Source organism: Tachyglossus aculeatus, chromosome X1, assembly GCF_015852505.1.
Source record: "Tachyglossus aculeatus isolate mTacAcu1 chromosome X1, mTacAcu1.pri, whole genome shotgun sequence".
In the NCBI taxonomy this organism is placed as follows: Eukaryota; Metazoa; Chordata; class Mammalia; order Monotremata; family Tachyglossidae; genus Tachyglossus; species Tachyglossus aculeatus.
The window spans coordinates 133360675-133432763 of NC_052101.1; the positions used below are offsets into that span (position 1 = coordinate 133360675).

The 72089-nt window shown below is 48.6% G+C and overlaps 1 protein-coding gene and 2 non-coding genes across 3 annotated transcripts; 2 read left to right on the plus strand and 1 right to left on the minus strand.

The window, feature by feature from the left end:
- Positions 1 to 9033: 9033 nt before the first annotated feature.
- Positions 9034 to 9171, minus strand: LOC119920033. Its single transcript, XR_005447804.1, has one exon. It is a non-coding gene; the product is annotated as a small nucleolar RNA SNORA7 (small nucleolar RNA).
- Positions 9172 to 18370: 9199 nt separating this feature from the next.
- On the plus strand, positions 18371 to 53942 carry BEAN1 (brain expressed associated with NEDD4 1; the record flags this gene model as incomplete). Its single annotated transcript, XM_038771831.1, has 4 exons — positions 18371 to 18509; positions 18716 to 18916; positions 27181 to 27322; positions 53576 to 53942. Coding segments are annotated over 4 exons (825 nt in total), but the record flags the coding sequence as incomplete, so codon positions are not given.
- A 4153-nt stretch (positions 53943 to 58095) lies between these two features.
- LOC119919988 lies at positions 58096 to 58231 on the plus strand. Its single transcript, XR_005447760.1, has one exon. It is a non-coding gene; the product is annotated as a small nucleolar RNA SNORA7 (small nucleolar RNA).
- The last annotated feature ends 13858 nt before the right edge of the window (positions 58232 to 72089 follow it).

Here is a 72089-nt window from a genome sequence, read left to right on the forward strand (position 1 = left end):
ATAAGAGGGATGAAATACTCAAGAAGGTATTTAACCCCTTTCATTTAGTGATGCACCAAACTAGATGTTGGTTTGCAAAATAATAATAATAATAATGGCATTTGTTAAGTTCTTAGTATGTGCAAAGCACTGTTCTAAGCATTGTGGGGGATACAAGGTCATCAGGTTGTCCCACGTGGGGCTCACAGTCTTCATCCCCATTTTACAGATGAGGGAACTGAGGCCCAGAGAAGTGAAGTGACTTGCCCAAAGTCACACAGCTGACAAGTGATGGAGCCAGGATTAGAACCCATGACCTCTGACTCCCAAGCCCGGGTTCTTGCCACTGAGCCATGCTGCTTCTCCAAAAGAGGATAGGATTCATTTTGTCCAACTCCACAGGCAGCATAAATACCACAACCCCAAATTCTGTATGTTTAGCTGTTCTTCAAGATGGTAGGTGACATTACTGGCAGTGAGATTTTATCAGTGTGTGCCAGCATCACCACCCCCCACCACCCTCAGAGTCCACAGCTTTAAAATAATGGTATTTGTTAAGCACTTACCACGTGCCAATCACTGCACTAAGTGCTGAGGGGTAGATATAAGATACTCAGATCGTACACAGTCCCTGTCCCAGACTTTACTTCCTCCTTTCTGTAAATTTTTTTAAGAGTCTGCCATCCCCACTAAATTGTAAGCTCCTGGAGGGCGGGGATTGTGTCCACTAACTCTGTTGGGCTCTCCCAAGTATTCTGCCCATGCTCAGTGGATTGACTGACCCTCCCTTCTGCATCCTGTGCGCCAAAAATAGTCTCTTGCTTTGCTGTTGCCTGTTATCCACAGTTCTGCCACGTGGCCTTAGTGGGAAGAGCACAGCCATGGGAGTCAGAGGTGTTGCTTCATTGTCCTATAAAAGAATTTCTTCTCTCCTTATTTAGTCTGTCCATTTCCACTCACCATCCTCCCTACTTCTGTGAGGGATGTGAGCCCCAAGAGTGAAAGGGACCCAAGTCCAATCAAATTATCTTGTATCTACCCTATAATTCATTCATTCATTCATTCAATCATATTTATTGAGCACTTACTGTGTGCAGAGCACTGTATTAGGCGCTTGGAAAGTACAACTCAGCAACATACAGAGACAGTCCCTACCCAACAAGGGCTCACAGTCTAGAATAATAATGATGGTATTTGTTAAGCGCTTACTATGTGCCAAGCACTGTTCTACACACTGGGGTAGATACAAGGTAATCAGGTTGTCCCATGTGGGGCTCACAGTCTTAATTCCCATTTTACAGATGAGGTAACTGAGGCACAGAGAAGTTAAGTGGCTTACCCAAGGTCACACAGCAGACAAGTGGCAGAGCTGGGATTAGAATAATAATGATAATAATAATAATAATAATAATAATAATAATGGCATTTATTAAGCGCTTACTATGTGCAAAGCACTGTTCTAAGCACTGGGGAGGTTACAAGGTGATCAGGTTGTCCCACAGGGGGCTCACAGTCTTAATCCCCATTTTACAGATGAGGTAACTGAGGCACAGAGAAGTGAAGTGACTTGCCCAAAGTCACACAGCTGACAATTGGCAGAACTGGGATTAGAACCCATGTCCTCTGACTCCCAAGCCCGTGCTCTTTCCACTAAGCCACGCTGCTTCTATAACAGAATTGGTAGACACATTCCCAGCCTACCAGATGCTCACAGTCCGTTCTCCTCACATGTCCCACCCAGAGGAGCCATGTGTCTGGGGGCATTGCCTTGGGGCTGGAGAGCTGATTATGTCCCAAACCCTCGTGGTCGGTCACCTTGTCCTGGGGGATGAGGACAGTGGCTCGTGGGGTATGCCGGTGGTAGGTCCAGCCTGCACTGCCAGAAAGAAGATTGGGCACCACTCCGGCTTCATAGGCCTTCAACTGGCTATGAAATTTGTCACTTCAGAGACAGGGAGGATGGTCATTTTGTCCACTGTGAGGGGAGAGTTACGTTGTGGAGGAGAGTACCTGGAAGGAAAGACAGCCCAATGAGATTTTCTACAGGCAGATAGCTGAGCAGCTGCCAGAGGGAAGGAAGAAGTGCTTAAATTGTGCAAATAGAGATGAACAAAAGTGTAATGGGAGGTTGTGTTTGCAAAAGTGCTGCAGAGCTGGAAAAGTGCTGAGATGGTAGCTAAGAGGATGTAACCTGGGGAGAAGAACAATGACTCAGGGGAAAGCCTCCTGGAGGCCACTGGATTTCAAAAGAGCTTTAAAGATGGGGGGAGCTCCTTTTCCTCTGAGAAAGGAGAAGCAGCGTGGCCTAGTGGACAGGGGTCGAGCCTGGGTGTCGGAGGACCTGGGTTCTAATTCCAGCTCTGCCATTCGTCTGCTGTGTGACCTTGGATAAGTCACTTCAGTTCTCTGGACCTCAGTTACCTCATCTGTAAAATGGGGATTCAATACCTGTTCTCCCTCCTACTTAAACTGTGAACCCCATGTAGGACCTGATTATCTTGCATCTACCCCGACACTTATAACAGTGCTTATCCTCTCCTTATCCCTCCCAAATCCTCTCCTCCCCCTAACTTTCCCAACATCGTAGACAGTACCTCTATCCTTGCTGTCTCACATGCCCACAACCTGGGCATTATCCTTGACTCCACTCTATCTTTCAACCCACATATTCTGTCAGTTATCAAGTTATCAAACTCTTTCTTTAGAGTATCAGGGGAATCAGCCCCTTCCTCTCCATCCAAACTGCTGCTATGATGGTCTACACACTTGCCATATCTTGACTTGATTACTGCATCAGCCTCCTCACAGACCTTCCTGCCTCCAGTCTCTCCCCACTCCAGGCCATACTTCCCTCTGCTCCCCAGATCATTTTCCTAAAACATCGTTTGGCTTTTGTCTCCCCACTCTTCAAAGTCTCCCAGGGACTGCCCAACCACCTCCACATCAAACAAAAACTACCAATCATCACCTTTAAGGTACTCAATCAGCTCTCTCCCTCCTACCTATCCTCGCTCCTCTCTCACTACAGCCCAGCATGCACACTTCACTCCTCTCAAACCAATTTACAGCCTATGCCTCACTCTCAACTGTCTCGCCATTGACCTTTTTGGTTCGTGCCCTCCCTGCTGCCTGCAACTCCCTCCCCCTTCACATCTGTCAGACTACTACTCTCCCCATCTTCAAAACCCTACTAAAAACACATCTCCTTAAGGAAGTCTCCCCCTAACTGATCTCTCATCTCCCCCTTCTATTTCCCCTGATATTTCATCACCTATGAAGTAGCATGGCTTAGTTGAAAGAGTCAAACCCTGGGAGTGAGAGGTTCTAGGTTCTAATCTCAGCTCCGCCACTGGCCTGCTGTGAGGAGCAGCATGGCTTAGTGGAAAAAGCCCGGGCTTGGGAGTCAGAGGTCGTGGGTTCTAATCCTGCCTCTGCCACTTGTCAGCTGTTTGGCTTTGGGCAGGTCACTTCACTTCTCTGGGCCTCCATTACCTCATCTGTAAAATGGGGATTAGGACTGTGAGCCCCACGTGGCACAACCTGATTACCTTGTATCCCCCCCCCCCCAGCACTTAGAACAGTGCTTGGCACATAGTAAATGCTTAACAGATACCATTATTATTATTTTGGGCTGATCACTTCACTTCTCTGTGCCTCAGTTTCCTCCTCTGCAAAATGAGGATTAAGACGGTGAGCCCTATGTGGTACACAGACTGTGTCCCACCCACCTCTGCATCACACAAAACTCCTCATCATTAGCTTATTAAAGCCAATTACTTTAGGACTCAATCCCCTTGCCTCCTCCTACCTCACCTCCCTATTCTTCTGATACAACCCAGCCCATACACTTTGCTACTCTAATGGTAACCTTCTCAGTGTACCTCAATCTCATCTATCTCACCGTGGACCTCTAGCCCTCCTACTGCCCCTGGCCTGGAACACCCTCCCTCCTCATATCCGAAGGACAATTACTCTCCCCGCCTTCAAAGCCTTATTGAAGGCACATCTCCTCCAAGAAGCCTTCCCTGACTAAGTGCTTATTTCCTCTTCTCCCACTCCCTTCTACACTGTCCTGACTTGCTCCCTTTATTCATCTTCCACCCAGCCCCACAGCACTAACATACATATCTATAATTTATGTATTCATTTATGTCAATGTCTGACTCCCCTTCCAGACTGTAAGCTCATTGTGGGCAGGGAATGGGTCTGTTTATTGTTACAGTGTACTCTCCCAAGCTCTTAGTATAGTGCTTTCCACACATTAAGAGATCAATAAATATGATTGAATGAATAAATGAATGAACACAGGTCCTTCTATGAGGCCCATGATCTGCCCACCAGGCCACATTGCTTCTCTAGCTTGCATACTCTGTATACCCAGCTTTTATATACCCAGATCTTAATACAGTGCCTGACACATAGGTTTAACAAATACCATGCACCTGAGTCCTTCCCTTCTACCACTCCACACACCACTTATATCTATATCTTTAAACTCTGTTCCTTCTCCCACCTGCGTTTTATTTTAGTGTCTGTCTCCCCAACTTGATAGCCAGATCCTCAAGGGCAGGGATCACATCTACTTACTCTATTGTACTCTCCCAAATGCCTATTAGAGTGTTCTAGAGAGTCAGTGCTCAATAAATACAATTATTGATTCACTCCTACTGCTGCACTGTGTCCACCCTCACCAACTCTGAAATCCCTCTCTCTGATCATAATCTTCTCACCTGCCTCCTCACTCACACTCCTTTCCCCTGTAAATCCATATTACTCACTCACAGAGATCTCCGCTCTCTTGACCCCATCCATCTTTCTGAGAGCCTCACACCCCACCTCGCCTCCCTCTCCTCTCTACCCAATCTTGATGATCAGATTACTGCTCTCAACTCTACCCTTTCTACTCAGCTAGACTCACTCGCTCCCCTTTCCCTTCACCGCTTTCCTACCACTAGCCCACAGCCCTGGATCACTGCCACTGTCCGCCTCCTTTGCTCTTATGCTCGAGCTGCCGAACGCTGCTGGTGAAAGTCTAAACACCATGCAAACCTCGTTCACTTCAAGTTTATCCTTTCCTGCCTTAACTCAGCCCTCTCCTCTGCCAGACAAAACTATTTCTCCTCCCTTATTGACACCCATGCCCATCATCCCCGTCAGCTCTTCCATACATTCAACTCCCTTCTCAGGCCCCCGGTTCCTCCCCCTCCTCCTTCCCTCACCCCCAACGATCTGGCCTCCTACTTCATTAATAAAATTAAATCCATCAGGTCCGACCTCCCCAAAGTCACTCCCCCCCCCCCTTCTCCAACCCCCCGGCTCTCAACACTCTCTGCTACTCTCCCATCCTTCCCAGCAGTATCCTCAGAGGAGCTCTCCTCCTTCCTCTCAAGTGCTACTCCGGCCACCTGTGCTTCTGACCCCATTCCCTCTCATCTCATGAAATCTCTCACTCCGTCCCTTCTCCTCTCCTTAACTTCCATCTTCAACCACTCACTCTCCACTGGTTCCTTCCCCTCTGTCTTCAAACATGCCCATGTCTCTCCCATCCTAAAAAACCCTCTCTTGATCTCACCTCACCTTCTAGTTATCGCCCCATCTCCCTCCTACCATTGCTTTCCAAACTCCTTGAACGAGTCGTCTACACACGCTGCCTCAAATTCCTCAACACCAACTCTCTCCTCGACCCCCTCCAATCTGGCTTCCATCCCCTACATTCCACGGAATCTGCCCTCTCAAAGGTCACCAATGACCTCCTGCTTGCCAAATCCAACAGCTGCTACTCTATCCTAATCCTCCTCGAACTCTCAGCTGCCTTCAACACTGTGGCCCACACCCTTCTCCTCAACACACTATCCAACCTTGGCTTCACAGACTCCGTCCTCTCCTGGTTCTCCTCTTATCTCTCCGGTCGTTCATTCTCAGTCTTTTTGCAGGCTCCTCCTCCCCCTCACATCCCCCTATTGTGGAGGTTCCTCAAGATTCAGTTCTTGGTCCCTTTCTGTTCTTGATCTACACTTACTCCCTTGGTGACATCATTCATCAATCGTATTTATTGAGTGCTTACTATGTGCAGAGCACATTCGCTCCCATGGCTTCAACTATCATCTCTACGCTGATGACACCCAAATCTACATCTCTGCCCCTGCTCTCTCCCCCTCCCTCCAGGCTCTCATCTCCTCCTGCCTTCAGGACATCTCCATCTGGTTGTCTGCCCGCCACCTAAAACTCAACATGTCCAAGACTGAACTCCTTGTCTTCCCTCCCAAACCCTGCCCTCTCCCTGACTTTCCCATCACTGTTGACGGCACTACCATCCTTCCCGTCTCACAAGCCCGCAACCTTGGTGTCATCCTCGACTCCGCTCTCTCATTCACCCCTCACATCCAAGCCATCACCAAAACCTGCTGGTCTCAGCTCCACAACATTTCCAAGATCCACCCTCCCTTTCCTCTCCATCCAAACCGCTACCCTGCTCATTCAAGCTCTCATCCTATCCCGTCTGGACTACTGCATCAGCCTCCTCTCTGATCTCCAATCCTCGTGTCTCTCCCCCACTTCAATCCATACTTCATGCCGCTGCCCAGATTGTCTTTGTCCAGAAACACTCTGGGCATGTTACTCCCCTCCTCAAAAATCTCCAGTGGCTACCAATCAATCTGTGCATCAGGCAGAAACTCCTCACCCTCAGCTTCAAGGCTCTCCATCACCTTGCCCCCTCCTACCTCACCTCCCTTCTCTCCTTCTACAGCCCAGCCCACACCCTCCGCTCCTCTGCTGCTAACCTCCTCACCGTGCCTTGTTCTCACCTGTCCCACCGTCGACCCCCAGCCCACGTCAACCCCCTGGCCTGGAATGCCCTCCCTCTGCCCATCCGCCAAGCTAGCTCTCTTCCTCCCTTCAAGGCCCTACTGAGAGCTCACCTCCTCCAGGAGGCCTTCCCAGACTGAGCCCCCTCCTTCCTCTCCCCCTTGTCCCCCTTTCCATCCCCCCATCTTACCTCCTTCCCTTCCTCACAGCACCTGTAGATATGTATATATGTTTGTACATATTTATTACTCTATTTATTTATTTATTTTACTTGCACATATGTATTCTATTTATTTTATTTTGTTAATATGTTTGGTTTTGTTCTCTGTCTCCCCCTTCTAGACTGTGAGCCCACTGTTGGGTAGGAACTATCTCTATATGTTGCCAACTTGTACTTCCCAAGCACTTAGTACAGTGCTCTGCGCACAGTAAGTGCTCAATAAATACGATTGATTGATTGATTGACTAAGGTGTGGTGAAGGGGGAGGGAGTTCTAGGCAAGAGGAAGGGAGCAAACCAAGAGTCAAAGGCAGGAGAGTCAGAAATGAGGCACAACATGAAGGTGATCTGGAGAGGAATGGAGAGTGTAAGCTGGGGTACAGTAGGAGAAGAGAGTGGATTTGATGCAGAGAGTTTTGGGTAATCATTAAATGTCTTTGAGGAGTGAAGAGATATGGGCAGAATGATATTTTAGAAAAGTGATCCAGGCAGCAGAGCGAAGTATAGACGAAGAGTGAAATAGAGAGAGACTGGGGCAGGAAGACCAGTGAGGAGGCTGATAAGGTAGTCTAGCAGGGATATGACAAGCCCCTCGGCCAGGGTTGTGGACATTTGGATAGAAAGGAAGAGGCAGATCTGTAAAAAGTTGTTGAGGAACAACTGACAGGATTCAGTGACAGATGAAATGTGAGAGTTGAAAGAAAGGGAGAAGTTGAGGCTAATGCCAATGTTATGGGCTTTGGAGACAGGTAGGATGGTGGCATTGCCAACTATGACAGAGAATTAGGCTGTGGAGGAGAGTCAATAGGATTGTCGACTGGTAGGGAGCAGATCAGATGGCAAGGGAAGAGGATGGCCATTCATTCAATCGTATTTATTGGGCACTTACTGTGTGCAGAGCACTGTACTAAGCGCTTGGGAAGTACAAGTTGGCAACAGAGATGGTCCCTACCCAACACCAGGCTCACAGTCTAGAAGGGGGAGACAGACAACAAAACAAAACATATTAACAAAATAAAATAAATAGAATAGTAAATATGTACAAGTAAAATAAATAGAGTAATAAATCTGTACAAACATAAATACAGGTGCTGTGGTGAGGGGAAGGAGGTAGGGCGGGGAAGATGGGGAGGGGGAGAGGAATGGGGGGGCTCAGTCTGGGAAGGCCTCCTGGAGGAGGTGAGCTCTCAGTAGGGCTTTGAAGGGAGGAAGAGAGCTAGCTTGGCAGATGTGCGGAGAGGGGGCATTCCAGGCCAGGGGGAGGACGTGGGCTGGGGGTCGATGGCAGGATGGGAGAGAACGAGGCACAGTGAGGAGGTTAGCAGCAGAGGAGTGGAGGGTGCGGGCTGGGCTGTAGAAGGAAAGAAGGGAGGTGAGGTAGGAGGGGGCAAGGTGATGGAGAGCCTTGAAGCCGAGAGTGAGGAGTTTTTGCCTGATGCTTAGGTTGACTGGTAGCCGCTGGAGATTTTTGAGGAGGGGAGTAACACGCCCAGAGCATTTCTGCACAAAGATGAGCCGGTCAGCAGCGTGACATATAGATTGAAGGGGGGAGAGATAGGAGGATGGGAGATCAGAGAGGAGGCTGATGCAGTAATCCAGTCGGGATAGGATGAGAGATTGAACCAGTAGGGTAGCGGTTTGGATGGAGAGGAAAGGGAGGTTCTTGGCGATGTTGCGGAGGTGAGAGAGGCAGTTTTTGGTGATGGATTGGATGTGAGGGGTGAACGAGAGAGCAGAGTCGAGGATGACACCAAGGTTGTGGGCTTGTGAGACGGGAAGAATGGTAGTGCCATCAACATTCATTCAATCATATTTATTGAGCACTTACTGTGTGCGGAGCACTGTACCAAGCTTTTGGGAAGTACAAGTTGGCAACATATAGAGATGGTCCCTACCCTACAGTGGGCTCACAGTCTAGAAGGGGAACAGTCAACAACAGTCAAAGGTCAACAGTAATGGGAAAGTCAGGGAGAGGGCAGGGTTTGGGAGGGAAGATATGCCATTGCTGCCCAGCACAGGTGAGTTTTGACTTGTAGCATATTGCCTTCCACTTGCTAGCCACTGCCCAAGCTAAGAATGGAATGGATATGCCTCTTCTTGACTCTCCCTCCAGTAGCTGAGACTGGTAGAGTACTGGAAACTCTCCAGGTGCTATCTTGAGAGGGGCATTAAATCCTTGGAAAACTACAATATAACAGAGATAATAATAATTGTGGTATTTGTTAAGCACTTACCATGTGCCAGGAACTGTACTAAGCACTGGGGTGGATAAAAGCAAATCATGCTGAACACAGTCCCTGTCCCACGTGGGGCTCACAGTCTGAATCCCCATTTTACACATGAGGTAATAGAGGCACAGAGAAGTGAAGTGACTTGCCCAAGATCACACAGCAGACAAGTGGCAGAGCTAGGATTAGAACCCATGACCTTCAGACTCCTAGGCCTGTGCTCTAGCCACTACACCATGCTGCTTTTCAGAGTTGGCAGATACATTCCCTGAAGGTTCCTTGCAAGCCCTCACCCTTTCTGGACCACCTGCCACCAGTGCTTCTGTTAGTAACTCAGAGACTGTTGGAAGAGTTTCCTAGAGGATCGGAGGTGTATTCTGACATTTCCTGCCACAACCCATAGCACCAACTCCACCAGCCCTTATCCACAAGGAGGAATGCATCCTCCCTGGATCCAGAGACAGGGAGTGGAGGAGCACTGGAGCAGATGGAACAAGCTATTGCTCCTGCTTCAGCTCACTACTCCCTAGAGTCTGTCCTTCTAGTTGAGCTCTTGGTAAACAGAGAAGCAGTGTGGCCTAGAGGAAAGAGCACAGGCCTGTGAGTCAGAGGACCTGCGTTCTAATCTCGGCTCTACCAATTGCTTGCTGTACAACCTTGGGCAAATCACTTAATTTCTCTGTGCCTCTGTTTCCTCAACTGTAAAATGGAGATTAAATACCTGTTCTCCCTCTTACTTAGACTATGAGCCCCATGCAGGATAGGGACTATGTCTGACCTGATTAACTTGTACTTACGCCACCACTTAGGACAGTTTTTGACATACAGTAAACTCTTAACAAATACCATTTAAAAAAAAAGCAACAGCAGCTGCAGCAACAGATTCCCTTTGGACCCAGCTCAGTGTGCTGCACCCTGAATATAGTCAGATGAGAGAGCAGAGTATGTAGTATAATAATTAATAATCATCATAATTATGGTATTTGTTATGGTATTTGCTATTATGTGTCAAGCACTGTTCTACACGCTGGGGTAGATACAAGTTAGTTTGGACACAATTCCTGTTATTCATGGGGCTCAGAGTCTAAATAGGAGGGAGAATCCATCAATCAGCGGTATTTATTGAGAGCCTACTGTGTGCAGAACACTGTAGCAAGTGCTTGGGAGAGAACAATACAACAGAGTTGGTAGACAAATGGAGTATGGAGGCTTCTCTCCATGGGAAGTAGTGTAGCCCTGTGGGAAAGAGCACTGGCCTGGGAAGCAGAGGACCTGGATTTTAATCCCAGCTCTGCCACTTACCTGCTGTGTGACCTTAGACAAATCACTTTGCTTCTCTGTACCTCAGTTTCCTCATCTGTAAAATGGGGGTTCAATATCTCTTCTCCCTCCCCTTTGGACTGTGAGCCCAACATGGGGCAGGGACTGTGTCCGGCATGATGATCTTGTATCTACTCCAGTGCTCAGTACAGTGCTTGGTAATGTGGGGGTTGGGGGGAGGGTCTGGATCAAGCCCCCTTAGTGCTCTGACCCTAGCTGTTTTTACAGATTTTGAGAGCCAGCCCCTTAGGGGCCCATCTCAAGTAGACCCACCTAATTGTTTCCATCTTTTGACCGTGTCAAGACTCTAGCTCTCAAAAATACCTTGCTCTTCCCGCCACTTCCCTTTCAACAGGCAAATTCAAGACTTTGTAGTTCAATTTTCTGCAGCTTGTCCTAGAGAAGGTTCCATCCAGAACAGTGACACTCCATTATCTGAAAAGGCAAATGGAAAAGTGTAAATGTAATTCCATGACTCATAAGATGCTAGGTGCCATTTTGGACTTGCAAATCTCCTCTATGTTTAGACCCCGGGTACTCTCCCTTGTCAGACAGCGATGCTCTAAGTTAGGACTTTTCAAAACCATGTACCGTAGTGCTTTGGGGTTCTATGTGAGATCCAAGGTTGGTGCTGGTGCCAGCCCAAACAGAGAAGGGCAACAACTCAGTTCTGGGAACTGGGCTACATCCTGCCGGGGTCCACTGCCAGCAGATCTTCAGTGGCTAGGAAGCAGGGACCAGCAGCTGAAGAGACAGCTAATGACCATGTCGTGAATCCTGGCCTGTGGATGTTGGAGTCATAATTGTTCGAGTGCAGAGCTGATGGAAGCATTCCATGGAGCCTGCATTACTTCAGAACCCTCACTGCCTTCCAAAGGCTGCCTGCAGGTCCTTCACACTAAAACCAGAAGTGGAGCAGAAAATGTCCCAAATGCACAGTCCCACCCAGGTCTCCGCAGGCACATGATCTGAATAAATGAGGCCCTTTCTTGAATTAGCCAAAGTCTATTTTAGGGTCCCAGACGATCTGCATGATGCCCCTGTGGGGATCCAACAGTGGGCCCAGTCCTCGAAAATAATAATAATGGTGGTATATATTGAGCACTTGCTAGGTGTCAAGCCCCAGACTAAGTACTGAGGTAGATACAGTGCCATCAGATCAGACATGGTCCTCCACAGACCACATGAGGCTCAGACCACATGAGGCTCAATAATAATAATAATGGTACTTGTTAAGTGCTTACTATGTGCGAGGCACTGTACTAAATGCCGGGGTGGATACAAGCAAATCAGGTTGGTTGCAGTCCCTGTCCCATGTGGGGCTAGGTCTAAGTAGGAGGAAAAACAGGTATTGAATCCCCACTTGACAAAGGAGGAAACTGAGGCACTGAGAAGTGAAGTAACTAGCCCAAAGACACACAGCAGACCAGTGGTGGAGCCAGGATCTGAACTCATGTCCTCTGACTTCCAGGTCTTGGGGGTCTTTCCTCAGGACTGCCATACTACTTCCTTTACTAATCATCCATGTCTGCGACGGATTTCCAGTGTCCATCCTCCTGGATGATCTGTGCCTCTCCTTTCAAAGCCCACCTCTTCTGTGAAGGCTTCCCTTCACACAGTAAGCACTCCATAAACACGATTGATTAATTGCAACACAAAGCTCCTCTGGCCTGCAGGTAAGAGGATTCATGCTTTTAAAGAGAACAAGACAGGGGGCTTCCAGTTTTGCCCCCGACCCCTGAGAGTCCAGCGTCGTAAGTACAGGCTGACTGTTTGGGTAAGGCCACTGGGGTTAACTCACACTTCCTGAATGCTAAACAAAAGCATGAACTGAAGAGGCCCAGTCATTCTCCTTGCCAAACAGCTCAAAGGAAGTGGATAAAACATTAGGGGGAAACCACACAAAGACAGCAAAAATAAAATCCACTTGGCCACTTAAATTCATCCCTGTGTGTTCCAAGTGAAAACAAGCTGCCAGCGTGCTATGCAGAGAGCAGGCCCTTAAACAAGAACCTTTGTCCCTTTTTACCAATACACAGTGAGAATCATGGAGCAACATCAGGCTTGAATTTTGTTTAGGAAGCACACCTCCACCTTCAAGGTGCATGGAGGGAAGAGGAGGAGCAGGAGGAAGGGGAAAATGGGGGAGGGGAGGCATAAATGTAGGGGGGGGGGGAGAATGAGGGAAGGGGGAGGAGGAGAACGAGGGGGGAGGAGAAGGAAGGGAGGAGCGGGGGAGAAGAGGAGGAGAAGAGGGAAGAGGAGCATGGGAGAATCAGAGGGAGAAGCAGCAGGGGGAGGGAAGGGGGAGGAGGAGAACGAGGGAGGAGGAGAACGAGGGGGGAGGAGAAGGAAGGGAGGAGCGGGGGAGAAGAGGAGGAGAAGAGGGAAGAGGAGCATGGGAGAATCAGAGGGAGAAGCAGCAGGGGGAGGGAAGGAGGAGAAGGAGCACGAGGGTGGTAGGAGGAGAAGCAGGAAGAGGAGGTGAAGAAAGAGGGGCAGGGGGAGGAGGAGGAAGAGAAGCTTGTATGGAAAGCATTCTTCATCACACTGTCACTCTGTAGTTCCATTTGCCCTGGTGGGTGAAACGGACCATGGAACGGACAATAGAAAGGTTTTTTCTCCTAATGGGTAAAGTCCCGGATTCTTGCCGCTATGGCCACCCAGGTCCCCGTGTAAGCCATGTCATCGGGAAAGATTCATTTGCCACTCCAACATTTTTGCCTCTGACATTCCCAATTGGCTGACTGCTAAGGAGATGATCTCACTCATCCAGGCTTTATAATAAGGATGTGCACTGAAAGAAGTGGAAAGTCTTTATCATTGTGGGCAGGGAATGTGTCTGCCAACTCTGTTGTATTGTACTGTCCCAAGTGCTTAGGACAATGTTCTGCACACAGTAAGTGCTCAACAAATACTTTTGATTGATCAATTGATAGATAGCAGCCAGGAAAGTGCACAATTCAGAGGCTGGGCCACCCTTTCCAGCTTGTCAAAGATACCTGAAGGTCAGCTCTCCAATTAATTCCAGTTGCCTTTAATGAAACTCCAGGCAACTGGTGGGAGGGAGAGCAGAGGGTCTCGAGGGCGTCCCCTGTCCAAACAATCAAAAGGACCCACCTACTCCCTGACCAAGCCTTTTTTTAAAATGGTATTTGTTAAGTGCTTACTATGTGCCAGGCACCGTATTAAGCACGGGGGTAGAGACAAGCTTCTCAGTTTGAACACAGTTCATGTTCCCCACTTGGGTTCCCCAGTTTACAGATGAGGTAACTGAGGCCCAGAGAATCAATCAATCAATCGTATTTATTGAGCACTTACTGTGTGCAGAGTACTGTACTAAGCGCTTGGGAAGTACAAGTTGGCAACGTATAGAGACAGTCCCTACCCAACAGTGGGCTCACAGTCTAGAAGAGTGGGCTCAAGTGAAGTGACTTGCCCAAGGTCACACAGCTGACAAGTGGCAGACCTGGGATTAGAACCCAGGTCCTCTGACTCTCACACCCATACTGTTAGAACCCAGGTCCTCTGACTCTCACGCCCATGCTTTTTCCACTAGGCCACACTGCTTCTCCTCTCCAAGATGCAATTCATTTAGTTCATCTTTTTATTTATTATTATCATTTATTCATCAGACTTATTTATTAATTTAAGAAGTGCTGACTACATGCCAAATAGCATGCTAATGGCTGAGGGTAAATACCGGATCATCCATCAAAGTCCCAACACGAGTTTCACCATCTACCCTCATTTGACAGATGAGGAAACTGAGACCCAGAGAGGGGAAAGGATTTCCCCAAGATCAGAAAGCAGGTGGGATTAGAACATGGGTCCCCTGGCTCCCAGTCCTTTCCTTTTTTTTAATTGAATTTGTTTAGCACTTTCTACGTGCCAGGCACTGTAGTAAGCACTGGGATAGATACAAGATAATTATGTTGGATCAGCTATTTATCATTTCAGTCTCAGTTTGAGCAAGCAGTCACTGTGGCGCATTGGTCTTTGGTGAGCTGAGGGAGAGAATGTAATATCAATCAATCAATCAATCAATCAATGGTATTTATTGAGTGCTTACTCTGTGCAGAGCACTGTACTAAGAACATGGGAGAGTGCAATATAACCGAGTTGGTAGACACATTCCCTGCCCACACCGAGCTTCCAGTCTAGAGATTTCCCTTTTTCCATGCTCCCCAATCAGCCACTTTTGCCACCTGGGGTCATCCAGCAAGGATTGTGAACACCTGACTGCCTTCCATCAGAAGTCTCTCCAGTCCATCAATCAGTCAATCGATGGTATTCACTGAATGCTCACAGTGTGCAGACCACTGTACTAAGAGCTTAGTAGAATACAGTGCAATAGCATAGGTGGACCTAATCCCTGTCCAGAAAGAGTTTACGGCCCTAGTCCCCAGTTCTCAAACTGGCGGTGGTTCAGCCTCTTATCACATCACACCTTCCCTATACCATCATTTCCCCTCTCTACCCTCCCTGGACCGAAGTATCGTGGCTTAGTAGAAAGAGAAAGGGCTTGGAAGTCAGAGGTCGTGGGTTCTAATCCCGGCTCCGCCACTTGTCAGCTGTGTGACAAGACACTTAATTTCTCTGTACCTCAGTTACCTCATCTGTAAAATGGGGATTAAGACTGTGAGCCCCACGTGGGACAACCTGATAATCTTGTATCTACCCCACTGCTAAGAACAGTTCTTGGCATATAGTAAGTGCTTAACAAATATTATTATTATTATTAATAATAATAATAACTACGTGACCAGAAGGAAGCTTCAGTTTCAGGGAAAAACTTTGAGGTTCATGAAACCTCGAAGCCCCAGACTCACAAAACTTTCATTCCCAGGAAAGCATTCTGACAAAAAAGATAAACCAGAGTTTTAAAAAAAGCCTCGCTGCGTATTCGCACTCGAGTTGGACTCTGAAAATCTTACCATAAACATTCTGGGCACGTGCTCAGTGTTGTTGTTTACGGGGCCCTCGTTTTGTTTGAATACAAAAATTGCGAATACCTCTGTCTCCCAGCACCCACCCTGCACCCACTCAGCACCCATCCATCCAGGATCTACCCTGCACCCACACGGGCCCCCAGGAGCTAGTCACAATACCTCTCAGCCCACCCCTCCCAACCCCACCATCGCTGCTAACATTGTATCTAAGCCACCTAAATGGTGGATTGTGTTCCACATCCTGTAACCTCTCTGACAAATGCACTTTTCTCAGAAAAAATCAATCTCCACTATGGATTTTCATCCATCCTCCTTTTTCCTTCCAAACTGCACTTTCCAGCCTTCCTCTGGTGAAAGCCCTAACCCGCCACTGACCTGGGTTTGGTTTCGAAGCAATAACCCGGCTCCCTTTGAGGAGGGCTCTGCAGACTGAAATCTGTTCATGTGCTCGGCTAAGTGGTTAGGCAGTTGTTTGACCCATATTAAAAGCCGAAGCGCCTGTAGCGGGACTGTAGCAGAGCTTTCCGGTGCTAATTAGTAATCGAGACTTTTAAGTCTGAAGAGGCAAGTTATTGTACACTGACCTCCATTTGAAACAACTCGGAGCTAAAGGCCAAACAGGCAAAAGAGGAAAAGATTCTTTCTGTTGGAAATTCCTTCCCCCGTACTATTGTCTGAAAGATTGATTGATTCTGGACAGTGTCTAGATCATTCTGCTCCAACTCTTGACTTTCCTTGGCCAATGAAAATGAGTGAAGCTGCAGAGCAACCAGCCAGGCCACTTGGCTCACAGCAACAAAGAATCCATGTAAACCATTTCTGAGCCAAGATGAGAGAGAGAGAGAGTAGAGACAGAAAAAGAGACAAAGAAGAAGGGAAAAAGAAATAGAGAAGGAGAGTGACCCAGAGAAACTTGGCAGGAAAGTGGCCTGGTGTCAGAGACAGAGACCTGTGGGCATGTTGCATCAAATGACTGGGCTCTAATGGCCAAAATTTATATTAGCTCACCCATCCCTGCCATGCCTAAGTGGGGTATTGGCCACTTCAGCTAAGGACTCCTCTGTACCATCTCATGGCTAAAAAAAGGTTGTTCTGCAGTATTCAGTGAGTTGGGTGAAAGGAGGGCAGAAACAGAGTGGCAATAGTAGTAGAACTAATAGTAGTAGTAATAGTTGCCCATCCACCTCCACATCAAACAGAAACTCCTTATCATCAGCTTTTAAGCACTCAATTTGCCCTTCCTATCTTACCTCACTGATCTCCTCCTACAACCCAGCCCACACACTTCACTCCTCTAATACCAACCAATTCACTGCACCTTGAACTCCTCTATCTTGCCACTGACCCCTCACCTTTGATCCAGGAAATAATCAATCATATATATCTAGAGCTTACCATGTACAGAGCACTGTACTAAGCGCTTTGGAAAGTACGATACAACAGAGTAGGTTGGTGCGATCCCTGCCCCCAAGGAGCTTACAATAATACTGGGATCAGTGTGGTTTTGGGCCACCTCAATGCCAAATGTACTCTGGATGAGGAGTGAAGAAAAAATAAATGAAAAGGGCCTACCTGGGTGGTAGATGGCAGAATTGACTTATGCTGGGTGCATGGGTGGGTGGGTGACAGGATGTCAAAGGCCCCCTCTGACACTCACCCTCGAGAAGGGCAACCCAGAAAGTGAAATCAGTAAAAAGCAGCCATCTTCCATTCCTCATTTCTCAATGGCATCTTCCTTGGGCAAGTGGCTTCTGCAGAGCGAAATAGTTTGGCCCCTTTGGCCCCACTGGTGGCCAGCTAAAAGAAGATTCTCATTTGAAAAATCAACATTTTCTCCAGTCAAGCAAATTGGCTCAGCCTAGGGATAGTTAACATGGAGGGTGGCACAGTCCTTGAATGGGATCTAAGCTCTTCCTTCTTCTCTTCCTCCTCCTCTTCCTCCTCCTGTTTGTTTCCCAGAGACCACGCAAGGAAAGGAGCAGCCACTGCTGAGTATTTGGTGATGGGAGCACTGCTCTGATCAGAGGCAGGGGATGGAGTCGATGGCTCTCCCAGCTCTTCCAGGGCTGAGATGCTTGATGTCATCATGGCAGGGCTCCCGGGGAGGGGGACAGTCGAGGCAGAGGAATGGAACCCCGGGAACCTGACCAATAGCTCCCACTAGGCTCTACTCTGTGGCTACCATCACCAGTGATCTGGCCAGGAGGAGAAACAGCACCTCGGACACCCCCCAAGCAAGTGCAGCATGATTTTGGAGAGGATAGGGGGTGAGTGAGCCTGTGATCTCTTTGGGTGGGCTCCCAAACCCACAGCCTAGAGGAGGGAAAGAGGCCCCCAGTTCTCCTGGGGGTGCTCCAAGCCAGAGGGGAAAAGCACCTGGGGCCCAGGCTGGAATAACCAGATCCACTAAATGGAGCTGAACTGGGCCCGGGCTCGGACGGTAACAGGTCCAGCCAGCTTCATGGCTGGATTTCCATAATAACCTCTCTCCTTGGCCTATCAGAATGGCCAGGGGCGCAGCACTAATCAGCCCACACGCATTAACTGGGAGAGAATCCCAGCAGTCACAGAAGTCCAGTCCAAATATTCCGCTCTGCTAAATTCCTCCCCTGCTCCCAACCCTCCTGGCCAGAACGTCCTCCCCAATTGTTCCCTGGGTTCAAGGCCGTTCAGATTCTCCCATGCCTTCTCTCTCCCCGGTGAAAAGGGAAATTGACTTTTGTTTTGCAGAGCTGAGTCAGCCTGGACCCCAGTGAACACAGTGCCATTGGCCACCCCCACCTGCTTCTGCTGAAGGAGGGACAAGAGAAGGCCACAGCGGGCAAATCTCACCAGATGGCCATTGCTCCCACAGCTGCTTTTTGACCCCCAGTGTCCCGAGCCATCCACGCAGGCGAGCGAGACAAGCAGGAGAGTGAGAAGACAAGGCAGAACAATCAGAGCCTACAGCCTGCGGATGACGGCCCTAGGTTAGGTCACTTGGCTCTCTCTTCTCGTGGTCCTGGTAAGCGACTGCCACGGCAGTGGGTCCCTCTCCCCGGGGGCCGACCTGGGCCTTGTTTGCTCTGCTCCCACCCCAACCCACAAGTGAGGCACCCACTGGTGCTGTGGACCCACGGGCGCTCACTGAATTCTGGCAAAACCCACCCCACACCCACACCACTACCACTCACTGACCTTTCCTTTGTCTCCTCTGCCGCTTTCCTTCAGTCCACCCAAACCAGAGCAGCCCCATGAGCGAGTTCCCCAGCTACAGCGAGACCATCAATGACCCTGGTCTGCTGGTGTCCCCACTCCTGGTGGCCGGCGTCGTGATCGGCCTGGTGCTGTTCCTCTCCTGCATGACCATCATCGTGGGCGGCCTGCGGAAGGAGAGGCGGCTGAGGCGCCAGAACCTCAGCAGCGCCTATGGTGAGCCCCCCGCCCCGCTGTTACCTGAGGACACCCAGAGTAACTGGAGCAGCAGTGAATCCCAACGAGAGATGGGAGAGCAGTTGACAGGAAAGGGGTTGCTGCCTGAACAGCCACTCAGTGAAGCCAATGGCTGGGGTTGGGGGGCGGGTGGTTTAGTTCAGAGGGAAGGAGAGAAGGTTGTTGAGGACACAAAATTCCCATTATTCCTATGCCCCGCTGGGCTTACCCTCCCCCACGGCCCCTCCATCACAGGCCAGAGCCCGATTTAATCTTGAAACAGACATTCATGGCACCAGGGAGGATGCTGGAGCAGCTGACTGGCTCACTCCTCCCCAGACCGGGTGCTGGGACATGCCCCCGACTGATCCCACTCTCACATACATGCCAGAAGTCAAGCAGAGATGGGCCGAAGCCAGCCAGCTGAGGGGGGCCGACTTGGTAAAGGACAGGGTCAGGGCTAGGGCTCCCAGCCTGGTGTCCGGCGGCCGACCTGGTCGGCAGAAAAAGAAATCCCTCTCAACTGAACACTCGGGTGCCTCATCTGAGCTCCAAATGCTCAGCTAGACCTGGGGAAGCAAGCTCAGGTTCCCTGCATGGGGAGGCCCGTTCTGGGAATCTCCCCAGAGCCAGAAAATACCCCGGTTGCCCTCTGTCCCAGCAATTCCCGAGGGAAGGCCAGGTACAGAGTGAAAGACTGGTGAAGGCCCCAGGGCTGAGGGATCGGCGGTTGCTCCAGCAGGTGCCAAAAATGCCCTAGCCCAGCTACTTATTGTCCTGTCTTTTCCGCTCCCCAGGGGTGGTGATCCCACATGGGGGCCTGTTCCAAGGTTCCAGAGCTGACAGCAAACCTCTCCTCTGGCCCGGTCTGGGGCATCAGCAAGGAGCACTCCCCAGCACTAGGTTTTGTGTTTGGAAGGCTGTCCCTCACACCCTAAGGTATTGGCCTATGGGCAGTATCCCTGAGGTCTCCCAGGCCAATCAACCCAGAACCGAAGTACAGGGCAAATGGTGTCCAGCTCAATATTCCAAACACGCCTGATGCTGCCCCCTGCAGCGAGCGCCTAACAAAGAGGGAGTGGGTCCACAGTACGCCAAGCAATCAATTAATCAATGGTATTTATTGAGCGCTTACTGTGCACAGAGCACTGTACTAAGCATTGCCTTTTTTCATTGCACCCTCTCCTGCCCTGCAAGTTGAAGCTGCTTGGGGCTGCATGACAGGAAGCTGACCCGCAGTTTGACATGGTCAGGCCTCAGCAAACCTGGCAGGCAGGTATGTCTCCATGGGGCCAGGCCACTTTCCTTTTGAGGGCCACTCCAGGCTTGAAACACTGGTCACCTCCTCTGATAACAGTCCTGCTGAAGCCAGCCCTCAGCTTGCTGGTGGAACCTGGATTGCCAGAACAAATTCTGGAAAATGCTCATTATAAAGCATTATAGAGAGTTCATTTCAGGTGCCCAGAGACCCTGCTGTCTGCCAGGAGGCCCTTCCAGCACAACGGAAAACCCCAGGAGATCGGGATGCCCTTCCTCCCCACCCCCCATTACCTTCACAGTCCTTTGCCGGGGACGAAGGCAAAACAAGGCCTACTGTGTGGGCTGCTGGTCCTGACCAGGGGGTGGGGGTGAGGAAGGGGAGGGGTAGTGCGGATGGTTCAGTGTGAGCCATCACCACCACCACAAACCCAGATGCACATCCCACTAACTTAGGTGAATAGAGGCGTTAGATGAAAGCTCCTCAAGGGCAGGGACTGTGAATTCTACTTCTATTGTCTGCTCCCAAAGGCCTAGTTCAGTGGTCTGCACACATGAGACCGAGGAGGAAGCGGAGGATGCAGCAGGAGTGTTCAACAACCCCGGCTGTCAAGCAACCTTTTTGGGAAGGCCCCGCTTCCTGCAGCTGCGGGAGAGGTTTGAAAAGTGCCCTCAGCATTGCCTGCCTCACCCACAGCCACACCTCTTACCGAAGCCCCCCTCCGGCCTGGAGATGCCCTTCCCACCCACCCCCACAGCACAGATGGTGAGGGACTCGGAATGATGAAATCCATGGCTCGTGAGCATGGCTGCCTGCCAGGGATGGGACACGGGCTTTCAGGAGTGTCTGACCTGGGCTCTGCCCACCTCTTGAAGAGTTTGGCAGCCCCGAGAAGTTCATCTGGACCCTAAGATCGCCCCCCCCATTATGATGTGGTTGGTTGCATCCCAACTGGGGGCAGGCCTTGCCAGATCCTTCCCCCAACACCAATGGAATAAAGCAGGGTGGGCTTGTTCAACCCACTCTACACAGCCTCACTTGAGAGAATCTGCACAAAGTAGGCACTCAACACAGTGGTCTGCCCCACAGTAGATGCTCAACATGTCACTCAGCACACAGTAAGTGCTAAGTACCGTGCTCCATACAAAGTGGACTCCTGGTTCATTGCTCCGCACCCAGCAGACGTCTGGGCAGCATTCTCCCAAAACAGGCAGCCACTATCTACAGTGCAGCTTTCACTGAACGTGTCGGGAAGGACACTGTTAAGGAATCAGAGAACGTCGGACCGACCACGTGTGCCTGTCCAGATAGAGGGTGCCACTGGGTCAGGGGCAGCGGGGCGGGGGACAAGAGGTCAGTACTTCAGAGCGAGTCCACTGGATGTGAGTTCTGCAAGAACGCCTTCCCCCCGCCCTCCCTTCACACTCTTGGAGAGCTCTAGCGAACATCTCAGAGAACACCCAAACAGGCATTCCGGAGAAGAAGCAGAGTGTTGTGGCGTCAGAGGGAGAAGTTGACTTGTTTCTAGGAAGAGATGATGATTCGGATCACCTACCCTTACAGAGATTATGCGGATTAATGTGAAAGATCAGAACGTCCCAAAGAACTGATTTGCACAAGCCATTAGGAGACTTCAGTGGCCAGTGGGAAAAGGCAGAGCAGGAGGTTTTCCTGCAGATGAAAAAGACAAAAAAGGCCCGGGTTGGAATGGTGATCAATCCATCAATCAATGGTATTTGATTGATGATGACATCATTTGCACTTTGCCTGACTGGAGCAGCAGGATGATGAAGACAGGCTGGTTTCTGCAAGAAATGCATCACGTTGGAGCTTCCCCAGCCATGGAGGACTGCAATGGGGCACTGGGAGGCAGGAATCCCCAGCCCTGAAGCCGGCTGCCACTGCAGCAGACTGACTCGAGTATATCGGGGCAGTAAGCTCGGTGTGGTTCCTTTCCAGGGGACAGCCCTTGGGCCACGGACCAGGTCCTGACATTCTGCCAGTCTCTTTCCAGTGGGGCATTATCAGCCAGGCCAGTTCACCAGGCCCAGCCACCATTCACCGACCGGCGAGACGGCACCAAGTCAGACCGTCCAGGTCAGGGTGGCAGTGAGGGGGGCCTAGCGGGAGGCCCACGGGACGGGCAGTCAGATGACCTGGGTTCTAGTCCTGGCTCTGTCTCTGGCCTGCCGTGTGATCACAGGCAAGTCAATTCACCTCTCCCCCGGCCCTCAGTTTCCTCCTCTGGAAAATGGGGCTCAGATCCCAGCTCTCCCTCCCTCTTAGATTGTGAGCCCCGAGGGGAAAAGGGGCTGGGTCTGATCTGATCAGCTTGTATCCTCCCCAGCGCTTGGCACACAGTCAGCACTTAATAAATACCATCATAATTGTAATTATTATTATTGTTGTTGCTCTTGTTGTTGTTGTTGTTGCTGCTGTTATTATTATTATTATTATCAAACAGCCCGGCCCCAGTGACAACGTCCGCGGGCAGCGCTGACCTGCGCCGGCCCTTCAACAGTAAATGATGGACCAAGAGGCAGCAAGGCTAGGGGCCAGGAGTCCCAAGTGGCAATCAGACCCTGCCCATTCCGGGCAGTTTCAGGGCCAAGCCTGAGGCCCCGGGGTCCAGGTGGGTTACTTGGCACTGGTTGACATAACCAGTGAAGATCACTGATCACTGGAATCGCTGGCAATTTACAGTTGGCATCGGAGTGTTTCTCAAACTGTTCCCCTGGCCTTTCCACAGAATCAGGCTTTCCGGGGAAATCTTTCACTTGGTGCCATTCCAGGCCCTCTGTGATTGGGCTCAATTTGGGAGGCTTTAGATGGCTGAACGATCCACCTGTCTTGGCGATCAATGTCTGATAATTACTGAAGAAAATTCCCCAAGGAAATCATCGGAGTAGGTCCCGCCAGGTGACTCCCTGGGGCCGGGGCCCTCCCAGACCCCCAGGGATCACTTACTTTCCAGAAAGGGTCAAATGGGATAATGCAAGCCTAAAGGGGTTGATGCACTTTGTCATCATCATCATCATCCTCTTTCTCCTCCTCCTCCTCATCATCATCAGTGGTATTTACTGAGTGCTCAGTACTATGCTGAGCACATGCTGCAGGCCCAGCACTGTGCTGAGTGTTTGGGAGAGTTCCACAGAAGCATGACATTCGCTCCTGCCCTCCAGGAGCTCCCGATCAAGTAGGGTAGACCGGCAGACATGCAGTGAGCGGGACGAATATCAAGGATTGGGCAGGAAGTAGTAGAAACTTGGCCTAGTGGAAGGAGCTTGGGCCTGGGAGTCAGAGGGCTGAATTCTATTCCCGGCTCTACCATGTACCTGCTGTGTGACCTTGAGCAAGTCACTTAACTTCTCTGTGCCTCATCTGTAAACTGGGAATTAATACTGTGAGCCCCACGTAGGACAACCTTGATTGTCTTCAAAAACAGTGCTTGGCACATAGTAAGCACTTAGCAAATACCAACATTATTATTATTATTAGCTTGTATTTACCCCAGGGCTCAGTACAGTGCCTGGCCCATAGTAAATGCTTAACAAATACAACTTAAAAAAAGTGCCCCCTGGCAGATCACAGGTCCATGCTTTTTCCTCTATTTCTAACTTTCCTTCCAAACAACTAGAGCCCTCAAGCTTTCCCAGGAACTGCTGATTTAATTGTGCCTCTGCAAGTGGTTTGGAAAGGTCAGGGGGCTGGCTTCTTTTCAGAAGCATTAAGCAGTATTGACATTTGAAAATAGTGCCCCTCTGAGGTGGGGCTGCAGTGGGCCCATTCAATTTGGGGGCATTGCTTTTTGGTGACATTTGCGGTGATGGAGGTGGCAGCAGCAGTCAAGAGTAGACCATCCAAATGGAAATCACTCTCCCCTCGTTGAAGGGGGCATCCTCTGACAATAGCCAAGTATCTCTCTGCCCCCCGGCTTCATTCAGGTGCTCTATTATGCAGAAATGTTGGTGGTTCAACAGGCTCCTGGTTTTCAGCATGTACTGTTGGCTTTCAGACTGCCATTTCTATAAATGAGGCCACGGGGTTGGGATCAAGCAGTCATTTTAGCTCAGATTTTGCACAGTTTATTGTTCATTTGCTTTAAGTAGGCATCTAACTGGACAGTTTATTGAAGTGCCCCACTGACAATGCAATCAGGGGAAATGAAGTGAATGGCCATCGAAATTAATCCTCCTCACCCCACCATCTTGGGAGTGACTCCCACTTTGCTGCCTTTGCTGTCTCCCCATCTCTCTGGTCCCCCAAAATGCTCCAGACTGGGGGCTGGGGAGTTTAGATGGGGTGACCTCGGGGAAAAACAGGCCCCAGAAGTTCTAGGGGCATCGAAGCCCTCCTTCCTCTCTCTTCTCCTCTAACGGTCCTCTCACAGTCAGGCCTGGTTGAGAATTTAGTGCCAGTGGAATAGAGGAGGGAACTGAGGAAATGGGTCGAGGGTGGAGATTCCCCCAAGATTTCACTCCCAGCCAGTGATAAAACCTAGGGTTGGTCCTGGAGTGACGGCTCTGGATGATGGATGGTGGATAATGGATTGAGAATTCTGGATCCTGTGGTCTAAATTCCAACCTCCCCTATTGTGGAAAACTGTACTAAATTGAACATCTCATCTTTCCTCCAAATCCTCTCCTTTACCTCACTTTCCCATCACCGTTGACAAGACCACCACCATCCCATCACCCCAGCCTGTAACCTGGGCATTATCCTTGACATCTCACTTTCAACCCCCATATTCAATCTGTCACTGGACCCTGTTGGTTTTATTTTCACATCTCCAGAATCCACCCCTTCCTCTCCATCCAAACTGCCACGATGCTGGTTCAGGAACTTGTCATATCCCTCACCTCACTTCTCTCCTTCTACAACCCTGCCCGCACACTTCATTCCTCTAGTACTTACCTTCTCACTCGATCTCAACTGTCTTGCCACCGACCCCCAGCCCACGTCCTGCCTCTGGCCTGGAATGCTCTCCCTCCTCAAATCAAACGGACAATTACTCTCCCCAACTTCAAAACCTTATTGAAGGCACATCTCCTCCAAGAGGCTTTCCCAAACTGAGCCCCACTTTTCCTCAGCTCTCACTCCCTTCTGTGTTGCCCTGACTTGCTCCTTTGCTCTTCCCCCCTCCCAGCCCCACAGTACTTATGTACACATCTGTAATTTTATTTATTTGTATTGATGTCTGTCTCCCCCACCTCTAGACTGTAAGCTCATTGTGGGCAGGGAATGCCACTGTTTATTGCTGTGTTGTACTTTCCCAAGTGCTTAGTATCGAGCTCTGCACATAATAAGCGCTCAACAAATACAATTGAATGAATCAATGAATCCCATCTCAACTACTGCATCAGCCTCCTGTCTCTGCCCTCCAGTCCATACTTCACTCTGCTGCCCAGATCAATTTCCTAAAATATCATTCTGTGCACAACTTTCCAATCCGCAAAAACCTCCCATGGTTACCCATTCCTCTCTACAACAAAGAAAAACTCATCCTCATGGTCTTTAAGGCCCTCAATCAGATCGCTCCTCCTACTTAGCCTCACTCCTCTCCCACTACACCGCAGCTCGCACGCTTTACTTCTCTCAAACCTACCTACTCACTGTGCCTCATTTTCATCTCGCTCTCCACCAACTCCTTGCTCACCCTCTCCCTTCTGCCTAGAATTCCTTTCCCCTTTGCATCTAGCAGACCACTACTCTTCCCATCTTCAAAGCCCTTTTGAAATCGCACCTCCTCCAGAAGGCCTTTCCCAATTAACCTCCCATCTCCACATCCTATCCCCACCCCCACTACTTTGGCACTTTGGCATCACCTAAGCACTTTGGTACTCATGCCCCCATGCCCAACACCCCCCACACTCTGTTGCTTTTCCCTACCTATAGTTTATTTTTGGGTCTGTCTCTCCCACTAAACTGTAAGCTCCTTGAGGGCAGGAATCGTGTCTACTTAACGCTATTGTCCTCCCTCAAGTGCTCAGTACAGTGCTCTGGCACTGAGACTGTGAGCCTCTGGTGGGACAGGGACTATGTCTGATCTAATGATCTTGTTTCTCCCCCAGTGCTGAGCACAATGCTTGAAACATAATAAGGGCTCAATAAATACTATCATTATCATAAGCTTCATTGTACTAAGCACTAGACTAAGACTACAGTAGAGGTAGAAGACATGCTACTGCCCTCCAGGGGCTTATGGTCTAAAAGGTGGGGGAGGAAAGGAAGATGTAAGCCTTTCACAAACACTACAGCTGCTGACAGCAGGAATACAGAAGTATAAGTAGATGAGTAAATATGTGTAAATCAATCTAAGTCAAAAATGTGCATAAATGCTATCTGTGGCTGTTGGATGGACATGACCTGGGATGGGGCGGTACTTAATCAGGGAAGGCCTCTCTGGAAAGTGGGAAGCAGTGAAAAAAGCCCAGGCCCGGGAGTCAGAGGACCTGGATTGTAATCCCAGCTCTGCCAATTGTCTGCTGTGTGACCTCGGGCAAGTCACTTCATTTCTCTGTGCCTCAATTTCCTCATCTATAAAATGGTGATAAAATCCTACTCCCTCCTACTTAGACTGTGAGTCCCATGTGGGACAGGGACTATGTCCAACCTGATTATCTTGTATCTTCCCCAGTGCTTAATCCAATGCATGGCACACAGTAAGTACCTAATAATAATAATAATAATAATAATAATAATAATAATTGAAGATGGGGAGAACTGTATTTCCAGAATGCCAAGAGCCTTTCCCAGCTACCTTCCTCTTTCCCGGAGGCCTCTGGGAAGACTGGAAAGCGAAGTGGGCAAGTCAGGCATTTATCCAGAGTGGATAAGGAACTTATTAATGAGGGTGCCCAAGGCAGTTGGGAGAAACCAGATAAGGAACTTAGACCTGGTTTTATGTAACCATCCATTTTCACTCTCAGCTTGCTGTATCCTCCCTATTGCAGGTGAGTGGCGTTACCTGAGCACAAAGACTCAACACTCACTGTTTCCTTTCCAGCTCCTGATAGCTTCTCCTTTGGCGATTCCATTGGAGAACTGAGGTCCACTTGCTTTGAAGAATTCCCTCCAGACTTCGACTTTGAGTCCTTCCTAGAGTCGCAGCCCCAACCCAATGTGATGTATTCGGATTTACCTCCACGGTAAGGGGCTCAGCTTTTTAAAAAGTTCAGAATGTTTGGTCTGGGCAAAAGTATCACTTTCTCCTTTGAAAATCAAGATTGGGGTAGATTATTGTAGATCTGTGAAGGCTTCTTTTGACTCAGCTTCATATCAACACACCCTTCCCTCAGTCCCTGCTCCCCTCACCCCTCCACCCTCACCCCAAATTGCTGATGTTGGACTCTTCCATCTCACATTAACACCAAGACATGGATTAGGAGGAGCTGCAGACTTCTAGCGAAATGGAGACACTCTGATGATTTGGATCGGTCCATTAGAACTACCAAGTGCATGAAACATACTCTCTTGCTTTTGAATCACCCATTGCCATCAGTGTTTGAGGGAACTCATTCTGAGGAGTTTCTCTAAATGACCGCTCAACTTTGGAGGCTGGGAGGAGGGTGGTAAATATAGGCAATTAATTAACTTTGGAAGTTGTGGAAGTCAGAAATCCGAATAGGTTCAAGAAAGGTTTGGAGATGTTCACTGTTGACAGGTCCTCTAAAGGAAAAGGGTTTGGGTTTTTTTGATAGCATTTATTAAGCGCTATGTGCAAAGCACTGTTCTAAGCGCTGGGGAGGTTACAAGGTGATCAGGTTGTCCCATGGGGGCTCACAGTCACAATCCCCATTTTACAGATGAGGTAACTGAGGAACAGAGAAGTTAAGTGACTTGCCCAAAGTCACATAGCTGACAATTGGCAGAGTGGGGATTTGAACCCATGACCTCTGACTCCAAAGCCCATGCTCTTTCCACTGAGCTGGTCCATTGCTACCCATTGAGGCACCCATCACACTGCTTCTCCTAGCATCCTTTGATGCCACTGCTGCTGGAAACCTAATGCTGGGCTGGATGGATCATTGGTCTGAACCAGCGTGACACTTCTTAGGGTCCTATGATAGCATCTTTATTTCTAGACAAGCTGCATTTGATTATTTAAGTAGACTGGGACTTGGAAATGAGTTAGTACATCTGACTACCCTGAAAAGTTCATGAAGAGTCTGAGACTGCTTTCTGATCGTAATAATGATAACGATGATGATGATTATAATAATGATATATTAATGACAATAATAATAATTGTGGTATTTGTTAAACATTTACTATGTGCCAAGCACTGCGAGAGATACGAGATAATTAGGAAGCAGCATGGCTTAGTAGATAGAGCACAGGTCTGGGAGTCAGAAGGACCTGGGTTATTGTTATTATTATATTTATTGCTATAGTATTTGTTAAGTGTTTACTATATGCCAAGCACTGTTCTAAGCGCTGGGGTAGATACAAGGTAATCAGGCTGTCCCACGTGGGGCTCACAGTCTTAATCCCCATTTTACAGATGAGGTAACTGAGGCACAGAGAAGTGAAGTGACTTGCCCAAAGTCACACAGCTGACAATTGGCAGAGCTGGGATTAGAACCCACAACCTATGACTCCCAAGCCCGTGCTTTTTCCACTCTAATCCTGACTCTGCCACATGTCTGCTGTGTGAACTTGGGCAAGTCACTTCACTTCTCTGTACCTCAGTTACCTCATCTGTAAAATGGGGATTAAGAGTGTGAGCCCCATGTGGGACAGGGACTGTGTCCAACCTGATTAACTTGTATCTACCCCGTTGCTTAGAACAGGTTTGGTACATAGTAAGCTCTTAGCAACTACCATAATTATTTATTTATCATGTAATAGGTACTACATGGGCTCACAGTCTAAGTAGGAGGGAGAATAGGTATTGAATCTCCATTTTGCAGATGAGGGAACTGAGGTACAGAAAGGTGATGTGACTTGCTCAAAGTCACACAGCAGGCAAGGAGCAGAGCCAGGATTAATAATAATCATAATAACTATGGTATTTGTCAAGCATGTACTATGTGCCAGGCACTGTACTAAGTGCTGGGGTGGATGCAAGCAAATACGGTTGGACAGAGTCCCTGTCCCAAATGGGGCTCACGGTCTTAATTCCCATTTTACAGATGAGGTAACTGAGGCACAGAGAAGTAAAGTGATTTGTCCAGGGTCACACAGCAGGCAGGTGGTGGGGCTGGGATGAGAACCCAGGTCCTCTGACTCCCAGGCTTGGGCTCATTCCACTAGGCCATGCTTCATATCCTGATGCCAGGCTAGTCAGGGCAGAACTGAGGATGTCCTGTCCAATCCATTCCCCATCACCAATGGGATAAATAAGGGATGCGTGGTTGGCCAGATCCTGTCCAATCTGTTCTACACAGCCAGGCTGGAGGACATGGCAAGAGACTTGGACGGAGTGTTAGAATATGTTTCTGGTTCTCCAGAATACACAACTTGGCCCAGTGGAAAGAGTCCAGGCCTAGGAGTTAGAGACCTGGGTTTTAATCCCAACTCTGCCACTTGCCTGCTATGTGACCCCGGACAAGTCATTTCACTTCTTGGAGCTTCAGTCTCCTCATCTGTAAAGCGGGGAATCGATACCTTTTCTATGGTATTTGTTAAGCACTTACTTTTTGTCAAGCACTGTTCTAAGCGATGGAGTAGGTACAAGTTAATCAGATCAGATAAAGTCCCTGTCCCACTGGGGCTCACAGTCTAAGTAGGAGGGAGAACAGGTATTGAATCCACATTTTACAGTTGAGGAAACTGAGGCACAGAGAAGGTAAGTGCCTCACCCAAGGTCACACAGCAGGCAAGTAGCAGGCCCAGGCTTTTTCCACTAGGCCATGCTATTCTCTCTGCTACTTAGATTTTGAGCCCCATGTAAGCTAGGGACTGCATCCTACTTGATTATCTTGTATCTAACCCAGCACTTAGTGTACTTGTACTTGGGCAAGTCACTTAACTTCTCTGGGCCTCATTTCCCTCCTCTGCAAAATGGGAATAGAGACTGTGAGCCCCATGTGGGACCCAGATAGCATACAACCTGAATAACTTGCATCTACCCCAGCACTTAGTACAGTGCCTGGCACATAGTAATCACTTAACAAATACCATAAAAAAGACTACATCCTAGAGACACATATTCAAGAAGACATGAGAATCATTGTAAATCAGTTTGCCAAAACCTGCTACAACTCTAAAGAATACTGAGGTAATGCATTGACATACACCAGGGTAGTCATAAACTCAACCAAAAATTCCTATTGGCAACACAGAGCTAATTGCTGTCAGAGCATTCTGTTACCTAGACCTGATGCTGACCAAAGAAGCAATTAATCCAAGCACTTATCATATCACACCTTAACTACTGCATGAGCCTCCTCGCTGACCTCCAATCAATCAATGGTATTTATTGAACGTTTACTGAGGACAGAATACTGTAGTAAGCATTTGGGAGAGTTCAATACAATATAGTTGATATACATGTTCCCTGCCCACAAGGAGCTAACAGCCTGAGGGGCGGAAACAGACATTAAAATAAATTATGAATATGAACGTAAGTGCAGTGGGGCTGAGCTAACTGTACTAAGCACTGGGACAGATACAAGGTAATCAGGTCCCACAAAGGGCTCACATTCTAAGTAGAACAGGTATTGCATCCCCATTTGGCAAATGAGGGAACTGAGGCACAGAGAATAATAATAATAACAACAATTTTGGTATTTGTTAAGCACTTACTATGTGTCAGGCACTGTCCTAAGCACTGGAGTAGATACAAGCAAATTGAGTTGGACACAGTCCCTGTCCCGCATAGAGCTCACAGTCTTAATCCCCATTTTACAGATGAGGTCACTGAGGCCCAGAGAAGTGAAGTGACTTGCCCAAGGTCACTCAGTAGACGAGTGGTGGAGCTGGGATTAGAACCCAGGTCCTCTGAATCTCAGGCCCATGCTTTACCCACTAGACCACACTGCTTCTCATCGAACCTAGGCTCATCACAATACAACTGCACTGGGTGGGACATGAGACAAGACTGGACAGCAGCCGGAGACCCAAACAGCTGCTGTATGGCAAACTGATACTGGGAAACCGAAAGCCAGGAGGATTGAGAAAATGTTTCAAAGACAGGGTAAAATAAATCCACTGCTATCAAGAAAAGAGCAGGCGCTTCATAAGGATCGAGATACAAGGATGCCAAAGCAAAAATAGCGCAAACAGCAAACCCGACAACTCAGTTGTAGATCCCACATTGGTCTTTCCAGTCACACATGCGCCCTTAAGGGAATTTCACCATCCGTGAGGTCTGCTCAACGGCTATATAGGGAAGCATCAGTAAAATATGAAGAAACCAGCTGTCCAACATAGGGAGATCATAATGTAATCCAGATTTGGAGACGGTTTGAGCTGACTACTTAAGATGATGCACAGTGCTGCTAATGAATTTATCCTGAACACTCACATTGTTGAGATTAAATCAAGGTCCCTGGAGATCTCTAGACCAGGAAACAACAGCCGTCACATTAAGAGGTAGTTAAGCCTTTCCGGCTTTATTCCGATGCTGAGCAGAAGAATCATTAGCTTCTGGGTAGAAGATTAGAAGAACTCACCTGTCTCTCCCAGCTTCTGTAACCTCCAGGACCTCCCTGTGGGTTTAGGATATCCAGGGAAAGTAAGAATTTGCCTCTGGGACGCAGGAGTTGCTCAGCAGGCTGCCAGTAGTCCACGCATCCTGCCATTTTTCCCAGCCCCCCTCAGTCCCAGTTTGTCACTCTTTGATTAGAGGCCAACTTCAGCCCCTGGTACATTTACTCCATAAAAACACCCACCACCACCCACCCCAAAGTGCAGAAGAGTTTCTCAGCTCCCGGAGTTGAATTTGGAAACCTTTGGTGTCTGAAGGCTTAACAGCAACAGCCGCAGCACCCTCTTCAGCTCTCCTTCAAGGAATGCCACTCTTCTCATGGGACTCTCAGGGCTTGGGAGCTTCTCCCCTGGAACCCCAGTGCTGGGTAGGTGCTAAAGTTCCTCTCAGCAGTGCCATCTGATCCTTCAGGACTGGTCTGCCCTCGGTTTCCCTGCTCCTCCACCAGCCTCCCTTCACCCTGCTGCTGTCATCTTCTTTGCCAATCCAGGGACAACCCAAGGATATCCTACCCAACCCCCTTCTTGGCTCCCAGCCTGCTGATTTCCCTTTTCTGGAGCTTTTGAGAGAGGAAAGAAGAGAGGAAGGGGTGGGCCCCAGCCTTACTCCAGGGGTGCTCCCCGAGGGAGAAGGACATCTACCAAGCACTGGCACTGGGCTGGACAGAGAAGTACCATCTTTTAATAAAGAAACTCTCCAACACCCAAATCACATTAGCTACTGCCCTTGAGATGGATGGACTTGTAACTAGAGGAACAGAGTGGTAAAGCAGAATAATAAGTCGAGAAAGCCTCTTCCTTCCCTTTTCCTGCTTTTACAACAGTATTGGGTGTCTCATTTCTCAGCCTACGTAACCTTAGTTCTCTAGCCAGGCTCAGGCTTGGAGAGGATCAGGAATCCTGGGAAACATCCGAGGAACACCTGATCTGCCATAGAGCGACTACCAGAAAGCAGCACTGCAGGTTCAGGGGCCTGCCTGGCTCCCAATGGGCCCGATCCAATTCATTCATTCATTCAATCGTATTTATTGAGTGCTTACCGTGTGCAGAGCACTGTACTAAGCGCTTGGGAAGTACAAGTTGGCAACATATAGAGACGGTCCCTACCCAACAGTGGGCTCACAGTCTAGAAGGGGGAGACAGACAACAAAACAAAACATATTAACAAAATAAAATAAATAGAATAAATATGTACAAGTAAAATAAATAGAGTAATAAATATGTACAAGCATATATACATATATACAGATGCTGTGGGGAGGGGAAGGAGGGGTAGAGGAAGGAGGAGGCTCAGTCTGGGAAGGCCTACTGTTGGAGAGTTGGAGAGTTTCTTTATTACTAGCCTCCATCCCCGGGACACCACATGACATCTGACAAACTAATAATTAATAAGAAGAATTGTGGTATTTGTTAATCTCATACTATGTGCCAGCCATTGTACTAAGTGCTCGGATAGATGCAAATAATAACAATAATAATTATGATATTTGTTAAGTGCTTAATCAATCAATCAATCGTATTTATTGAGCACTTACTGTGTGCAGAGCACTGTACTAAGCGCTTGGGAAATACAAGTTGGCAACATATAGAGACAGTCCCTACCCAACAGTGGGCTCACAGTCTAGAAGGCTTACTGTGTGCCAAGCACTGTTCTAAGCACTGGGGTAGATACAAGGTAATCAGGTTGCCCCATGTGGGGCTCACAGTCCTAATCCCCATTTTACAGATGAGGTCACTGAGGCCCAGGGAAGTGAAGTGACTTGCCCAAGGTCACACAGCAGACAAGTGGCAGAGCGGGGATTAAAACCCAAGTCCTTCTGACTCCCAGGCCCATGCTCTATCCACTACACTATGCTGCTTCCCTTCACAGAGGCACAGAAGCCCCCCGCCCTGATGTGCAACATCCAGGAGTGGGTATCCTCTATCGGGGCCCTCGAAGAGAAAGAGCCCACCAATCTTTTGCTGAGAGATAATAATGATAATAATAATAATAATAATAATAATAATAATAATAATAATAATAATAATAGTATTTGTTAAGCGCTTACTACTAATAATAATAATAATAATGGAATTTGTTAAGGGCTTACTATGTGTGAAGCACTGTTCTAAGCACTGGGGGGGATAAAAGGTGATCAGGTTGTCCCTTGTGGAGCTCACAGTCTTAATCCCCATTTTACAGATGTGGGAACTGAGGCTCAGAGAAGTTAAGTGATTTGCCCAAGGTCACACAGGAGGCATGTAGCAGAGCCAGGATTAGAACCCATGACCAAAAATCTCCAGTGGCTACCAATCAATCTGTGCATCAGGCAGAAACTCCTCACCCTGGGCTTCAAGGCTCTCCATCACCTCGCCCCTTCCTACCTCACCTCCCTTCTCTCCTTCTACAGCCCAGCCCGCACCCTCCGCTCCTCTGCCACTAATCTCCTCACCGTACCTCGCTCTCGCCTGTCCCGCCATCGACCCCCGGCCCACGTCATCCCCCGGGCCTGGAATGCCCTCCCTCTGCCCATCCGCCAAGCTAGCTCTCTTCCTCCCTTCAAGGCCCTGCTGAGAGCTCACCTCCTCCAGGAGGCCTTCCCAGACTGAGCCCCTTCCTTCCTCTCCCCCTCGTCCCCCTCTCCATCCCCCCCATCTTACCTCCTTCCCTTCCCCACAGCACCTGTATATATGTATATATGTTTGCACATATTTATTACTCTATTTATTTATTTATTTATTTTATTTGTACATACCTATTCTATTTATTTTATTTTGTTAATATGTTTGGTTTAGTTCTCTGTCTCCCCCTTTTAGACTGTGAGCCCACTGTTTGGTAGGGACTGTCTCTATATGTTGCCAATTTGTACTTCCCAAGCGCTTAGTACAGTGCTCTGCACATAGTAAGCGCTCAATAAATACGATTGATGATGATGATGATGACCTCTGACTTCCAAGCCCGGGCTCTTGCCACTGAGCCACACTGCTTCTCTAATAATAATGGTATTTGTTAATCGCTTACTATGTGCCATGCACTGTTCTAAGTGCTGGGGTAGATACAAGGTTATCAGGTTGTCCCACATGGGGTTCACAGTCTTAATCCCCATTTTACAGATGAGGTAACTGAGGCATAGAGAAGTGAAGTGGCTTGTCCAAAGTCACACAGCTCACAAATGGCAGAGCTGGGATTCAAACCCATGACCTCTGACTCCCAAGCCCATGCTCTTTCCACTAAGCCAAGTGCCAAGCATTCATTCATTCATTCAATCATATTTATTGAGTGCTTTACTGTGTGCAGAGCACTGTACTTAGCACTTGGGAAGTACAAGTCGGTAACATATAGAGAGGGTCCCTACCCAACTGCGGGTTCACAGTCTAGAAGGGGGAGACAGACAACAAAACAAAAACATGTAGACAAGCACTGTTCTAAGTGCTGGGGTAGATACAAGGTAATCAGGTTGTCCCACGTGGGGCTCACAGTCTTAATCCCCAATTTACAGATGAGGTAACTGAGGCACAGAGCAGTTAAGTGACTTGCCCAAAGTCACACAGCTGATAAGTGGTGGAGCTGGGATTAGAACCCATGACCTCTGACTCCCAAGCCCATGCTCTTTCCACTAAACCATGCTGCTTCTAGAGATGATTGGGTGGAGACCTTGAAGGTGACCTTGACCCAGAGGGGAAGAGCGGGGAGCTCCAACTCTGAGTGCCTGAGTCATTTGGCCACTCAGGAGTCTGCTCCCCAACCATTTTGAAATGGCCACATCCCCCGACCAGAGTGGGGAGCCTATTTGTATGGACCCATCATGAAGAAATTCATTTCGGGAGGATGCCTGGGGATGTTAGTAATTTAATTGCTTTGAAGTAGGAGTTGCAAATCACATTTAGATTATCGCAATCTGATTTTGTCCATAGATAATTGTTTCTTACATTTGATTTGGAGTGGGGAGGGGAGGGGGGAGTGAAGAGTGGTTTTTCTCCCTGTCCCGTTAAGCCCTCCGGGCTCTGCCGCCAATGCAGTTTGGTCAATATGTTTTGACAACCTTGAATATCCAAAATTCGCATCCATAAGTGCCCCTCTTGAACGATAAATGACTTTCTAATGAACCCCAAATCAGCAGGGCCTCCGTCAAATTGATTGGACATGAAAAGCTTAAAGAAATGACAGGTGTAAACTATGAAGAGACAGGCTGATCCCATCTCTATGCTCCACAGCCTCTTCCTCACACATTCACAGGTTTTGGCTGTTCTTGTGCCACAAGGGGGAGGAAGCTCCCTCTGTCTCCCTGGGAGAGGGAAGAAGGAAAAGAGAAAAGGGGCTGGTGGTGGACGATGCCTATGGGCCTGCCTGGGCGGGAGGGGAAAAAAACATACTGGTTACCATAGAGACCAGCCACGGATGGCCAACACAGCCACCCCTGGGCTGTCGTTGCGGCGTGGAGATCCGTGACTAAGCCCACTGTGGCCTAGGGCCGAGTGGCCACCAGAAAAACATTTCTTTCTGGACTACGAGTAAGGAACCCCACGTCTTTTACTCCTTGTGTTTGTTTCCCTGAAAAGAGCTCTGTAACATAGTAGGGCCCAGGATCCTGCTCGATACACAGTAAGCATCTGGGATAGCACTTCATACACAGAAGGCACACGGTCCCTGCCCTAAAAGGACCTTACAATCTAATGGAGGAGATGGTTAGACAAACAGAAATGATTTACAGTTAATAGAAGCCAGAGGAAGACAAGGAGAAAACAGGAAACGGAACAAACACATCGGGACAAAGAAGTTGAATAGACAAGTGAATGTAGAGATGAATATAGAAAAACCTTTACATATAAAGAAATAAAATTATACATGCTGAGGCAAGGATTAAAGTCCACAATTGTGAAAGGTGGGTGTTGGTCTATAGTCTAGTGGAAAGAGCCTGGATCTGGGAGTCAGAGGACCTGGATTCTCATCCTGGCTCTGCCACCTGCCTGCTGTGGGACCTCGGGCAAGTCATTTCACATCTCCATACCCCTGTTTCCTCATCTGTAAAATGGTGATGAAATAACAGATTTCCCCCTCCTACTTAGACAGTGAGACCCACATGGGACAGAGACTGTGTCTGACTTGATGTCTTGTCACTACCCCCATGCTTAGTCCAGTGCTTGACACATAATAAATGCTTAACAAATACTACAATGCATTATTATTTTACTATTGTTATTATTATTATTAGTCCAATGTGACTGTGGTGTTGGGAGTTAATTAAGGTAATTCTCCTGGAGAAGGTGAGAGAAATTCCACCACAATGCCCTGCTGCTCTTAGATTTATCATCACCCTTGTCTCTCATACTGTTTTTATGTTTTCATTGCTTCTTCTTTTCTTTTTTTTATGGTATTTGTTAACCACTTACTATATGCCAGGCACTGTATTAAGCACTAGGGTAGAGACAATCTAACCAGGTTGGACAGAGTCCATGTCCCACATGGAGCTCCCAGTCTTAATCCCCATTTTATAGATGAGGTAACTGAGGCTCAGAGAAGTGCAGTGACTTACCCAAGGTCCCACAGCAGACAAGTGATGGAGCCGGGATTAGAACCCAGTCCTCTGACTCCCAGGCCGATGTTCTTTCCGTCAGACTATACTGTTACCTTTTGCATTTGTTGCCAATTCCCTCACACTTTTGTTCCCTTTTGTTCCCTGGCTCCTTCAGGGCCAGGGACCATGTCTAATCAATCCTTGTGTGGGCACTTGTTTTCCAGCCCTTCGTACAGCACTTTGCACACAGTAGGCACTTAATTGATATTATTACTGCTAGTGCTGCCATCTTCACACACTTCACTGAGATGGCACGGCCACTTTTCAGCTGTGTGACTTTGGGCAAGTCGCTTAACTTCTCTGTTCCTCAGTTATCTCATCTGTTAAATGGGGATTGAGACTAAGAGTCCCACATGGGACAACCTGATTAACTTGTATCTACCCCAGCGCTTACAACAGTGCTTGGCACATAGTAAGCACTTAACAAATACCATCATTATTATTATTACCATTATTCTTCTTCTATGGGCCTCCATTACCTCATCTGCAAAATGGGGATGCAGACTGTGAGCCCCATGTGGGGCACTGATTGCATCCACCCTGATTATCTTCTTTCCACCCCAGTGATTAGTATAGTGCCTGGCACATAGTAGGTGCTTAACAAATACCATAAAAAAGTCATTTGATCAGTGGCATTTACCGCATGCTTACTGTGTGCAGAGAACTGGACTAAGCTCTTGGGAGAGTGCAATACAACAGAGTTGGTAGACACATTCCCTGCCCACAGCAAGCTTTCACTCAAAAGGGGGAGAGAGATATTAAATATGTAATTTATATTAATGTAAATATATATTTATTAATCTCTTGAATGTTATGTTGAAATTCTTGGTTTCCCAGCAGTCTGCCTAGCCCTGGATCTCTTCTGCCTCTTGCACAAACTCCTTAATTTGATCTGTGTGTTACCACGCAGGTTTCTGAAAGCCTCATTCCTGTCTGAGGCCTGGAGTGCTATAAGATGTTATTGGTGCAGTAGGTGTTTCACTCCAAGTAAACTTTTAGCTCTGAGTCATTTGCATGGACCCCTTGCAGCCACCTTGAGCACTTTAGTTAGGATCAATTTTCATTAGCCACTTATTTACACACTTATTTATCTGTGGATTCACTTTTCCTGGTTCTTTTCCTCCTGTTGCCATTCTTTCTAAATTATTTATGTCTCCTTGTCTTCTAGATTAGATTGTAAACCCCTCATTCATTCATTCATTCAGTCGTATTTATTGAGCGCTTACTGTGTGCAGAGCACTGTACTAAGCGCTTGGGAAGTACAAGTTGGCAACATATAGAGACGGTCCCTACCCAACAATGGGCTCACAGTCTAGAAGGGGGAGACAGACAACAAAACAAAACATGTGGACAGGTATCGTCACCAGAATAAATAAAAATAAAGCTAGATGCACATCATTAACAAAATAAATAGAACAGTAAATATGTACAACTAAAATAGAGTAATAAATCTGTACAAACATATATACAGGTGCTGTGGGGAGGGGAAGGAGGTAGGGCAGGGGGGTGGGGAGGAGGAGAGGAAAAAGGGGGCTCCATCTGGGAAGGCCTCCTGGAGGAGGTGAGCTCTCAGTACGACATTGAAGGGAGGAAGAGAGCTAGCTTGGCGGATGTGCGGAGGGAGGGCATTCCAGGCCAGGGGGAGGACGTGGGCTGGGGGTCGACAGCGGGACAGGCGAAAATGAGGTACAGTGAGGAGGCTAGCGGCAGAGGAATGGAGGGTGTGCATTGGGCTGTAGGAGGGGAGAAGGGAGGTGAGGTAGGAGGGGGCGAGGTGATGGAGAGCTTTTAAGCCGAGAGTGAGGAGTTTTTGCTTGAGGGAAGGGAATGTGTTCTTCTGTTTCTAGTGTACTCTCCCAAGTGCTTAGTACTTAGTAGTGGCCTGCTCGGTACATACCACTGATTGAGACCACGAACCAGAAAATAATAATTGTGGTATTTGTTAAGCACTTTCTGGATGCCAAGCACTGCACTAAGCCCTGGAGTCCCACGTGGGGCTCACATTCTGAGTAGGAGGGATCACAGTGTGACAGGCCTAGTGGCAAGACCCCAGGCTTGAGAGTCAGAGGTGGTGGGTTCTAAACCCATTTCTGCCACTTGTCTGCTGTGTGACCTTGGGGGAGTCACTTCACTTCTCTGGGCCTCAGTTACCTCATCTGGAAAATGGGGATTGAGACTGTGAGCCCAATGTGGGACAGGAACTGTGTCCAACCTGATTATTTTGTATCTACCCCAGCGCTTGGAACAGTACTTGGCACATAGTAAGTGCTTAACAAACACCATAACAATAATAATAATTATTATTATTATTAGAGCTTTCCATATAATACTAATAATAATTGAGGTATTTGTTAAGCATTTGCTCTGTGCTTAACACTGGGGTAGATACAGTACAATCAGATAAATGCAGTCCCTGTCCCACTTGAGGCTCACAGCCTAATGGGGAGGGAGAACAGATATCAAATTCCCATTTTACAGATGAGGGAACTGAGTCTCAGAGAAGTGAAGTGACTTGCCCAAGGTTTCGCAGCAAGCAAGTGGCAGAGCTGGGATTAGAACCCAGCTCTCCTGACTCCCAGTTATGTGTTCTTTCCAGTAAGCCACGCTGCTTCTCTCTGCCCTAGAGTGCCTGGAGTGTCCCAAGCAGCAACTACTCCCTACCTGGATGTACCTTTGTAAGCATTACCTCTTCAGTGAAGATGGATCCAGCTCTCCCCAGGATCACTAAATTGGGAACCATCTCTGTAAACTCGTTGTGGAGAGGAAATGTGTCTACCACCTCTGTTGTACTGTAGTCTCCCAAGTACTTAGTACAGTGCTCTGCACACAGTAAGCACTCAGTGAATACCATCGATTGATTGGTTGGCCAGTGGCAATGTGGAACTTTTCCCAAGAGCCTCCTGTAAAATCCATTCAGGCCTTTCTGAGGCTGGCACCCCAGAGCCCCACTTTCTGCTCTGACCTTTACCTTTGGGTCACTCTTGGCTCTGGGGTGATAGGCATGGCCTCTTTCCTGGAGAAGCTTCCAGTCTACTATGTGCAGAGCGCTGTACTAACACTTGGGAGAGTACAATAGAGTTGTTAAACACAATCCCTGCCCTTGAAGAGTTTACGGTCTTCTGTGTCTAGACCACTGTACTAAGTGCTTGTGAGAGTAAAATAAAGTTAGTAGACATGATCCCTGCCCTTGAGGATCTTACAGCCTAGTGGCATTTGTCCATCTGGGGGCATTTCATCTGGGGCTACTGTTCCCACAGTAGCAGTAGCAACAGCAGCAGCATGGCTTAGTGGAAAGAGAATAGGTCTGAGAGTCAGAGAACCTGGTTCTAATCCTGCCCTACCACTAATACATGCCTACTGTGTGACCTTGGGCAAGTCATTTTACTTCCCTGGGCCTCAGTTGCCTCATCTGTTCTTCCTCCCCCTTAGACTGTGAGCTCCATATGGGACAGAGACTGCATCTGCCCTGAATATGTTATATATCTACCCCACTATACTATGCTTAGTATAGTGCTTAGCATATAATAAGCACTTAAATAATACACAATTATTATTATTAATCATTATTATTGTCATTATTATTATTATAATGGGCCACCACAGCCAAACTCTTTCTTAGTTGTGCCATCAGGTTTCACAGCAAGGACAGAGATACCGATTCCATTTGCAGGCCTCAGTTAATGGAATGTATTGAGTGCTTACTACTTCTTGCATCAAATCCAGACATGGAGTGCATGCACTTATTATCCTAAGAAAGCAGCCTGGCCTAGTGGATAGAGCATGGGCCTGGGAGTTAGAAGGACCTGGGTTCTAATCCCAGCTCTGCCACTTGTCTGCTGAGAGATTTAGGGCAAGTCACTTAACTTCTCTGTGCCTCAGTTACCTTATTTGTAAAATGGGGATTAAGATTGTGAGCCCCTTGTGGGACATGGACTGTGTCTGACCTGATTAGCTTGTACTACCCCAGCGTTTAGTCCAATGCTTAGCACATAGTAAGTGCTTAACAAATACCTTTTTTTAAAAAAAAAAAAGATCTCAAGTCACCTAAGGATATCAGTCTTGATGACACATGACACACCCTATGGCTGACTCTCTCCCCATGTCAGCAGGTTTACCCCTGCAGAAGAACATGTGTCCATCTATCTCGCCTTCTGAAACCCCACCCTAAGGTCAGATTAGCACAAGGATGGGAGATGGGAATTTGAATTTTGGTGGGAAGGAAGTGATGTGTGCTTCTGGTAGTGTCACCTCCAGTGAAGGGGGTTGAATTAGAGTTAGGAGTTAGGGATGAGAAAAGGGACATCATGCCGTGCTCTGCACTCTAACTCTAGCTTTTTCCACCACTCCTACATCTGCCAGGTATGTTTCTCTGGTTGCAGTACTGTCATTGGTCAGCAAACATAATTGGACTCAGATGGGGCTGAGCCAGGGGTTCTGTTCAGAAGGAACCTAATGGGCAGAGCTGCAAGTCTGAGAAGTTTCAACTGAATAAAAAAAAAAATGTCCTTGCCATGAGTGGCAATGCTCACACCATTTTGTTGTTACTAGTGGGGGGTCTGCTGTCATTTTGACTTCCAACGCTAGACCATGACCACTGATCTCTTCCCACCCCGGCATGGAAGTCACCAAGCAGAACCCAATCAGTGGTATTTACTAAGCGCTTATTCCATGCAAAGACTTTTCCTCTCCTTGTATTGCTTGATATAGCTGTGCCTGCATGTAAGTCTCTTTCTGCAGTGCTCTGTACACAGGAAACACTCAATTAGTACCAATGATTGGTTGATGGATTGACTGAGGGTGATTGGTCAGCTGGGATTTGCCAGCTGTGGCAGGGGAGGTGAGGCCAGGTTTCAGGGGTGAGGTCTACAGGGAGCAGTTTAGCCTTCAGGGAAGGCCGGTAGCCCAAAGTAAAATGGCATCTTTGGGGTGCTCCACGGGGGGTTGTGGGGGGAGGGCCGGGGAGGTCTCCTGTGCCACCTACGTCCAGGTTTTGCAAACCCATCCCATCTCCCTCCGACCACCTCCCACATCAATAGCTGAGGTGGGGGGGAGGAGACAAAGGAATTGTTGCAGGAAGGATATCTGTTGGGTAGAGCCCCTACAGATTCCCACAAAAAGATAATTCCAGCAGAAGTGGGTTACAGGTGTATTGACAATGTAACAATCAACCAATGGTATTTACTGAGCATTTACTGACTCCAGAGCACTGTACTAAGCACTTGGGAGAGGACAATATTACATAATTAGTAGACATGTCCCCTGCTCACAAGGGTACAGATCCAAGTGCAGGGGTGACACGGAAAGGAGCAGGAGTTAGGGAAAATAAGGGCTTCTTATGGTATTTATTGTTTACTGCGTGCCTGGCACTGCAGTAAGCACTGGGGTAGATACAAGCCAATCAGTTTGGACACAGTTCATGTCCCTCATGGGACTCACAGTCTTAATTCCCATTTTACAGATGAGGTAACCGAGGCCCAGAAAAGGTGAGTGACTTGCCCAGGGTCACACAGTAGACAAGTGGCTTAGTCAGAGAAAGTCTTTAACACACCTCAGTTCATTCAATCATATTTATTGAGCATTTACTGTGTGCAAAGCACTGTACTAAGCACTTGGGAGTGTACAATATAACAGACACATTCCTGCCCACAATGAGCTTACAGCCTAGAGGGGGAGACAGACATTAATATAAATAAATAAATTACAGATATATACATATGTGCTGTGGGGATGACAGGGAGGAATGAATGAATAAAAGAGCAAGTAAGAGCAGCACAGAAGGGAGTGGGAGAAGAGGAGAGGAGAGCTTAATCAGGGAAGGCTTCTTAGAGGAGATGTGCCTTCAATAAGGCTTTAAAGTGGGGGAGAGCAATTATCTGTCTGATATGAGGAGGGAGGGCGTTCCAGGCCAGAGGCAGGGTTGTGGGCAAGAGGTCAGCAGCGAGATAGATGAGACTGAGGTACAGTGAGAAGGTTAGCATTAGAGGAACAAACATACCTCAATTGATCCCCAAAGCGATTTTCATCCCTGTACAAACTCTCGTTCATGCCCATTACCTGGAGATTAGATGGCAAATCTCCCTGTGGGACGGGGACTGGGTCCAACCTGTGTCCATTTCGATATGACCCCCAGGGCTTAGCACATAGTACGTGTTTCATAAATGCCATTACTGTTACTGCAATTATGCTGTGGGTGGGGGGGTCCCCAGGGGAGATCATGTAGCCCTGCCCCACTCATTCTCTTCCATTCATCGCTATGGAGAATTCCTTCAAGGAGCTTAGGGAATCCAGCCCTTCTATCCTCCAACATTGGTAGTCTCCAGAATTGCTGCTAATAAACATAGCCGCCTGCTTGTAGAAAAACATATCATTTCTTGGGGCATTTTAGACACCGCTTTTCCTCAGAAAGCCAATGTAGAAACCATCTGTGAGTCACCTGGTCCAGGAGCATGCTAATGGTCTTTTTCTGTCTGCATTCAGTCCACTTTTACCTCAGAAGAAATCTTTAAGCTCTGCCCCCACCAAAGAAACCTTTTCACCCGGCCACCCCCAGCGCAGAAGGACGCTGCCTGACCTTCTCTCACTAAAAGCTTCCCTACGTCTCCCTGGATATTAATGGATGTTCCTCGGGAAAATGACTCTCATCACCACCTTCTGGCTCTGATTCATGCGAATTTCTACCCTTAATATTTAAGCCACCACGATCACAGAAGTGAGAACATCTTCAGGAGACGTGGAAGCATTTCACCCTACAAAAGAGGGTGAAAGCTGTTTTCAGGTGGTCTTCAAAGGCTATAGTGGTCCCCCTCTCCCCTCGCAATTGCCCAGTGATTCCTTCTCCCCCCTCCCCACCCCCGGATCCCACCCCAAGACCGGTCGGGCACGAAGAAGTAGCACTTGGGCTTTTACACTTCATTTGCATTTTGCAGAAAAAGGACAAAGACCTTAAACCAGTTTACCGGGTGGGATTGTATAAGCAAAATCTGAAAAGTAAACAGGTCCCAAGCTGCAAAAATCATTACCACTCAGAGGCCCCAACCATTACTGTGGGGAGAGAGTTTTAATGGAAAAAAAGAGACCATTCATTCAGCTAGCTAATGGGGTGGCATTTAGATTTAGATTCCGCTGAGCCTTAAAAGATTGCTTCGGCCTATGAAACTTACTGCAGCCACCACTCCACTTAATGAAGCAATTATATTTTTAAAAAATTTCTCATAGATTTGGAGAATTTAAACAAAATGCCCTGTATTGATCTCCATGGGTAGTGATGTCTTATTGAGTAGCACGACCCAGGAACTCTGAGGCTCTCAAGACCCAGAACACTCCTGCCTCACCCCCAGCCCACTGTAGTTTTGATGAAGTGTCTAGGAAACAGAGTGTCGCCGATCACCACAGTGATGAGACAAGGAGCTCAGAAACATGAACTTCATCACAGGCACCATTGATTATGTGATTCATTCTGATGCATCAACAAGTGTTTTCACTTCAGGGCAGGCTGATGGTTTAGCTGGAAAAATCAAACCTCTTACGCTTGGACTCCCCCAGCCACTGCCTGGCCACTGTCTCATTCCCAGGAGTCCATTTGGGAGTGGGTGGAAAGGGGTGTCAGCCTTTGTGTAGTAGGATGGTGTAAGAGTTCTCCAAAGGTAAAAGAGTCCCAGCCTCCTTTTGGACCCCACAGCGCCCCTCCCACCCACCCTCCTCCCATTTCCCCGATGCCGGGTGTGATCACTTACAAAAGGTCCAATCTGTCAGTTTGCCTTGGCCTAGCTATTCAATGCCAGCCTGCAGCAGCCCATCTCCTTGCCTCCACCTCTAGGTGGGGTTAGGCTGGGCTGGCTCCCCATTTTCTGAATACTGATCCGTCAATTTCCTCAATTCCCCGCTGTTGGGATCTCTCGAGTGACGCTGTAACCCTGGATTATTTCCTGAGTTCCGTTCTTCATCTATTGCAGTGATCCTAGTGGTGTTTACAGCAGGTCAGTGCTTGCTGCTACTGAAGAGGGCCATCTCCCTCACAGCCATCGATGGCACCCTGACTCCGGCCAGCTGTCTCACAGTGTGGATCGCTGGTCCTGACCTGGGGCAGGGGGCAGCAAGAGAGTGTGGATGGTTCAGTGTGAGCCATCACCACTACCACAAACACAACCCAAGCGCACATCCTGCTGATAGTGGGAAAAGCTAATCATGAGTCAAATGCAAGTAGGTGGCCCAGGGCATTGCAATTTCCCATGAGATTCAGCTAGGGGCACAGTGTCCCTTACCCTCTGGTAGCTTACAATCTGTTGAGGGAGACTGGCAGGCACAGATCATGTACATACAGTGGGAGCAGAAGAAAGACTAGGGATTCAACTAGTGACAGCGAGAATGTGGCACAATGAATGAAAGAAGCTCTGCAGAGCTAGGTTGGTAAACCAGAGAAAGCTTTTAAGTCTTTATTTGCAGGGCAAAGGGGAGCAGGGAGGGAGGAATTATAAACTTCTTTGGGAATTCTGAAAACCACATCCTCACCTCTTTCATTCATTCATTCAATCGTATTTATTGAGCACTTACTGTGTGCAGAGCACTGTACTAAGCGCTTGGGAAGTACAAGTTGGCAACATATAGAGGCGATCCCTACCCAACAACGGGCTCACAGTCTAGAAGGGGGAGACAGACAACAAAACAAAACATGTGGTCATAATTTCAGTGATAGCTGCTTAACTTACTTCTCAGTTTCCTTGACAACAAACTCACCTCTTTGAGAGCCAACAGAGTGAGGGTGAAGATAGTTTTTCCTCAAGAGTCATATTTACATTCATTCTGTGTTCATTCATTCATTCATTCAATAGTATTTATTTGGTGCCTACTGAGTGCAAAGCACTGTTCTAGGTCCTAGGCAGAATAAAACAAAAGCAGAAGGCTGTCCCTGCCCACAAGGAACCTACAATTTAATTGGAAAAACAAGCAGACATAAATTGTGAACGTACAATGAAGTCAGAAGGAAAATCTCCATAGAATTGCTTATAGCAAGAGTTTGGAAAATCAAATAAAGGTATAAATAAATGGAGTGTGTATATTGAACATTCATCAAGGAAGGCTTCCTGGAGGAGGTGGGATTTCAGAAGGGCTTTGAAGATGGGCAGAGCTGTGGTCCGATGGATATGAAAGGAAAAGGAATTCTGGGTATGGGGGGGGGAAGTTCATGAGCAAGGGGTCAAAGGCAAGAGAGTGAGACATACTAGAAGGTGAGCTTGGGAGTAACAGTGAGTCTGAAAGAAAGGAGCTGAAATGTAAGGAGAGAGCTGGTGGACAGTCTTGAAGCTGATGGTCAGGAGTTTCTGCTCGAAGTGGAGGGAGATTTGGAGTCATTGGATGTTTCGAAGAGGGAGGGCAGTGATGCACACTGAGCAGCATTTTAGGAAGATGATATGAGCAGCAGTGTGGAGAGCAGACTGGAGAGGGGAGAGGTTTGAGGGAGATGAGCGAATAGACTGATGCAGTAGCCTAGCCTGGAGGTGCTGGAGATTTGGACCACAGGGGAGGGGGGAGGGGAGGGGGGTGGAGGAAGGGATGGAAAATTATTTATTTATTCATTCATTCAATTGTATTTATTGAGTACTTACTGTGTGCAGAGCACTGTACTAAGCGCTTGGGGAGTACAAATTGGCAACATATAGAGACAGTCCCTACCCAACAATGGGCTCACAGTCTAGAAAAATCTGTTTTCTCTGAGAATTTCAGGCCAAACCATCCAGTTGGCAAAGAACCCAGACTGTGAGCTCAGGCAGGGGCTCTCTCAAATCAATCAATCAATCAATCAATCAGTCAGTGGTATTTACTTACCATTACTGTGTGCAGAGCACTGTACTCTGGGCCTGGTAAAGTACAATACAATAGAGTTGGTAGAGACAATCCACAAGGAGCTTTCAGTCTAAAGAAAACAACTTGGATAATATGATCTGCTTTCTTCTAATCAGCTTGCCCCGGCTTTAGTGAGACAACTCGTTGCTGATATGGAAGGTAGGTAGGTAAAGAGTATTTATTAAGTAGACACTGGGTGCCATGTACTCTACTAAGTGCTTGGGAAAGTACCACAGAAGCATTAGCTACATTCCCTGCCCACAAAGAACTCACACTGTAATATGGGGTGGGAACAGGCATAAAAACATTTACAAATAGGGTAATTCTACTAAATAAATTGACTGCACGATTGATCATACAAATGATTATGGCATTCGTTAAGCACTTACTATGTGCCAGGCACTGTACTAAGCACTGAGGTGGATACAAGCAAATCAAGTTGGACAAAGCCCCTGTCCCACACAAGGCTCACAGTCTCAATCCCCATTTTAAAAATGAGGTAACTGAGGCACAGAGAAGTGAATTGACTAGCCCAAGGTCACCCAGCAGACAAGTGGTGGAACCAGGATTAGAACCCATGACCTTCTGACTCCCAGGCCCATGCTCTATTCACTACACCATGCCGCTTCTATACATATGTACCTAAGTGCTGAAGGAGGGTATAAATAAATATCTATATAAGGACTAGGGGTGGCTAATGGCTTGCAGTGACTTGGGATTTTGGGAGTTAATCAGGGGAGGTTTGTTGGAGGTGGTGGGATTTCCTAAGGACTTGGAAGGTGGGGAAATCATCCAAAACAGAACTCCTTATTTCCCCCCACCCAAAACTTGCCCTCCCCCGTCTTTCCCATTACTACAGATAATACCACTATCCTCCCTACCACACAAACCTGTAATCTTGGTGTTGTCCTCGACTCATTGTCTCTTATTCCACCACATTTTCCAATGTATCACCAAATCCTGTCAGTTCCATCTTCACAACATTGCCAAAGTCCACCTTTTCCTCTCAATCCAAACTGCTACCACACTTATCCACCCCCTTCTCCTCAACACGCTATCTGACCTTGGCTTCACAGACTCCGTCCTCTCCTGGTTCTCCTCTTATCTCTCTGGTCGTTCTTTCTCAGTCTCTTTTGCAGGCTCCTCCTCCCCCTCCCATCCTCTTACTGTGGGGGTTCCCCAAGGTTCAGTGCTTGGTCCCCTTCTGTTCTCAATCTACACTCACTCCCTTGGTGACCTCATTCGCTCCCACGGCTTCAACTATCATCTCTACGCTGATGACACCCAGATCTACATCTCTGCCCCTGCTCTCTCCCCCTCCCTCCAGGCTCGCATCTCCTCCTGCCTTCAGGACATCTCCATCTGGATGTCCGCCCGCCACCTAAAGCTCAACATGTCAAAGACTGAGCTCCTTGTCTTCCCTCCCAAACCTTGTCCTCTCCCTGACTTTCCCATCTCTGTTGACGGCACTACCATCCTTCCCGTCTCACAAGCCCGCAACCTTGGTGTCATCCTCGACTCCGCTCTCTCATTCACCCCTCACATCCAAGCCGTCACCAAAACCTGCCGGTCTCAGCTCCGCAACATTGCCAAGATCCGCCCTTTCCTCTCCATCCAAACTGCTACCCTGCTCATTCAAGCTCTCATCCTATCCCGTCTGGACTACTGCACCAGCCTTCTCTCTGATCTCCCATCCTCGTGTCTCTCTCCACTTCAATCCATACTTCATGCTGCTGCCCGGATTATCTTTGTCCAGAAACGCTCTGGACATATTACTCCCCTCCTCAAAAACCTCCAATGGCTACCGATCAATCTGCGCATCAAGCAGAAACTCCTCACCCTGGGCTTCAAGGCTGTCCATCACCTCGCCCCCTCCTACCTCACCTCCCTTCTCTCCTTCTACTGCCCAGCCCGCACCCTCCGCTCCTCCACCACTAATCTCCTCACTGTACCTCGCTCTCGCCTGTCCCGCCATCGACCCCCGGCCCACGTCATCCCCCGGGCCTGGAATGCCCTCCCTCTGCCCATCCGCCAAGCTAGCTCTCTTCCTCCCTTCAAGGCCCTGCTGAGAGCTCACCTCCTCCAGGAGGCCTTCCCAGACTGAGCCCCTTCTTTCCTCTCCCCCTCGTCCCCCTCTCCATCCCCCCGTCTTACCTCCTTCCCTTCCCCACAGCACCTGTATATATGTATATATGGTTGTACATATTTATTACTCTATTTATTTATTTATTTATTTATTTTACTTGTACATTCCTATCCTACTTATTTTATTTTGTTGGTATGTTTGGTTCTGTTCTCTGTCTCTCCCTTTTAGACTGTGAGCCCACTGTTGGGTAGGGACTGTCTCTATGTGATGCCAATTTGTACTTCCCAAGCGCTTAGTACAGTGCTCTGCACATAGTAAGCGCTCAATAAATACGATTGATTGATTGATTGATTATCCAAGCCCTTATCCTATCCCACCTTGACTACTGTGTCTGCCTCCTCACTGACCTCCAGCCTCCTGTCTCTACACTCCAGTCCATACTTCACTCTGCTGCCAAGATCATTTTCTACAAAAACGTTCAGTCCATGTATCTCCACTCCTTAAGAACCTCCAGTGGTTGCCTATCCACCTCCGCTTCAAACAGAAGCTCCTTACCATTTGCTTTAAACCACTCAATCGCCTTGTCCCCTCCTACCTTATCTCACTGATCCACACCTATCCACACTATCCTATCCACACAACCAACACCTCTAGCACCAGTTTACGCACAGTGCCTCATTCTCTTTTATCTTGCTGCTGACCCCTTTTCTACATCCTACCCCTAGCGTGGAATTCCCTCTCCCTCCATGTATGCCAGACCATCACTCTCCCCACCTTCAAAGCATTATTAAGGTCACATCTAATAATAATAATGGTACTTGTTAAGCGCTTACTATGTTTCCCAAGCACTTACTACAGTGCTCCGCACACAGTAAGCACTCAATAACTACGATTTAATGAATGTGCAAAGCACTGTTCCAAGCACTGGGGAAGATACAAATCAATCAGGTTAGACACAGTCCCTGCCCAATATGGGGCTCACACTATTAATCCAAGAGGCCTTCCTCAATTAAGCCCTCTTTTTCCTGGCTCACTCTCCCTTCTGCATCATCTGTGCACTTGGATCTGTGACCTTTGGGCTTTTGATATTAGCCCCACCTTCAACCCCACAGCACTTATGTACATATTTTTAAATCACATTATAAATTACAAATTCATATTGATGTCTGTCTCCCCCTCTAGAATGTAAGCTTGTTCTGGGTAGGAAACTTGTCTACCAACTCTGTGGTATTGTACTCTCCCAAGTGCTTAATACAGTGCTCTGCACATAGTTAGCTCTCAACAACAATAATAATAATAATAGTGGTATTTGTTAAGCACTTAATATGTGCCAAGCACTGTTCTAAGCGCTGATGTAGATACAAGGTAATCAGGTTGTCCCACGTGGGGCTCACAGTCTTAATCTCTATTTTCCAGATGAGGTCACTGAGGCACAGAGAAGTTAAGTGAGTTGCCCAAAGTCACATAGCTGATAAGTGGCGGAGCTGGGATTAGAATCCACGACCGCTGACTCCCAAATTCGTGCTCTTTCACTAAGCCATGCTGCTTCTCTAAGCGCTGGCGTAGATATAAATTAATCGGGTTGGACACAGTCCATACCATTGAAGATAACAATGATGATGATGACAAATAGAAGGAGAGGGAGTCCCAGGACTGTGGAACAGTGTGAACAAAGGGATAGAGGCCGGATAGGAGGAGTAGGGCCAGGGTATGGAGCTCACAGTAGGGGGTGAGGACTGAGTTCATCGGAGAGGGGGTGTGAGTGAGAAGGCAAGTTAACAGGTTGTGATAGGTGTGAGTCTGTCTCTGACAGGATGCTTGGAGGAACCATGTGCTGGTCGCCCTCCTAGACAACCATCCTCATGCTTAGGGATGGGCCATCCAACTCTCCCCTCTCCATCCCTGACCCTCCCCCAGTGACCAAACATAGATCATCCCACCCCTGTCTTTCCCCTCTAGATCCCTGACTCTCCCCACTGTGACTCAGCACTGACCATCCAACTTCCCTATCTCCTCCCTCTTTATCCCTGCCTTCTCCTCCAGTGATCCAGAAGGGCTGCTCATCCATAAGTCTGCCTAAACCACTCAGGAGCTGCCGGTGCCTACGGCCACCCAGCTTCCTGGCGGAATAGGTTCCCTGGGTTTAACCACCCTTTTAGGGGAAGAAGTGTTTCCTTGTCCTTGGTTTGAACCTGCTACCCTCCAGTTCCAAGGGGTGCCCCTCACCCAGCTGGAAGGGGGCAGGGATTTGGGAAATAGAAATTCCATGTTCACACTTCATCCTGGTTTTGTAGAGTTTTGCAGACTGCTTGTTTGTTTTCTCCAAAGCATCGGATTGGATCTGAATGCTCAGTGGAAAGAGCACGGGCTGGGGAGTCAGAGGTCATGTGTTCTAATTCCACTCTGCCACATGTCTGCTGTGTGACCTTGGGCAAATCACTTAACTTTTCCGAGCCTACCTCATCTGTAAAATGGGGATGAAGACTATGAGCCCCAGGTGGGACAACCTCATCACCTCGTATCCCCCCAGAGCTCAGAACAGTGCTTCGCACAGAGCAAGCACTTAACAAATGCCATTATCATTATTATTATTATTATTTTGTCACTACTTTTTTGGATCCTCAGGGCAAAATATCTGGTGTTTCCGCACTGCCTCATCTTCATTCCACATCCTCTCCCTCCCCATGCTCAGAAATTAGTCTCATCTACTTGGAGCCCTGTTCATCAGGGTTTGGGGGACACCGAAGAAAGGAAAAGGGGAGATTTGAGCATCTCCGGCACTGGAGGCTGTGCATTCGTTGCTGCCTAGCACTGGGTTCATCGCTGCTCTCTGCTCTCAAGGGGTCCCTGCCCCCCTCCTCTCCCAGCACTGGGCCCATCACAAACGGCCCCAAGGCTTGGGTCACCAGCCCAAGTAACATGCCGGCTAGTTTAGAAAGGACCCTATTAATCAATCGTATTTATTAGAAGGTGCAAGAGAGAATCTAGGGCGGTGAGGGCAGTGTGACCTCTGACCTCCTTCACAGGATGGGATGGGTAGAGACAGGAAGGGGCGAGGAAGGGTGGGAAGAGATGGGGCCGGGGGATGGTTCCCGTCTCACAAGCCCGCAACCTTGATGTCATCCTCGACTCTGCTCTCTCGTTCAACCCACACATCCAATCCGTCACAAAAACCTGCCGATCTCACCTCCACAACATCGCCAAGATCTGCCCTTTCCTCTCCATCCAAACAGCTACGTTGCTGGTTCAATCTCTTATCCTATCCCGACTGGATTACTGCATCAGCCTCTTCTCTCATCTCCCATCCTCCTGTCTCTCCCCACTTCAGTCTATACTTCACTCTGCTGCCCGGATTATCTCTGTACAGAAACGCTCTGGGCATGTTACTCCCCTCCTCAAAAATCTCCAGTGGCTACCAATCAACCTGCACATCAGGCAGAAACTCCTCACCCTCGGCTTCAAGGCTGTCCATCCCCTCGCCCCCTCCTACCTCACCTCCCTTCTCTCCTTCTCCAGCCCAGCCCACACCCTCTGCTCCTCTGCCGCTAACCTCTTCACTGTGCCTCCTTCTCGCCTGTCCCACCATCGACCCCCAGCCCTGTCCTTCCCCTGGCTTAGAATGCCCTCCCTCCACACATCCGCCAACCAAGCTCTCTTCCTCCCTTCAAAGCCCTACTGAGAGCTCACCTCCTCGAGGAGGCCTTCCCAGACTGAGCCCCCTTTTTCCTCTCCTCCTCCCTATCGCCCCACCCTACCTCCTTCCCCTCCCCACAGCACTTGTACATATTTGTACAGATGTATTACTCTATTTATTATTTTACTTGTACATATTTACTATTCTATTTATTTTGTTAATGATGTGCATATAGCTTTAATTCTATTTGTTCTGATTATTTTGACACCTGTCTACGTGTTTTGTTTTGTTATCTGTCTCCCCCTTCTAAACTGTGAGCCCGTTGTTGGGTAGGGATCGCCTCTATATGTTGCCGACTTGTACTTCCCAAGCGTTTAGTACAGTGCTCTGCACACAGTAAGCGCTCAATAAATACGATTGATTGAATGAATGAATGAATGGATGAATGGGAAGGGCTGGCCTGGTTTCGCAGGAGCTGAGAGGTGCAAACTCCGATCCAGGGGAGTTTTCTGACATTCGCTGGAGAGCCAGATCTCCTAACCTTAGCAGAGACAGCAAGTCATTCCGCCCTGTGGCCATCCAACACTGCACCTTGGACCGGACTGCCTCTAAAAGAGAATCTGTTTTCTTGCAGCTACGATGAATGCGTGGGACCAGGTGCCATGCAAATCCCCACGGACGACCCTCCGCCTTACTCTCTGACCGACCCCGGTCAGAGGATTGAGCTGCCGGTAGGTATTGGCCCCAGGCCGGGAATGGCTTTGGGGGAGCCCGAATGGGCCTCCAACTCGCCAGGCTGCCGTCCCGGAGGGCAGCCCCCCGTTTCTGCCATTTCCCGGGCCCGATGCCCCCTGGAGACCGTGCCCCCCTACGAGATGGTCGTCCGTGACCAGAGCCGCCCGATTCCGCTGATGCCGCGAGATGCTCCGAAAAATTCCAACCCCGAATATCTGAATCTCTTCAACAGAATCATCTGAAGGACCCCTGTTCCCTGTCCTCTACGAAGGCGTAAAAAAATCCAAACAAAAAAAAAAAAAAAACAAACCCCCCCCCCCCCCCCCCAAAACCCGAGACGCGGCAGGGGGAAACGAAAAAGTAACATTTGATCTACCCAGGGACATTTTATTGGCTTCACAGCTCCTAAAAGGCCGGAAAGAAAATCGGGGGGAGGGGAAAATAGGGAGGGGGAAGGGGTGGGGGCTGGTTAGTTTGCTTTATCCCTTCCAGTGAATTTTGAAAGTTGACCCAATCCAGGCGGTCAGGACGTGACTCCCCATTCGGTGACCGCTGAACGTCACCACAAAAGCAGAGGTCCCAAGGCAAAATTATCTGCAAGAAATCGTTTTCCTTTCCGATGAGTTTGAGAGGGATAAACCAAATCTTCTCCTGCCCCCGCCACAAGCGGGGGCCACGGGGGACTCGTCCCTCTCTCCCCCCACTCCCCACGGCCCCCATCCCGGGCTCCGACCGATCGCTCTGCCCAGCCGGGAGTGCTCCCGATGGCCGAGCTACGACGTCGGAGCCCGGGATGCAATTCATTCTCGGCCTCCGGGGGGATCCGGGTGCTCCGCTTTACCGACCCCGCTTCCTGTGCCATGCTTTTCTCGGCCTTTAGACTCAGTCCGTCGCTCAGTCAAGTCAGTCAGTCAATCAGTGTCGCGATGGTAATTGTTTCAACGTGGAGTAAATAATAGATGCTGCCGCTTCACGTGGACCCTGGTGATTCATTCCAAATGTGCACTGGGCAAACTCTCCTCTAACCGCCCAGGGCCATGGTGCCTACCACTCGCCCTTCCCCAGCTCCCTGCGACTATTTCCAGCCCCGTCCCCTCCCCAGAGCGCCGGGAGGCGAGAGGGTCTGGGGTCGGCCCCCGCGGCCCAGATTAAATTCCCATTTTAGACCTCGGGGAGGCTGGAGCCTCCGGCGGTGAAGGCTCCAGGCTGCTTGGGCCTGAATCCAAAAAGAAGGTTCTGCTGCCTAGGCAAGGCGCTTAATTTCACCCTGGATTTTTCGGTGCTGGGAGCGGGAAGGAGATTGGGGTAGCTTTTCCTCTCTAGCCGGGGAAGGTGACCACTCCCGGTGAGAAAGGCTCTTTGCTCTCGGAGGGATCGCTCGCGAACATGGAGGGCGGCGGCGTCTTCGGGGTGAACGGCTTTTGGCTCCCCTTCGAAGGCCCCTCGGCATCGCCCCTCCCCCCCCCTCCTGACCGTCCGGATTGAGGGTCGCCGTGGCCCCTGCAGAGCACCCAAAAAGCCTGGGAAGCAGATCCACTTCACAGCCCCTGCAGCTCCGGGATGGTTTCTGCTCTGGGGAGCGCCGGCTTACTGACTCGATTTAGTGTGGACGCAGCGTGGGGGCATACCTCTGCTCCGAAGTCACCCTCAAGGACTCTAGGTCCGAAGAATCGCTGCGTTCAATAGCCTCTTTGAAACCAACATCCCAGTTACCACTACGGAGACAGCACAACCTAGTGGGAAGAGCATGGGCTCGGGAGTCAGGAGGCCCGGGCTCGAAGTCCCAACTCTAGTCTTGGCCTGCCGTGTGACCTTGGTCAAGTCATGTCACCGCTCTGGGCCTGTTTCCTCATCTGTAAAATGGGAATAAAATCCCGCTTTCTCCCTCCTTCTTAGGCTGTGAGTCCTGTATGGGACAGGAACCGCGTCCGATCTGGTCATCTCGTATCTACCCCAGTGTTTTGTACAAGGCCACAGTGCTTAATAAAGACGGTCATTATATTAACATCAAATGGAGGAGGTGGGTAGTGTTTCAAGAAACAGCTCAGATCTTAACTTCTGAGAGTCTGCTAGGGCCTAGGAGATTCTAAAATCTCTCCCAGCATGTCTTCTCCACCCAAGCAACTCAGACTCCTACAGAATGTTTTAAAATGATAGACTGTCTATCCATTCCCTCAACATTTTCTAGCATCCTCTTTCCAACTCTGATGAAGGGCTAATCTCTTTTTTAAGTGGTTGGATAACATGAATGACAATTTTATATTTTATTTTCCTGTAGTGAAGAAAGTTTCCCCAGTGCAGAGCCAGCAGCTCTTCACACACACCCTTCACAACCCAAATCAAACTAGGTATACTAGGGATTGTTTACATATTGTCTGTCACCTTTGTAGGGTACTATTTTGTAAGAAGTAAAGTGTCTGCTTGCCATACTGGACCCATTGGAAAAGCCATGTCAAGGTTTAGTTCCTTTGCAAAAATATGTTCAGCGTCTGGGCTGCAGAAACCCAGGGAACCAACCGATGACCAAAAAAACATAAATGCAGATCACCTTGGGAGCTGAATATGCTTTTCCACCCTGGATGAGGTTCCATGTAAATAATAATTGTATTGTTTCTCTGCTCTAAATCAATAATTCTGGATCATCATAATGGGGGCCAAAAATGCAGTCCTTCTCAAAAGAAATTTAGAGCTGAGGACCAACTTGTTTTTTCATGTTATATTTGAAGCAGAGGGAAGTGAAAATGTCCTTAAGTGAGCAAATGATATTTTTCCAGCACTTCTTGACTTGTGAAAATTTGAATTTCTTAGCAGGAGAGTGTTTTATTGCTCAAAGTCATTTTGCAACTTGTAATACACTAGAAATGATGGGTTGTTTTGTTTTTTGGGGTTTTTTTTACTTAATACCAAGTGAAACAAGGTGACATTTTTTCAGACTGGTAAACACATCCGTTAATGAAGCCAACTGATTCGTTGTCCTGCTTTAAGTGGCACCAACTCCCGTGATGTTCAGGACAGAGCAGTTTTTTAAAAAGCAGTTTTGAAAAAGCAACTTGCAGGTTACAAATGAATTTTCCTACTATTAAAAAAGTGTAATGAGAGGTGACCATCGATTTGCTTTTAAATGTTACAATAAGAGAATTCATCCCTCACCCAGGGCAGCCTTCCACCATCCTGGTTCAGCGCCTGCTTCGGTAAGGGCCGAGAGCAGCCACACTTTGGGCTTTGACTTGCTACACCCACATAGGGAGCCTGGTGTCACGACCCTATGTACCGCACGCAGCCTCCCCGATTCCCAACATAAGATCGCAGCAGCCCTGAGAGCCCCTGATTCAACAGCAGGGATGGAGGGGGAAAGGGAAGATCCTGGTGCCATCTTCTACCTAGAAACCAGAGCAGCCTACCCCGGGTGGGGGAAAGAAAGAAAAAGGGAGAGAGGAGAGAAGCCCTCATGGGGCCAAGAGCGAGCTATAGTTGGAGACCGACTATGTCTCGTGAGCTGGATTCTCCTGGAGGTGCCTAATTAACCCAGACATCTGGCGGCCTTAGATCAATCTGAGCACTTGTCAGTGCTGGGATCCTGTGTCCAACCCCAGGGCCCGAGCTTATAAGATATTAAATATGCTGGTGTTTCTCGCTTAGCCAAACGTGCTGTTCCGCTCCTTAGTGAGGAAACTTTTCTTCTTCGAAATGCTATTGTCCACTGAAGAAGCGAGCCTTTAAAAAGATGAATGTTTCAAGCTTAGAATGTCTCTCTTATTAGTAGACTTGTGCACTCCTGTACTGTTTCTGCATTTCCTCGATCAATGTACAGTATTGGCTTCAACTTCTTACTACTTTTTAGGAATAGTTTTGTTTCAGATACATTCACTTTTCAGGGGAAAAATATTGGTTCCAAGGCACAACACCTTAGCGGTTACATCCTGGATTTGAGCAGCTAAACAACTCATTCTTAGACTTGGACACATTTAATCCACTTTATACACCTACTTTGTACTCAAAATTTTCTCAGCAGAGATATTCCCACTCTTTTCTAAAGGGAATAAACATAACCAAATAAACATAGTAGCCTTTGTAGTGTCAGCACAGAAACCAATATGTTAACCTCAAGTTTTGTACCTTTTTCTGTCCAGTTTAGTCTGTGAACTGAGGGAGGGGGGAGGGATCGGGAGTGGGGGAAGGGGACTGAGTTCTTGTGTTACTCTTCTGTTCTGTCAACTGCCTAGCAAAATGGATAATCCGAATTTCTCTACTGTGCTTTTTCTCTCGTTTCTCTGTCTTTGCTGTATCTTGTTGCTATTTTATGCCCACATCCGGCATAAGAATAAAAATCTGCACACAGTGAAATACCTTATTGTTGTGTTCGCTAATGGTCACCCATGGTTCCTGTCAGTCAATGGTATCAATGGTATTTATTTATTGAGCCTCAGAGTGGCACCTGGAGGGTTTTCAGTACTCTACCAGTCTTGACTACGCGAGGGAAAGTCAAGCAGAGGCATATCCATTCCATTCCTAGCTTGGACAACGGCTAGTGAGTGGAAGGCAATCTGCTACAAGTCAAAACTCACCCGTGCTGGGCAGCAGCGGCATGGGAGAAAGTAGAGGGCGGGGGCCTCAAATTTACTGCGCAGAAAGAGGCAATGGCAAACCACTTCCGTATTTTTATCAAGAAAACTCTATGACTACACTACCAGAACGATTGCAGATGGAGGTGGGGGGTTTGGGAGAGATGTGTCCATGGTGTCACTCTGGGTCGGAGACAACTCGACAGCAAAAGACAAGATTTACTGAGCACTTACTTCGTGCAGAACACTGTACTGAGCACCAGGGAGAGTACACTAGAGTTGGTAGATACTGCCCACGGGGACACAGACCTAAAAATTAATTACAAGTAGAGGAAATGGCAGATTGTAAGGATATGGACTAAGTGTTGTGGTGCTGGGGTGAAAATCAAAGTGCTTAAGGGGGTACAGATTCAAGTGCATAGGTGATGCAGAAGGGACAGGAAAAGGTGGGGAAAAAAGGTTAGTGAGGAAAGGATTCTTGGAGGAGATATGCCTTTAGGAGAGCTTTGAAGATGGGGAAAGTGGTGGTCTGTCGGATATGAGGGGGAAAGAGTGTCAGGCCAGAGAGCGAACATAGGCAAGGGGTCAGTGGTCAGAAAGACGAAATCGGAGTGGTGTTAGAGGAGCAAAGTATGGAGGTTGGGTTGTAGTAGGAGTTCAGCTAGGTGAAGTAGGAGGGAGAGAGCTGATTGGGTGCCTTAAAGCCGATGGCAAAGAATTTCTGCTTGATGTGGAGATGGATGGGCAAGCAGTAGAGGTTTTTGAGGAATGGGGAGTTATGGAAAATCCCACCTCCTTCCAGAAGCCTTCCCTATTAATTCCAAATACCACAGTTGCATTAACCCAACAGCTAACCTTATCATTTATATATTTTTACTAGCCCATTCAATTATTTATTCAGGTCTTTCATCCTGATGTATTTGTACTACCTCCTACTACATCTTTGTTCTTTCTCCTACTCCCACTATTTATAATTTGTGCCCGCCCTTCCCCTCCCATGGGCTATTAAGCTCCCTGGTGGCAATCAATAGTATTTATTGAGCACCTATGTGCAGACTGAGCCCCCTCCTCCCAGACTGAGCCCCCTCCTTCCCCTCCCCACAGCACCTGTATATATGTATATGTTTGTACGTATTTATTACTCTATTTTATTTGTACATATTTATTCTATTTATTTTATTTTGTTAATATGTTTGGTTTTGTTCTCTGTCCTCTCAGCTGCCTTTGACACTGTGGACCACCCCCTTATCCTCAACACGCTATCTGACCTTGGCTTCACAGACTCCGTCCTCTCCTGGTTCTCCTCTTATCTCTCCGGTCGTTCTTTCTCAGTCTCTTTTGCAGGCTCCTCCTCCCCCTCCCACCCTCTTACTGTGGGGGTTCCCCAAGGTTCAGTGCTTGGTCCCCTTCTGTTCTCAATCTACACTCACTCCCTTGGTGACCTCATTCGCTCCCACGGCTTCAACTATCATCTCTACGCTGATGACACCCAGATCTACATCTCTGCCCCTGCTCTCTCCCCCTCCCTCCAGGCTCGCATCTCCTCCTGCCTTCAGGACATCTCCATCTGGATGTCCGCCCGCCACCTAAAGCTCAACATGTCAAAGACTGAGCTCCTTGTCTTCCCTCCCAAACCTTGTCCTCTCCCTGACTTTCCCATCTCTGTTGACGGCACTACCATCCTTCCCGTCTCACAAGCCCGCAACCTTGGTGTCATCCTCGACTCCGCTCTCTCATTCACCCCTCACATCCAAGCCGTCACCAAAACCTGCCGGTCTCAGCTCCGCAACATTGCCAAGATCCGCCCTTTCCTCTCCATCCAAACTGCTACCCTGCTCATTCAAGCTCTCATCCTATCCCGTCTGGACTACTGCACCAGCCTTCTCTCTGATCTCCCATCCTCGTGTCTCTCTCCACTTCAATCCATACTTCACGCTGCTGCCCGGATTATCTTTGTCCAGAAACGCTCTGGACATATTACTCCCCTCCTCAAAAATCTCCAGTGGCTACCAATCAATCTGCGCATCAGGCAGAAACTCCTCACCATGGGCTTCAAGGCTCTCCATCACCTCGCCCCCTCCTACCTCACCTCCCTTCTCTCCTTCTACTGCCCAGCCCGCAACCTCCGCTCCTCCACCGCTAATCTCCTCACTGTACCTCGTTCTCGCCTGTCCCGCCATCGACCCCCGGCCCACGTCATCCCCCGGGCCTGGAATGCCCTCCCTCTGCCCCTCCGCCAAGCTAGCTCTCTTCCTCCCTTCAAGGCCCTGCTGAGAGCTCACCTCCTCCAGGAGGCCTTCCCAGACTGAGCCCCTTCCTTCCTCCCCCCCTCGTCCCCCTCTCCATCCCCCCATCTTACCTCCTTCCCTTCCCCACAGCACCTGTATATATGTATATATGGTTGTACATATTTATTACTCTATTTATTTATTTATTTATTTATTTTACTTGTACATTTCTTTCCTATTTATTTTATTTTGTTGGTATGTTTGGTTCTGTTCTCTGTCTCCCCCTTTTAGACTGTGAGCCCACTGTTGGGTAGGGACTGTCTCTATGTGTTGCCAATTTGTACTTCCCAAGCGCTTAGTACAGTGCTCTGCACATAGTAAGCGCTCAATAAATACGATTGATTGATTGATTGATTGATTGATTGTCTCCCTCTTCTAGACTGTGAGCCCACTTTTGGGCAGGGACTGTCTCTGTTTGTTGCCAACTTGTACTTCCCAAGCGCTTAGTACAGTGCTCTGCATACAGTAAGCTCTCAATAAATACGATTGAATGAATGATGCCTTGGATCACGCCAAAGAAGCAGGACAGGGACTCACCAAGGAGACTTGATAGCGCTCGCCCATTCACTCCGAGCAACAGCTTTAATGATTCGCTAATGGCAGCTCAGGACTTGTGAATTTCCCCCCCAGCTGGAAGCGGCTGAATGGCCACCTACTAGAACCACCTGTGTTAGCCACTGAGTCTACAAATCAACTGCTGCAGCTGCGGACTTTTCCTTACGCCCTAACCGCGCCCCCCACCACCTATGTGCCCACAGTCCTCTCCCTCTGATTCTCCCTGCCCCAGCACCCCTCTTCATCCCCCTCCACACAGCCTCAACCCAGTGGGGCCTGTGGAACCCCCGCCCCATTGTGGGAAAGTTTCCCTTTATCCTTGACCTCTTCCTGATCCAATCACTACTTCTCAAGTCTCCTCTACCACCCACCCCAATTACAAATCACAGTCATCTACCGCTCGCCCCCCCCCCCCCCCCCCCAGCTTTCTGAACCATTTTGATCCCTTTCTCACATTTCTCACTTTCTTCAGCCCTACATTGATCCTTGGGGGCTTCAATATCTATGTGGATGATGATGATGATGATTCATTCAATCGTATTTGAGCGCTTACTGTGTGCAGCACACTGTACTAATGTTAAGCGCTTACTATGTGCCAAACACTGTTCTAAGCGCTGGGGTAGTTACAAGGTAATCAGATTGTCCCACGTGAGACTCACTCAACCCCCATTTTACAGAGGAGGTAACAGGCACAGAGAAGTTAAACGACTTGCCCAAGATCACACAGCAGACAAGTGGAGGAGCTGGGATTAGAACCCACGACCTCTGACTCCCAAGCCCATGCTCTTTCCACTAAGCCATGCTGCTTCTCTAGTAGCCACATCTAGCATGTGGATGTCCCCAATGATTCTTCCACTGTCCACCTCATCTCACTCCTCTACTCCAATGACCTCCTGTTCCACCCCACCTCACACACTCACCAATTTGGGCAGCCGCTTGATTTTATAATTTCTATTTACTATGCAATCCTTACCTTCACCAATTCTGAAATTCCTCTATTAGACCAAAACCTCACCTTCCCTCTTTCCCATAAACCCACCCCTCACAAATCTGTCTTTTTTACCTCCCAAAGAGACCTCTGTTCCTTTGGCCCCCTCTTATATTCTACAGTCACCCTACCCCTGTTGTTCTCCATATCCAAACTACCTTCTCTTGACACACAAATCGACACTACCCTGTCCACCGAACTCAGCTCCCTCACTTCCCCTTTCCCTCCACCGACCTCTAACTCCACAAACCTGGATCATCACCACAGTATGTTTCTTCCGCTCCTATGCCCAAACTGTGCAGCGCTGGTGCCAGAAATCCAGACATCTCTCTGACCTTGTCCACCTGAAATTCATTCTTTTATTTCAATTAGTCCCTCTTCAGTGCCCGACAATGATACGTCTCCTTCCTAATTCACTCCCATACCCACTGCCCCCCCACCAGCAGCTCCATTTAATTCCTTCCTCAAATCTCCTGTCCCCCACCATCTTTCTCCTAATAATAATAATAATAATAGTATTTAATCCCTTACTATGTGCCAGGCACTGTACTAAGCGCTGAGGAGGATACAAGCAAATCGAGCTGGACACAGTCCCCGTCCCACGTGGGGCTCACAATCTCAATTCCCATTTTACAGATGGGAATTTTACAGAGAAGTGAAATGACATGCCCAAGGTCACACAGCAAATACGTGGCAAAGCCAAGATTACAACCCATGACTCTTCTAACCCCCAGGCCTTTACTCTATCCACTACACCATGCTGCTTCTATGTTGTCCTCCTACCTGCAACCTGGGCAGAGTCAGAAAAGACAATGCTCAGGAAAAGGTGAGTCACCGGGGCTCGAGGCTGTCTGGCCCTGTCCAGCGACTGAATGCCTCCTGCTCGCCCGCCGGAGCCAGCTTGATCGGGTCTACGACCTTCCCCCCGCATCACATGAGAGCCAAGTTGGGCTGGAAACCCTCACCTGACTGGGCAGGTCGCCCAGAGGCTATGTTCCACCGATGCTACCCTCCTCTAGTGGCGGCACGGATACCCATCAAACACGCCCATGGCACCCTTTAAGATAAGGCACTAAAGCGCTTACTCTGTGCCGAGCACTCTGTTAGAATTAGGCGGTCTCTCATCATCAATCGTATTTATTGAGCGCTTACTATGTGCAGAGCACTGTACTAAACGCTTGGGAAGTACAAATTGGCAACATATAGAGACAGTCCCTACCCAACAGTGGGCTCACAGTCTAAAAGGGGGAGACAGAGAACAAAACCAAACATACTAACAAAATAAAATAAATAGAATAGATATGTACAAGTAAAATAAATAAATAGAGTAATAAATATGTACAAACATATATACATATATACAGGTGCTGTGGGGAAGGGAAGGAGGTAAGATGGGGGGATGGAGAGGGGGACGAGGGGGAGAGGAAGGAAGGGGCTCAGTCTGGGAAGGCCTCCTGAAGGAGGTGAGCTCTCAGCAGGGCCTTGAAGGGAGGAAGAGAGCTAGCTTGGCGGATGGGCAGAGGGAGGGCATTCCAGGCCCGGGGGATGACGTGGGCCGGGGGTCGATGGCGGGACAGGCGAGAGCGAGGTACGGTGAGGAGATCAGCGGTGGAGGAGCGGAGGGTGCGGACTGGGCTGTAGAAGGAGAGAAGGGAGGTGGGGTAGGAGGGGGCGAGGTGATGGACAGCCTTGAAGCCCAGGGTGAGGAGTTTCTGCTTGATGCGCAGATTGATTGGTAGCCACTGGAGATTTTTGAGGAGGGGAGTAATATGCCCAGAGCGTTTCTGGACAAAGATAATCCGGGCAGCAGCATGAAGTATGGATTGAAGTGGAGAGAGACACGAGGATGGGAGATCAGAGAGAAGGCTGATGCAGTACTCCAGACGGGATAGGATGAGAGCTTGAATGAGCAGGGTAGCGGTATGGATGGAGAGGAAAGGGCGGATCTTGGCAATGTTGCGGAGCTGAGACCGGCAGGTTTTGGTGACGGCTTGGATGTGAGGGGTGAATGAGAGAGCGGAGTCGAGGATGACACCAAGGTTGCAGGCTTGTGAGACGGGAAGGATCGGCAGGGAGATAGGTGAGATTGAGACACACTGAGAAGGTTAGCACTAGAGGGGCCAAGTATGTGGGCTGGGTTGTAGAAGGAAAGAAGTGAGGTGAGGTAGGAGGGTGTAAGGTGATGGAATGCTTCATATCTAATGGTGAGGAGTTTTTGTTTGATGTGGAGGTGGATAGGCAACCACTGGAGATTTTTGAAGCTTTAGGTGGCGGGCAGACATCCAGATGGAGATGTCCTGAAGGCAGGAGGAGATGCGAGCCTGGAGAGACGGGGAGAGAGCAGGGGCAGAGATGTAGATCTGGGTGTCATCAGCGTAGAGATGATAGTTGAAGCCGTGGGAGCGAATGAGGTCACCAAGGGAGTGCCCAACGTGGTCTCTGCCCAACGTGGGATTCATCGCCTAAGAGGGAGGGAGAACAGGTGTCCTCTACCCATCCTGAAACTGAGGCCCAAAGAGGATAAGGCTCCAGATAGGGGTAAGGACCTCCAGCAGGCCAGAGGCATAACCCTTCAGACCCAAACTCCCTGGGGTTGCTACATAAAGCAAAGGTGAAAGCCACCAGAGATGGTGTAAGGTCGTCGTGGGCAGGGAATGTGCCTGTTTATCGTTGTAGTGTATTGGTCCGAACAGTGCTCTGCACACAGTAAGGGCTCAATAAATACGATTGAATGAATCAAACCAACAATTCGTCAGGCCTTGGGACTCATGCTGGGAGAGCCGGGGAATCCTGAACCACCTACCGCGTCTCAGAATGATTCCATCCGGACAGCTCAACACATCGGACTTTTCCCCCTTGCGACCTGGCCTCCACTTCAAGTGACAGACGAGACACCCGAAGTGTAGACGCCCCAGCTCTCTCTCTGAGATTGGGGGAGTTGAAACCAACTCCTTCCACTTGCCTACTCCCCTACATTCTAATCCATATAATGGCCGATCTCTTTTCCCAGACCGAGGTCAAGGTCAGCCCACCTGGCTGTCCGGCTCCTCCCCACGCCACCTTCTGTGGGCAAGCAGGGGGGCAGGGAGTGAAGGTCCTAATGACCTGGCCACATACTTCATCAACAAAATTGAAACCTGCTATCACTCCCGGTGAGGTATAGCGTAGAGAACACAAAGACCACAGCTTGCTCTAAATCAGGTACTTTTAATCCCACTCCCTCCCGGGAGAGCTCAGCACCATGACCGCCGGTCCTGGCACAGAATGGTCTGTGAACAGAGGACGACCACGGCCTAAACGCTGGTGGATTACACGGGCAGGGTTTTCTTTCCTTTGCATCAGGACGCCCCTGGCTGATCCAAGCAGCTGCCCTTGGCCCTCCCGAAGATTCTCCCGTAGGAGCTAACCCTCATTAGTCGGTCAGGTGCTGCCGCTTCTCATTGGCGGTTGAGCACGAAGTCGGCATCCCTTGTTCTTCAATGGTCTCCGTTCATCGCTCTTAATCCCTCCTCCAATGACCTCCGCCTCGTGGCCCGATTCACCATTTTAGAGCCATGTGGCCTGGGGGGCACCCCCAAAACATCAAGGCATTAAGGAGCTCCATTCTCTGCGCTGTGGGGCCATGTAGGTGGTCCCTTCCCTCTGTCCTGCCCACCCCTTGAGATTGCCTCCCCCTGTCCTGTTTTGCCCTCTCCAGGGAGGGGGGATGTCTCTTCCTTTTTTAATGATATTTATTAAGTACTTAGTATATGCCAGGCACTGTACTAAGTGCTGGAGTAGATAACAAGCTAATTAGTGTGGACATAGTCCATGTTCCACAAAAGACTCACAATCTTAATTCTCATTTTGCAGATGAGGTAAGTGAGCACAGAGAAGTTAAATGACCTGCCCAAGGTCACACAGCAGGCAAATGAGAAGCAGAGAAGTAGAGAAGTAGCGTGGCCCAGTGGAAAGAGCTCGGGCTTTGGAATCAGAGGTCATGGGTTCAAATCCCTACTCTGCCAATTGTCTGCTGTGTGACTTTGGGCAAGTCACTTAACGTCTCTGTGCCCGTTACCTCATCTGTAAAATGGGGATTAAGACTGTGAGCCCCCCGTGGGACAACCTGATCACCTTGTAACCTCCCCAGCGCTTAGAACAGTGCTTTGCACATAGTAAGCGCTTAATAAATGCCATCATTATTATTATTATCTTGGACCGCGCGGAGGGGCAAGACATCTTAACTCTCCCTCCCCTGCCCTCAGCAGAGCTCAAACCAGACGGCGGTTTGGAGCCAGGGAGGGGAAAGAAGAATGAGGAAGAACCTTTTGCCTTTGGGCGGGGTTCCATGTTAGAAGCCGCCTGGGGATGCACCGAGTCAGCCAAAGGCTCCGTTAATGGGGTTCTGGGTTAGAGACCAAGCGGGGATCACCTCTCTATCCCAAAGAACAAGCCTGAGGAAGGGAAGGGTAACAAAACCATCAGGCATAATCTTCCTAAAATCTCCCCTGCTCCTCTCCAATCCACCCTTCACCCCCTTCGATTCTCCCTATATAATAATAATTATGTGGTATTCGTTAAGCGTTTACCATGGCCAGACACTGTACTAAGCGCTGGGGTGGATACAAGCAAATCGGTTTGGACACAGTCCCTGTCCCACGTTGGCGCTCACAGTCTCAATCCCCATTTTACAGATGATGATAATAATGATGGTATTTGTTAAGCTCTTACTACGTGCCAAACACTGTTCTAAGCGCTGGGTAGATACAAGATAATCAGGTTGCCCCACGTGGGGCTCACAGTCTTCATCCCCATTTTCCAGATGAGGTAACTGAGGCCCAGAGAAGTGAAGTGACTTTCCAAGGTCACACAGCAAACAAATCGTGGAGTTGGGATTAGAACCCATGACCTCTGACTCCCAGGCCCATGCTATATCCACTACACCATACGAGATCCCCTACAGTAAGTCAAGAAGAGATCTCTCGTCTCCCCTAAAAGTCTACCTCCTCTACCTGTGGTTCTGATCTCATCCCTTCACACCTTTTTAAAACACTAACACGTCTAAAACGGAACTTCTTATCTTCCCACCCAAACCCTGTTCTCCCCCTGATTTTCCCATCACTGTAGAAGGCAGCACCATCCTTCCTGTCTCACAAGCCCCTAACTTCGGCGTTATCCGTGATTCTTCGTTCTCCTTCAACCCAAATATTTAATCCATCACTAAATACTGACAGTTCCACCTTCATTACATTGCTAAAATCCGCCCTTTCCTCTCCATTCAAATCCATCCACGTTAATCCAATCACTTACCCTATCCCTCTTTGATCACTGTATCAGCCGCCTTGCTGACCTTCCTGTTTCCTGTTCCTTCCCACTCCAGTACATACTTCACCCGGCTGCCAGGATCATTTTTCTACAAAAACATTCAGGACCTGTTTCCCCTCTCCTCAAGAACCTCCCGTGGTTGCCCATCCACCTCCGCATCAAACAGAAACTTCTCGCTATTGCCTTTAAAGCGGTCAATCCCTTGCCCCCTCCTGCCTCCCCTCGCCACTCTCCTACTACAACCCAGCCCGCACACTTCGCTCCTTTAATGCTCACCTTCTCACTGTACTTCTGTCTCGTCTATCGCATCGCCGACTTCTCGTCTTTGTCCTGCTCCTGGCCTGGTCGTTCTTTCTCAGTCTCTTTTGCAGGCTCCTCCTCCCCCTCCCATTCTCTCACTGTGGGGGTTCCCCAAGGTTCAGTGCTTGGTCCCCTTCTGTTCTCGATCTACACGCACTCCCTTGGTGACCTCATTCGCTCCCACGGCTTCAACTATCATCTCTACGCTGATGACACCCAGATCTACATCTCTGCCCCTGCTCTCTCCCCCTCTCTCCAGGCTCGCATCTCCTCCTGCCTTCAGGACATCTCCATCTGGATGTCTGCCCGCCACCTAAAGCTCAACATGTCGAAGACTGAACTCCTTGTCTTCCCTCCCAAACCTTGCCCTCTCCCTGACTTTCCCATCTCTGTTGATGGCACTACCATCCTTCCCGTCTCACAAGCCCGCAACCTTGGTGTCATCCTCGACTCCGCTCTCTCATTCACCCCTCACATCCAAACCGTCACCAAAACCTGCCGGTCTCAGCTCCACAATATTGCCAAGATCCGCCCTTTCCTCTCCATCCATACCGCTACCCTGCTCATTCAAGCTCTCATCCTATCCCGTCTGGAGTACTGCATCAGCCTTCTCTCTGATCTCCCATCCTCGTGTCTCTCTCCACTTCAATCCATACTTCATGCTGCTGCCCGGATTATCTTTGTCCAGAAACGCTCTGGGCATATTACTCCCCTCCTCAAAAATCTCCAGTGACTACCAATCAATCTGCGCATCAGGCAGAAACTCCTCACCCTGGGCTTCAAGGCTGTCCATCACCTCGCCCCCTCCTACCTCACCTCCCTTCTCTCCTTCTACAGCCCAGTCCGCACCCTCCGCTCCTCCACCGCTGATCTCCTCACCGTACCTCGCTCTCGCCTGTCCCGCCATCGACCCCCGGCCCACGTCATCCCCCGGGCCTGGAATGCCCTCCCTCTGCCCATCCGCCAAGCTAGCTCTCTTCCTCCCTTCAAGGCCCTGCTGAGAGCTCACCTCCTCCAGGAGGCCTTCCCAGACTGAGCCCCTTCCTTCCTCTCCCCCTCGTCCCCCTCTCCATCCCCCCCATCTTACCTCCTTCCCTTCCCCACAGCACCTGTATATATGTATATATGTTTGTACATATTTTTTTACTCTATTTATTTATTTATTTTATTTGTACATATCTATTCTATTTATTTTATTTTGTTAGTATGTTTGATTTTGTTCTCTGTCTCCCCCTTTTAGACTGTGAGCCCACTGTTGGGTAGGGACTGTCTCTATATGTTGCCAATTTGTACTTCCCAAGCGCTTAGTACAGTGCTCTGCACATAGTAAGCGCTCAATAAATACGATTGATGATGATGGAACGCCCTTCCTCCTCACAAGAGGCCTTCCCTGACTAAGCCCTCCTTTCCTCTTCTTCCACTCCTGAGTCGTCTTGTTTCCTTTATTCATCCCCCCTCCCAGCCTCACAGCATTCATGTCCATATCTGTAATTTATTTATATTAATGTATAATTATAATATAATAATAATGTAATATATTATATAATATATAATATATTTATATTAATGTATGTCTCTCCCTCTAGACTGTTAGGTCGTTGGGTCCAGGGCCGGGGCTGGGCGGGGTGGTGGAGGAGGTGAGAAAGTGTGAGCTGGGGTGGGAGGAATATGTGTCTTGCTTCTAGTTTAGTAAAAGTGTCAAGCCCTTAATAAGTACAGTGTTTGGCACTCAGTAGGTGCTCAATAACACTGATTGAATGATTGGCTGACAAATTTCACTGAGTCGCAGTAATTTTCAGATCTGATTGCATTGTATTTACCCCAGCGTTTTGTGCAAAGCCTGACACAGAGTAAGCATTTAACGAATACCACAGTAATTATTATTATTAGTAAAGTCAGTGGATTCATCTTCCAATCTGAAGAACAGAAACGATAACCAATGATCGAAAGTCAGGATAATTAAACCCAGTGGGACCACTGCTAGTTGAACTCTAAGAGGCAGATTTAGCATTTTCAGAAACATTCAGGACGTTCCTACTTCAATCATATTTATTGAGCGCTTACTTGTGTGCATAGCACTTGTACCAAGCGCTCGGGACAGTACAATATGACAGAGTTAGTAGATAAGTTCCCTGGCCTCAAGGAGTTTACAGTCTAGAGGTGGTAAAGTCTACAGTCTACAGCCCACTCCAAAGGGAACAGATGTTAATCAGATGAACCATGGTTACCGCTGAGACTTCTCCAGTCATTGCCCTCCTCATTATCTGCGAGGAATGTAATGTAACTCCTTCCCATTTATTTACCTACTTCAGTGTGCTGGTTTAATTGACTGAGAAGTGACTAACCAGTTAGTTCAGAATAAAACCAGGAAAGTGTGCTGTTCACGGGGTCCGAGAATCCAAGCTACATAACTAGGCATTCTACACAGACTTGGGAAGGTGGATTCTTTCAAAAAACGTATGACTCCAGTGCCTTCTACAAGGGCTCGGAGCAGTTAATCTCCGCCACTAAAGTGTAAAGTCCTTGGGGACGGGGAACGTGTCTACCAACTCTATTGTACTCTCCCAAGGGTGTAATACGGTGCTCTGCAATCGATCAATCTGCGCATCAGGCAGAAACTCCTCACCCTGGGCTTCAAGGCTCTCCATCACCTCGCCCCCTCCTACCCCACCTCCCTTCTCTCCTTCTACAGCCCAGCCCACACCCTCCGCTCCTCCGCCACTAATCTCCTCACCGTACCTCGTTCTCGCCTGTCCCGCCATCGACCCCCGGCCCACGTCATCCCCCTGGTCTGGAATGCCCTCCCTCTGCCCATCCGCCAAGCTAGCTCTCTTCCTCCCTTCAAGGCCCTACTGAGAGCTCACCTCCTCCAGGAGGCCTTCCCAGACTGAGCCCCTTCCTTCCTCTCCCCCTCGTCCCCCTCTCCATCCCCCATCTTACCTCCTTCTCTTCCCCACAGCACCTGTATATATGTATATATGTTTGTACATATTTATTACTCTACTTATTTATTTTACTTGTACATATCTATTCTATTTATTTTATTTTGTTAGTATGTTTGGTTTTGTTCTCTGTCTCCCCGTTTTAGACTGTGAGCCCACTGTTGGGTAGGGACTGTCTCTATATGTTGCCAACTTGTACTTCCCAAGCGCTTAGTACAGTGCTCTGCACACAGTAAGCGCTCAATAAATACGATTGATTGATTGATTGATCAAGCACGCTGTGTGCAGAGCACTGTACTAAACGCTTGGGAGAGTAATAATAATTATGGTACTTGTTAAGCGCTTACTATTCATTCATTCAGTCATTTTTATTGAGCGCTTGCTGTGTGCAGAGCACTGTATTAAGCGCCCGGAAAGTACAATTCGGCAACAGAGACAATTCCTACCCAAAAATGGGCTCAGTCTAGAAGGGGGGAGACAGACAACAAAACGAAACAAGTAGACAGGTATCAATAGCATCGATATAAATAAATAGAATTATAGATATATATACACCATCAATAAACTAAATAGAATAATAAATATGTACATATATATACAAGTGCTGTGGGGCAGGGAGGGGGATAGAGTAGAGGGAGGGAGTCGGGGCGATGGGGAGGCGAGGAGGAGGAGCAGAGGAAAAGGGGGGCTCAGTCTGGGAAGGCCTCCTGGAGGAAGTGAGCTGTCAGTAGGGCTTCGAAAGGGGGAAGTGTGCAAGTTTGGCGGATGTGAGGAGGGAGGCATTCCAGGCCAGAGGTAGGACGTTGGCCAGGGGTCGACGGCTGCACAGGCAAGAACAAGCAGCAGAGGAGCGGAATGTGCGGGCTGGGCTACAGAAGGGGAGAAAGGAGGTGAGGTAGGAGGGGGCAAGGTGATGGAGAGCTTTGAAGCCAATAGTGAGGAGTGAACAGTTCTACGTGCCAAGCACTGTTCTAAGCGCTGGGGTAGACACAAGGTAACCAGCTTGGACGCAGTCTCAATCTCCATTTTACAGATGAGGTAACTGAGGCACAGAGAAGTTAAATGGCTTGCCCAAAGTCAAACAGCAGACAAGTGGCGGAGCGGGTATTAGAACCCGCGTCCTCTGACTCCCAAACCCGTGCTCTTTCCCCTAAGCCACGCTGCTTCTCTGGTGAGTACAATACAGTTGGTAGACACGTTCCCTGCCCTCAAGTTGTTTACAGCCTAGAGGGGGCGACCGACATTGAAATGAATCGCATGACTGATTGATCATTAACACGCTTGCGTGTCGCTCCCATTAGCCATCACCAGCCCTCTTAATTGATGGGGCTTTTAGCGATCACTAATGGGGCTATTAGCATTTCGGCCCAGAGTAGGGGCTTTTCCAGCTGCAAAGTGGTGCGGTTCCCCCGGGTCAGATAATAATAATAATAATAATAATAGCATTTATTAAGCGCTTACTATGTGCAAGCAC